The sequence below is a fragment of the Zea mays genome, chromosome 3 (genome assembly GCF_902167145.1).
Source record: "Zea mays cultivar B73 chromosome 3, Zm-B73-REFERENCE-NAM-5.0, whole genome shotgun sequence".
NCBI lineage: Eukaryota > Viridiplantae > Streptophyta > Magnoliopsida > Poales > Poaceae > Zea > Zea mays.
Window position 1 is genome coordinate 235,950,327 of NC_050098.1, and position 72,089 is coordinate 236,022,415.

Below are 72,089 nucleotides of genomic sequence, written 5' to 3' on the forward strand. Positions count from 1 at the left end.
TCATTAGACCCGCGAATATCCCAGCTACGCTGGCCCTCTGTCTTTGGCACGTACCGACCGACGATCTGCACCGCCCCATCCTCCGCCTCACGCAAAAAGGCGGCCGGATCGCGGTTATGCAGATCCAGCGCGAAGGCGGGACTTCGCACCAGCTTCCCACCATGGGAAGGCATATGGCGAGGGCATACTTCGCCCAACGCCCAGCCATGCGCCAAAGGCCATACCCCGTACGCCACAAACTCCTCAACCAAATCGCGCCCGCTGCTCAGGCCGGCGGCGCACCGAAGGGCCCCTTCGTCCGCATCCTCCTCCGCCACTTCAAACGGCGGGTATGCTGAGTAATAATGTGAGCACATCTCGGACACGGGGAGCCCCGTATGGTCTTCGACTGTGCCCTCCGCGACGTAGAACCAAAACTCGTGCCAGTTGCCCCACTTGTTGCGGGCGCAAGGAACCAATTCAACTACCTCCATCGAGGTCTTGCCGGTCTTCGGCGTAAATGTACAGGACCCAAACTGGGCAACTTCATTTCCGATCATCCTCTTCTGCCAGTGCAGGCAATAGTACTTCACGAAGACTTCGACTGATGGCTGTCCGCCGTACGAAGTCGTCGCCCAGACATACTTCGACAGAGCCACCACGACATTCGGAGTCAGCTGATGGATCTGAACGTTAAATCTGCGCAGGACTTCTCCCACAAATCGGTGCGCAGGCAGGCGAAGACCAGCGGCAAAAAACGCCTCAAACACAACCAACTCGCCTTCCGGCTCGGGGACCTCCTCCGTCCCCGGGACACGAGCGACTCCGCCGCCAAAGTAACCAAGCTGCTGCATATCTTGCACGCGGACCGAGGACATCCGCGACACACCGAAATCCACTGTATCGCCGGCGCGCAACTCCTCCGCCGCCACAGTGCTCAGCGTCTCCTCAGACGACGCGTCGGCCGGCGGCGTAGCGGCAGCAGAAGAAGAAGAGGTCGGCATCGCTACGTACCGTCGGCGGCGGCGGGCGGTCTGCTTCACTCGGGCCAGATCTCCGGCGAACAGGAGCAAGGAGGGCAGACGAGCAGCAAGAAGGTGGAAAAGGCGGCTAGGGTTTTCACGGAGCGCGGAAAGATAAAGTTCAAAACGCGCCGCCCCCGCCCCCTTTTATACACAGGGCGCGGCGCTTCGGGAAACCCGCAGTCCAACAGTACGGTGTCAATCAACGGTCATGTCAAAAACCCCCGCGGAATCACTTCGAGCGAGGGCAGCGTCCCCGCCATCTAGCGACGTCTTCGGCACCAGATGACTTAGTCGAACTGGTCCCTCGGAGGGCAAATGTTGGGTCGAAGGCGAAGACGCCACCCTTCGCTCGATGCCTTCGCCGCAATCGTTAGACCAACGGAGACAAGACAATGGACAAGCTCACCCTTCGTCACATACGTCATCGGACGATGACCTGTGACGAGGTCGTCCCATCTTGCGACCTCGTCCAGCACGGAGGCCCACGTGCGATCCGGCCCATTGTAACAGGCCCTGCGTGGCCGCAGCGCGTTACGAGCCTAATTTGTAAAGGCATCCCTGTAATTACGGTCTGTAACCCCGCTTTATGGGAATATTCCGGGGATAACCTAGGTGTCTGAGGGCACATGCGTCCTTAGCACGGGACGCTGGGCACTCAGATACCTATAAATACCCCCGCACAGTGCCCTTGAGAGGCTAGATTAACAGAGCTATTGCCATCTCGTGCGAGAACCCTGTTTACGTCACTACACACCCCCGTTGGATCCCCTTGCACCAGAGAGCAAGTTCCAACAAGCGGCCTCCCATTTTCCCGAAGGTAGCGAGTTCAACATCGAGTGCCCTGGTGCACCGGACACTGTCCGGTGCGCCAGACCAGGGTGCCTTTTGGGATGTCTTTTTCTCTCTTTGTTTGAACCCTTTCTTGGTCTTTTTATTGGCTTATTGTGAACCTTTGGTACCTGTAGAACTTATAGACTAGAGCAAACTAGTTAGTCCAATTATTTGTGTTGGGCAATTCAACCACCAAAATCAGTTAGGAAAAAGGTGTAAGCCTAATTCCCTTTCAAGCATACCGAAGGCAGGTGGTGAGGGAGCTCCATAGGTGGGAGTAGTGAGGAGAGCCAGCGCCTGCGGAGGAGCACGGAAAGCACTGGGAGCCTGACCTAGGCACATGGAGATGGTGCCGATCCAGGGGTTGTAGACTGACAGTTTGCCGTGGCCATGGCCGCCCCTCGACCGGTGGAACCTCCACACGTAGAGCTGCTACCCCCACGTTCGCCCTTGCGAGGGCGACAGTCATCGTCGTTGGCGGAGGCCAGATGAGGGGCAGGCAGGGTGGTGGCAAGAGGGCGGGTCAGGGCCCCGATCGACGAGGTGCGAGGGCCATGGCCCCTCAGAGGGCGCTGGACCACCAGGCGGGGCGTTGTAGAGTGTCGGGGCGGGAGCGGATGCCTCAAACTTCATGGTGAGTTCCTCGAGGAGAAGCTCGTTTCGCACGGCGTGGAAGGTGGGAAACGACACGATCCGCTTGATGGGGGCCTTCAGGTGGCCGTATCGGGGGCTAAGGCCACGGAGCAGGTTCAGCACCCGGGTGCGGTCGACGACAGGTTCGCCGAGATCACGGAGAGAGTCCGCCATGCCCTTGTTCTGGCGGCAGTAGTCATCCAACGAGAGTTCCCCCTGAGAGAACAGGTGAAACTGGGCGTCGAGGTGGAGCGCACGAGCCTCCCGATTCCCAAGTGTAAGGAAAATGCACCCGAGCCATTTAGCTCAATAGGTTTTGGTGTTTGATGATCAACATAACCTGTGGACTAATGTATTTCCCAAAGTGTTTGTGTGTTGTAGTTCACAGGATGCGAAGTGGATTGGACTGAGGCTCTGAGGATGCAACACCTCAAAGAAGACATTATAAGACCCATATAAGACATTACAAAGTCATATTGAAGACACTTTATACATGCTAAGAGTACAACACATCAAGAAGTAGAAGTGAGATACAAAGATGCAAAACAAAAGTGAAGTTGACAAAGTTGAGACGGAGGGCTGACTGAATTGGAAGTGTTTAACAAAATCAAATCTACTCAAACTGATATGGCTTCAAATCTGAGATGTAGATAATTTTATAAGCTTTCCAAAAAGTCCAAGATCATCAAAATCGGAATTCGGAGCTAAAAGTTATGTCCACAATACGAAGTCGGAATTACTGAAAAAACTGCAGCAGCATATGGGATGTCCGGTGCACACCGGACTGTCCGGTGTGACAAATTTGCTCAAACTGATATGGCTTCAACTATGGGATGTATATAATTTCATAAGCTTTCCAAAAAGTACAAGATCATCGAAATCGGAGTTCGGAGCTAAAAGTTATGGCCAAAATACGACAAGCGAGCATGGGTTGTCCGGTGCACACCGGACCGTCCGGTGCGCCAATGTCCGGTGCGCCATCTTCGGAAGCTCCAACGGCTATCTTCAACGGCTAGTACACATGGCATGTCCGGTGCACCTATCCGGTGCACCGTAGAAAGCTACAGAACTGCTTTCCAACGGCTATATTTGAGTTGGGGCCTATATATACTTCACCCAACCGGCCATTTGGAGGTGTGGGAGCCCAAGAGACATACCAAGGCACATAGTTCACATTTACAAGAGCTCATACACCCAAGTGCTTAATAGAATCACTCGATGATTAGCGTAGGTGCTTTGCGAAGTGCTTAGGTTAGTTAGACCGCTCTAGCGCTTGCTCTAGGTGAATCCTAGTTAGTTGAGTGAGTTTAGATAAACCACACAACCCCTCGGCTCTTGCGCGAGCCGTTGTAATTGTAACGAGTGGGGTGAGATTCTTGCGAGATCGTGACAACCGCATTTGTGTCACGGCCGCCACCGTGTACCAGAGGGAACGAGGCCCACGTCGTTTTTGGCCGGAAGCTCGATAGTGGAGATGGCGGGGAGCGTCCGAGAAGAGCCGGAAGTGGAGCACCACTTGCGCGTGTAGAAGGCCCGCGACTCTCTACAGAGTTACTCGACCGAGGTGCTTGGCCCTCGCGTGGGCTTCCCTTTGCGTAAGGGCACCAACGAGGATTAGTCGGGACCTTGCGTGGTTCTGGATACCTCGGTAAAAATACCGGCGTCATCCACGAGAGTTTGCATCTCTACCTTGCACTTTAAGCTTCCGCATTTATATTAAGCATTTAAGTTTCAATCTTGTCTTTATACTTATATAGTGTAGATTGAAACTTAGCCATTGCGGTAGAGATAGCAACACTTAGACAAAACCTAGTTTGCACATTCTAGTTTGATTATTTGCATATGTTTTGCTATAGGGATTTATTTGTGGCCTAGTTTAGTGAAAGTTTTAGAAGTCCTAATTCACCCCCTCTTAGGCGTCTCCCATTTTCTTCACCAAGGAACTAGTCCTCGAGAACGAGCCACACCTGACAGGCGGTGTCTGACTGATCACGGATGATGTCTTGCAGCTCGATGGTGATGGTCCCGTGGAGCCACGAGATGACCATGTTGTCCATCTGAACCCATGATGGAGACAACGGGACAACAGGTTCGGCGAGGACGTGGTCAGCGAGGGCGAAGCGCGGAAGGGTGATGATGACCTGAGCACGCCAGTGAGGGTAGTGGGAGGACGTCGGGTCCAACACTACGGACACGAGGGACCGTATGTTGTGAACCCCAGCGGCCTAGGCATGGAGGGCGACGATGGTCTCGGCGTCGAGTCCAGAGGCATGAGGGACCACGGGGACCTCCCCCCGGGGGGGGGGGGGGGTACAACGGGAGGGGCGGTGTGTCAGGTCCGTGGAGATGACGTTGGGCATTGGCCAGCTGAGTGGTCAAGGCCAACCCCATAGCACGTTCCTGCTCCCAGGCGAGGGACGCGGCGCGCTGACACTCTTCAGAAGCGGCCACAACGGCCTGGATGGTGACGACCAGTGTGTGGTCGACAGGGGGCGGCGTGGGAGCCCAAGTGGCGTTGAGGATGGGGTGACTAGTTGGGAATCCAGGGGGCGGCGACCGGGAGACTCGGTTCGACGATGGGGCTGCGGAGTCAATGGCGAGTGCGAGGGCACCCGCGTCCGTCGGGTAGCCCGGGAGACCGAGTCCGGCTGCTCGCACGGTGGCAGCCACGACAGCAGTTGCTGCAGCACCGGCGTTGCGCATGGGCGCAGTGGCCGCAGGGGCAGCGACGGTGAGGGAGCTGCCGGGGGCGGCCATGACGGCGTAGGAGAGGTGGCCGCCAAGGGGGGCATGTACGAGCTCGTCCGCGCCGAGGGCAGGTGGTGCGCCAGGAAGGTCCGTCGTGGGGCGGCGCGGCACGACGACTGGGCTGGGGTGGCACGACCGGGGAAGTCCGCCATGGTCGGGGGCGCGGCAGGGACGGCCGCCGGCGGCGCAGCCGTGCAGGGAGGAGGGCGCGCAGGGGCGTCGCGGGTGCAGGCCGGCAGCCGGGAGGGAGAGGGGCCACCGGGAGCGAGCGATACTGAGCTATGCTTAGTAAGCCATGTCGTTGCGCCCGAGCGAGCGGGTCGAGGTGCGGCGGAACCGCGACAAGGTGGCAGTTGACGAGGAGGAGGGGCGACGACGGCGGGAAGGACGCAAAACCCTAGTCGGGTGTTGTGGGAACTGAGGGCAGCGGGAGGAGGGGGAAAAGGAAGAAGGGCCAGCCGGGCAGGGAGGAGGGGGCGAGGAGTCCGAGGCGACCGTCCCTGGCGGCTGTAGACGTCGGCAGCGGCTGCTGGCAGGGAGAGGAGGATCACGGCAGGGAGAGGTGCCGGAGGGAGGAGCCCATGCGTGGGGGCGCAGGTGAGGGCGGCGGCGACCGACCGATGAGGGGAAGGGGCGACCGCCGACCGACGACTAGGAGGGCTGTCCCTGGCGGCTGTAGCTCTTGTACCAAGTTGAAGGGTTAAAACCCTAACCTTAAGATGGGTTGGGTGTTGTGTATTATATGAGCACAATACTAGGCCAGACACATTACATGGGATATTACAAGGGATAGGTAGTTAACAGTCAGTGATATGAAAGAGCGGTTGGTGAAACTACTGTACCCCAGATGGAGCTCCTGTAACTGTAAGTTTTCCCTTGTGCACAGTGGTGTATCTGTCCATCAACTCTGCTATATCTCTATTTAAGCCTCGACTGCATTATTGGCACTTGTCAGCTTTGACTCTCTCGATCGCGCATCTTCTTCCTCCTTCCTCCACTAGTCCAGGTTCACGCCGCCTATGCAGACCATGACTTTGTCAGCAGTGTGTGTGTCCATCTACACGTCATTCTTTCTTGGACGCTTCATGCTCCGTCATGGAGACGAGTTTCCTTAATTAGTCTCCGTTGGCTGGCCCGGTTTAACCCAATCCGTACGTCGACATGGTTTATCCATCGAGAGAGAAGATACTGACAAATACTAGAAAATACAAACAAGTACCAAAAATTAATTTCTCAAAAAGTACAAACAAGTAAAGAATAACTTGGCACTTGCATAGCCGTTGAAATATTCGTCTTATTATTAGTGTTTGTATAAGTCCTGAAAGGCTCTATAAACATTTTTGAAACAATTTAGAATGGTTGGTGACGGGTATCTGGGAACTAGGCACCCAAAGTAGGCCCATGATTCTTGACGGCCCGCCCAAGGAACATGCCCCTAGCCGAGCAACCCTGCAAGGCGGGTGTCGCCGACCAAGTCCCTACCGGGCAACCTTATGAGATAGGGCGGCTGACCAAGTCTTAGCCAAGCAACTATGTGAGGCAGCTTGGACGACCAAGTCCAAGTCGAGCAACTCTGCGAGGCCAGACAGCGGACCAAGTCCCTACCTAGCAACCCCGGCGAGGCGGAGCGACCAACCATGCCTTTGTCGAGCAACTCAGCGAGACGGAGGTCCCAACCAACCCGTAAATTGGTACACGTTTGACGGTTTGAGGGCCCCGCCTCTTAGGCCCACACGTCACTCATTGGATGAGCACCCACATATGCCTAGATTCACCCTGTACTAAAAAACGTACTGCTGACCCACGTCAGCCATAGAACGCACGACGCGTCACACCTAAGGCGTACCGGGAAGTCTCTATCGACATGACGGGTCATCATCGTGTACAGTCTTAGGCATTCCCTACCTCTGCCTTGTAGGACCATTCAACCCCGATCTTGGAGGACCTAAGCATCGAAGCCCCTACAGGATGGAGCTATACACCATACTGGGTGTACGTTTACAAGATGACACAAGATCTCTAGCGAAGAGGCAAAGCCATGCCGCACACGACTCCAAGACATACCCTGGCTCTACCATATGGGACAAACCAAGCATCGCTACAGGGACTCCAGCATCGGACTCGCTATAGGGACCCGTATACCGGGCGGATGAGACGGTACCCATGCCTAGCGTACAACTACGCACGACCTTGAAGACGACGTCAAGAAGACTACGTCAGTAGGACCACCGAAGACCATAGATCGTGCTCTTACCAATAGGGAACAAGTCCCCCGTAAGATCCTACCCTTGAACTATAAAAGGGCAGCCCCCTCTCTCATTTTAGACACACACGCACCTGCTATAACATAACTCAGAGCAATACTATGATCAGCACTACACCGGACTAGGGAAAATACATGAACCAATATAAACCCCCTGTCCGAATCACTCGTGATTCACCATTCAGAGTGAGTCTCCGCTAGCCTCCCTCGCCAAACATAAATTCTACTGTGTCCCGTGGTTTCCAAAACCACAATAGTTGGTAGTCCAGGTAGGGGACCCTTAGCGTGCCAAGCGAGACGACTGAAGACCAGGTAGGGGACCCTTGGCAGGCCAGGTAGACGACCCTTGGCAGGCCATGTAGGGGACTCTTCACCTCCGATCTCTACAAACCCTCCGTGAAGGTCAAGCAACCAGAACAAGATCCAAGTGAGACGACTGACGATCGAACCGACCCTGCAGCCTAGGCTCGAGGTCTGGTCGCAACGACCGACCAATAAGACTAGCGCCAGCCCTTCATCGATGGCTATCTGATGGGACCCTACCAGAGGACATGACGAAGGCAAGACATCTCTCTCACAAGGCAAAGTCCTTTGTGATAATCGATGGAACACTTCACAAAAAGAGCGCCTTAGGGATCAAGCAGAGATGCGTCCCAGTCGAGGAAGGACGATAGCTGCTCACTAACATACACGTCAGAACATGTGGGCAACACGTGGCCCCACGGTCCCTCGTCGGAAAGGCGTACATGCAAGGTTTCTACTAACCCATGGCTATGGCCAATGCCGAGCAAGTTGTCCAGACTTGTGAAGGCTGATAGTACTATGTATGGCAGACACACTTGCCAGCACAAGCCCTACAAACCATAGCCATCACCTGGCCCTTCGCGGTTTGGGGACTGGACTTGGCCAGGCCCCTCAGGAAGGTGCCCTAGGGCTTGGCAAATTCACCAAGTGAATCGAGACAAAACCCATCACGAAACTCGAAGTCATCGGAGGTCGCTACGTTCTTCCGTGACATCATCTATCGATTCAGGTACCCAACTCCACCATAACTGATAACGGGACACATTTTATAGCAGAAACCATCCTCCAATTCTGCGATGACTTCAACATCCGCATTGGCTGGGCCGCCACGGCACACCCATGAACCAACGACCAGGTCAAGCGTGCTAATAGCCTAATCCTCCAAGGCCTCAAGCAGTGGATATTATACAAGCTGAAGAAGTACACCAGACAGTGGGCGTCAGAGTCTCTAGTCATCCTCTGGAGCATATGCACTACAACCTCCAGGGCCACAGGGTGCACACCTTTCTTCTTGGCATTCGGTGCCCATGGAGTTGGAATATGGCTCCCGAGGATCCAGACATTCAGTGATGGTGTAACACCTCAAATTTCTATTCCGGGAAATCGTGAAAACTTCTCCAAAAAGATGTAATACTAAACGACCTTTAAATAAGGATTTTCTTCTTCTCAAAACTATTTTCCCTTAAAAATAAATAGAAATACTTTCAATATATCTACTAAAATGGAGTATTCACTGCATAAACCACATGATTATAAACAATCCAGAATAATTAATTAATAACCGATTTGGATTGATTTTTAACAAATCCAAAATAATAAGGTGTGTGATGCGTATTGGAAATGTTAGCCTAAATAGTTAAATAAAGTTATTCATATAAAGTTTTGTTGCATTTCATGCTGGTTCTTTGAATTTTGCATTTAAATTTAGGTTTTAAAACCAAAATATATTTGGATTTTATTTGAAAGAAGACAAAAGAAATAAGAAAAAACAAAAAAGAAAAAGGAAAAGCTCTACCTACGCGGGCCAAAACTCTTAGCTAGCCCATTACCTTCCTCACTCCGCCGGCCCACCCTTGCGCCATCTCACTGACCGGCCCACCCCAGTTCTCAGCTGAACTCACCGCGCGTGCATGTCCTTGGTCACTACTATGTGGGCTCACCGTGTCAGACTCATCTCCCACCCAAGCTCCACAACAGAACACAGTTGAATCCGTCGCTCGCGCGCGCTGATCTCGCAACAATCCATGTGTTGGCGTTCCTACGCGGGTCCCATGGTTCCGGGCATATATACCGGGGCCCTCAAGCACAGCAGACATCTACGAGTTGTCGAGAGGGGCAGTGCGTTGGAGGATCCTTGTGCGCCGTTACCGCGCATAGAGAAAAGACGATGTCGTCGTGAGCGATTATCAAGAGCACCCTCGTTTGGGGTCGTGCACACGACCAGGGAGGGTCGCCCATGCCCCTTGAACGCGTTGACAGCGGTGGCGTGTTGGGAGGATGACCTGAGCACCGGCAATTTCTCGACGGCGACTAGCTTTCGCCATGGATCTGCTCATCGGCACGAGCAAGAGCTTCTACGCATGATATCCCAGTGAGACCCCCATGTAGTTCTACGTATCCTTCTCTACATTTAGCGCACTTCGGATCGGAAATTTGGGCGTCGGGTCGTCTGATGGTTGTGCTCCGGCGGGAGCTCCACCGTGTGGCGGGGCGACGTCGTTACTGCCCGGGATCGAGTGGGGAGAAAGGCTCTGGATCATTGATCCTTTGATCAAGGGCTGGGAATAGATCACTGTTGTACCCCTTTTTGTAGATTAGATCCGATCCTTCAATTCGTAGATGCACGGTTACGACTTAATATTGGCATACCAGTTTGACCGTCTGTAGTGAGCCCTTGGATCCAGATCAAATGGCTATCACAACATACCAGTTCGTGTCTTATTCGTGGTCGTCAATCCGTGATCTGATGGCCTGGGGTGCACCCACGTTATGAGCTGAGAAAGTTTTACAAAAGAGACCATGAAAAATATTCATATAAACCCACCATCCATATGAGAAGTAGTAAGCTTACGCAGGGACCCCTAGAATTTGCAAAATGGCCCCTGAGGGCATTATTTTAATGCAAAGTGAACCCTAAAACTTGTTTATTCCCTAACTTTCTCGTTTTTACTCTGTTTTAGTCCGTTCAAATTGCAATAGCTTCGTAATTAAATTACCTATGCATTAACAACATTATTTTATCATATAACATGTTTTCAAAAAAATGACTAACTTATCTGACCTATGTTTATTAAAGTAACTTCCCTAATCTAAGATAAGGTAGCATTTTAATTTGGCCCATCTATAACTTGACTAAAATATGATCCCTACTCTAGTTATAACTTAGATTAAAATGGAATCAGTTATTTATTTATAATATTCTTCTCACATGATTTATATCAATCAATGTAGAATATAGATTTATTGTTTAATCACCCAGAACATTAGAAAATCATATCTCTTCAACCGTAACTCCACATTTAGTAATTCTTGAACCTGCGATCTCGTAGAAGCGCGTAGAATATTATTACAATGTTTGTTCTCATGTTTGGTGCACTGTTATTTTTATGTACTTCTTGTCTATTTGTATGTATTGCTACGAGTAGCAGCGAGGTTACGAGTCACCGAAATACTAAATTGGAGAAGTACCTAGGATCTCAAGTCTAGGCAAGTTGTGCCCTTGATCACTTTTCTATTTACCCAATAATGTTCTTGTTAATCACTGTGACATGCTCAGGTTAATTTGATGAGACCTAATAGGTTTCCCTAGATTTGTTTACCCCACCCCCTTGCAGACAAATGAATTATTGGATAGACTCGCTATTGCTCTACCTGGTTTTGGGACTAATGTTACATTTGAATTATGATCATTCCAGTTATGCTATTGTTTTTATTATTCTTCATGACAAGATCATTGTGTTAATTGGAACATGGAGCTTAACTTGAGATAACCGTGCTACCACAAGGGTGGAATGGGACACCCTTGACTGATTAATTAAGAAAGCTAGTGGAGGACTACCTTACCCGAAAGGGGCAAGAGCGGTAGAGGAGTTGCGTATAGGGAGGTTCTCGAGTCGATCATGCTGCGATAGCTTTTCGAACGAGGGATTCCTATATTGCCCTTCTCAGAAACCATAGCGGGTTTTCTGAAGCTAGTGGAACTTTGTAAAGGCCTCATAGTGTTACCCTGTCTCGCTTCCTCGGTAGAGGTGTATGGGGTCCGTACAACCCCGTGGCAAATGGGTAACGTGACTTGTGCATAAAGGGTGCAACCTCTGCAGAGTGTAAAACGGGTATATCAACCGTGCTCATGGTCAAGAGCGACTCAGGACTCTCGCAAGATTAACTTATGGAACTAAACTTAATTTGTCATATGCATTGCATTGTGGGTGTTATTATTTGGGTTGGTATCTACTTATACTTAGTAACTGCTAATAAAACTATGACCAACTTTAAAAGCAATGATCAGCTTTTAACCATCTACGTACTTTGGTAAGCCTTACACTTCATATGAGCCCCACTGTAAGTGAGCTCATGCACATTATTCCCCACAACTTATTGAGCGATGAACGTATGTGAGCTCACTCTTTTTGTACTCACATTCCCCTAGGTCAAGGACATGTACTACAAGATGAGGAGCATGAAGGATGTTCACAACTTATTGAACTAACTGGTTTGCTAAGTTGTTGGTTACAGGTTCATAATAATTAATATAGAAGATCAAATGCGAGAAACAACTTAAACTTAGAGAAAAGGGGCATAATTTGGAAGAGATGGACTTTGAGTGAATTCAGTGTTTGGATAAGTCCTAAAAGGCCTTAGAAACATTTTTCAACAAGTTAGAATGATTGGAATTATCAGATATCCAATATGGTGTTCTAGGGGCTAAGTTTGAGTGAAATTGAGCAAAAGAGTTGAGAATATCGTAATGATGAAGACCTATGACTTAGAGTGGTTGAATGGACAAAGGATATGTTTGTCTAAGTCATAGAAGTGCTCATGACCATAGCCAAATGAAGACAAGAGAAGAATGCCAAAAAAGGACAAGTTTTATGTGCACCGGACCTAGCATATAGAGAGCATGTTTTGAGGGGCATAGGCAAGCTGGCACGCCAGACTAGTCTAGTGTGCCATCGGACCTATCACCAGACTCGATATATAGAGAGGGTGTTTTTAGACATCGACAACAGTGGTGCACTGGACCAACACTGTTTTCAACGGTCAGATGGGTTTGGTCCAACAGTATATTGACGTGGCATGAATAGTGCAAGATCCAGTGTGCCACTAGACTAGTTCAGTAAGTACTGATAGGTTAATAACTTTACACAACTGCTACTGACAAGACAGGGATTCCAGAGGTCTGATGTGCACCGGTCCTGCTACTGTGAGAGGTCCAGTGAGCCACTTTTCAGGGCAGATTTGGGAGTGGATTTCCAACAGCCCTAAGGGCTTGGGGAGTCTATAAATACGACCCAACCAGTTGTTAGAGCATTTAAGAGCCGAGAAAAAGAGCATACACTAGAGCAACACCTCTAAGTGATTAAAGAGTCCCAAGCGCCACAAATTATGTAGTGAGCTAGACTTAGCCATTCTTTATGAGAAAAAGAGCTAGTGCATATGTGTCTCCTAAAGATTGTGAGTGTGATGTGATCTTAAGCTTAGGAGGTAATCTCCTATTGAGAAAGTGTAAAGTGGGCAAGAGCCTCCAAGTTGTGGAGCGCCTTGTAGAGACTCAATATCACTTGAGAAAAGGGAAAGGGGAATCAAGTTTGATATTGGCTATCACTTAAATGAGGGTAGGGTTGAGATATACTCGATCCTTAGTGGACTTCTCAACGGAGACATAAGTTTCATTTTGAAACCGAAATCTAGGAAACAAATTATCGTGTCTCTTGTGCTTTGACTTTGCTATTTGTTTTCCCTCTCCTTCTCAAGTTCATACTTGCCTTAATATCCATTCATGTTGCTAAGATCATATTCCGCACTTACTTTTACTAGCACCAATTTTCAATTGTTGAACTCAATCTCATCCCACACTAACTATCTTGTTCTAACACTTAAGATTATATATCTCGGACCAAGTTTTTGATTGTTTTGAGTTAAATTTCAGGTTTTATCTATTCACCCCCTCTAGGCGACTTTAAATTGATATCAGAGCCTGACACTTCATTTAGAGTCTAACAACTCGAAGTGATGTTGTGGGGACACATCCAAAACTGAGAAGAATAAGGACGTCCCACCAAAGAAGAACAAAGGGAATGAGAAAGAGAAGGAATTCATCGACTCTAGATCAAGAAAGGAGCGCAAGAACAAGGACTCCAAGAAGTCTAAGAAGAAGAAGAAGAAAATCGTGATCTCCGATGACAACTTTTCATCAAGCTCTAGTAGCAAGGAGGAGGTCATCCACACCAAGCGGTGGGAAAAGAAAAAGAATTGGTTAGATCTAATTATTCTTGCATGTCTTTTGATCAAGTACTTAATGCGATCATACATGCATATATCATTCTACATAACATGGTCATTAAGGATGAGTGTGGAGGATCATACGATCTGGACGATTATGAGATAGTCAAGTCATCTATTGAAGTATCAATCATCACTCCTGAAGCACATACAAGTTTTGCAATCAACCTTCGACGCGAAGCCTCAGCCACAATCTTAACTAGTGTGATCCATAGTTGGATCTAAAATGATTTAATAGAGTATATTTAAGATCTATACCATGACAATTAGATTTGATTTATAAACTATATAATTTTTATTTTTATATTTAAGGTATGTAATTTTTAATTAATTTTTTTGTAAAATATGTAAAATTATTTGCTTAATTATGTAATTGCAATGTACTTTTAATTTGGTAAAACAAAATGCTTTATGTCAAAAAAAGTCTATAAAAGAAAATTTGATGTAGCGTTGAGACGATTGTAGATTGATATTAAATATTATGCACTAAAGTGTTGCGTTAGATTATGAGTGACAAGAAGACAGCTGATAGGTCGTGGTAGCGACAGCATAAGCTCTCTTTTTTTGAAAGGAAGGGGCAAAAGGCTTGCCTCTCCGATCTATATTAGATGAGGAAGAAAAACAAAGGGGAACAACAGACACGAAGAACCGAGGTGAAGAAGAAAAAAGGAGCAAGGAAAAAATACAAAAACAAAAAAGCCACTAGGTAGACTCCTAACAAGACCTCAGCTACTAGCAATGCCCAAGATAGCCAAAGTAACTTGGTCAACACCCCTATGCTGTCCTTGAAAGATTCTGAAATTTCTTTCTAGCCATAGATTCCACCAGAATTGAATTAGCAGGCCGTCGAAGTCCCTCCTTCTCTGACTGCTGCAAAGACTACGCAGATCTGTCCACCAATCGTACAAGGAAGAGCCACTAGGGATCCCAGTCAGGAAATGAAGATTGCCCCGAGACAAAACTTTGCTCCATACCTCTCTACTAAAGGGGCAATCCTTGCATAAATGCAGAATTGTTTCCGGGGCTGAGTTGCAGAGACAGCAGATTGGGTTACAAGGCCAGCCTCTTTTTTGAAGGTTATCAGCAGTCAGTATTCTCTTATGCAGTAACGTCCAAGCAAAAAAACGGCACTTCGGTTCCACTTTAGCCTTCCAAATGGGGCAAAGATTCATTCTGCTGAAATTGGAAGCGAATTGTATTTTGTATGCACTGCTAGCACTGTACTGCCCATCTGCCGTCCATCTCCAAGAAATGTTGTCCTCTGACCCGTTGAGCTCTGGCATGCTACCAATGGCCTGCCAAAGGGAGAAGAACTCACTAAACTCCCCCTCACCCGAGAATGGGTAGCATAATCGAATCCAAGTGTTGTTAGTGAGCGCTTTGGCGACCGTGATGTTCTTCCTCTTTGCCTTCTTGAACAGTGAGGGCGCAATATTTCTAGGGGCTTGGCCTTGGATCCAACTAGAATTCCAGAATCCCGCTATCTTTCCATTGCCTACCGTAACAGTTGTGGATGCATTGAAGAGGTCTTCATCAATTTTGTCACACGGTAGTCTCATGGCGGTCCACGGCCTGTCTTTGCTCTTCCATCGTAGCCACAGCCATCTTAGTCTTAGCCCCCTCGCAAAACGATCAAGATCAAGAATTCCAAGACCCCCCTTGTTCTTTGGAAGGCATGTAATGGACCAATTGATGAGGCAGTGACCCCCGCTGCAAGCTAGTGGATTGCTACCTCTCCAAAGGAAGTTTCTTCGTATTGTGTCAATTGCTTGCAGCAGCCATTTTTTGGGACGAAATACCGTTAGATGGTAGATTGGCTGTGCGGACAGCACCGCTTTTACAAGTGTTTCTCTTCCAGCTTTGGACAGCAGCTTCCCTTTCCAGCCAGCTAACCTGTTATTAATTTTTTCAATAAGGGGTTGTAGGTCGATCCTCTTCACATTCTTGTAATGAAGGGGGAGCCCAAGGTACTTCCCGGGAAGGCTAGAGTATTTGCCCGGAAACACCTCCTTAAGAGCCGGCCATGATGATTCCGGGTACCGAATTGGGAAAATTTCTGTTTTGTCATAGTTGATCTTTAGTCCTGAACATCCCTCGAACGCATTGAGAATCTCTTTCAGCACCTCCAAGTCTGATTTGTCAGCTTTAATGAATACTCCCGCGTCATCCGCGTAGAGTGAGCAGCGAAGCTTAGCCCCTCTAGGCAGTACCTGTCCCAGCAGTCCCACATCAGCAGCTTTCTCAATCATCCGATGTAGCGGGTCCATTGCTAAGATGAAAAGAAAGGGGGATAGCGGGTCTCCTTGTCTCACCCCACGCCTGTGTATGATGGCGTTTGACCGCTCTCCGTTGATAATTATTCTTGAGGATGAAGATCTCAGAATATCTGCTACCCAATTGCGCCATTTCAGGGAGAACCCACAGGCTCTTAACACATCTAGGAGATATGCCCAATTTAGGGTGTCGAAGGCTTTAGAGATGTCTAGCTTGACGAAGAGAGCTGGATTACCTTTCTTATGCAAATTCATAATCACCCTTTGCACGTATAGAAAATTGTCGTGAATTGAACGGTTCTGGATGAAAGCGTTCTGAGCACTGGAGATAATTTCGTTCATTCTTGGAGCTAGCCTATTTGCCATGATTTTTGTTATAATTTTCATGAAGCTATTGATCAGGCTGATCGGCCTAAATCTATCAATTCTGTCCGCGTTTTCCCCCTTAGGTATGAGGATGATGTTTGCTTCATTGACCCGAAGCAGGCTTTTGGATCTGTGATGGAAAAAATCATTTATTGCCATGGAGAGGTCATTTTTGATCAACTCGAAACAACTTTTGTAGAACAGCCCAATGAACCCGTCCGGCCCGGGGGCCTTTTCAGATTGAAGCCCCATTACAACATTCTTGATTTCACTGTCATCAATCAAGTTGTCTAACTCAGATAGCTCGAAAGGGGTGTACCCCAGATGGTCCCAACGGACAGCCCTGCACCTCCTACCTGTCGTGCCTAGCACCTGGCTAAAGTGATGCTGGACCTCGTTCATTTTGTCTTCCTGACTCGTTAGCAGATTGCCATCACTCATTAATGATCTGATTAAATTTTTCCGTCTTCTATTATTGGCTGTCATGTGAAAGAACTTAGTGTTAGCATCGCCCAACCGCATCCAAGTGAGCCTGGAGTGTTGTCTTGCTCGTGCCCTCTGTGCGGAGGCCATATCAAGAATCTTGGTTTTAAGAGACCTCCTGAAATCAATTTCTTCAAAGGATAGCTGTCTAATCTCTTGCGCTTTCTCCAGGAGAGTGAGGATGATCTGAATGGTGGCCATCTGCACTTTGAAGTTGCCAACAGTGTTGCGCCTCCAGGCCAAAAGAGCCTTGGCTGTGCGAGACATCTTTACATGAAGTCGAAGGATGGCATCATCAGAGTTCACAGCAGAGTTCCATGCTTGATTGACAACCTCTTTGAACCCCTCAATCTGAGGCCAAAAAGATTCGAATCTGAACCCATGGAATGGGGCACCCAAAGAGTGGCTTTGCATTATAAGAGGGCAGTGGTCCGACGTCATGGTGCACATGGAGCGAAGGTCAGCCGAGGGGAATAGATCGTGCCACTCTGTTGTCGCTAAGAATCTGTCAATCTTAGTCATGGTTGGGTTAATTTGTTCATTTGACCAGGTGAATGCTCTATCGGTGAGCTCTAGCTCAAGGAGGTGTAGGTAATCAATCGTGTTATTAAATTGTCTCATGACTCTTCTGTTGATTGATCCTTTGTTTTTCTCCCTTGCTCTCCTGATCATGTTGAAGTCACCTAGTAATACCCATTCTGGTCTGACCATGGCTTGGATGTTACGGAGTTCAGAAAGGAAAATCATTTTTTCATTGTCCAGCTGAGGCCCGTAAACCCCCGTGAGGTCCCAAACCTCCTCATGTGATCTAGAGCTGATCCTGACTGATAGAGAATATGCTGCTGAACATGGCAAGAGAACCATGTCAAAGAAATCCGAATCCGCAGCAATAAGGATGCCGCCCGAGGTGCCCAGAGAAGGCAAGTGAAAAGCTTGATTAGCAAGCTTGGTGCCTACAGTTTCCTTTAATAAAACATTGGACCAATTCGAGATCTTTGTTTCTTGTAGGCAAACGATGGAAGCACCGGTGGACAGAATTGTTTGTCTAACACTTGCTCTCTTCGCATGGTCGTTTAGCCCCCGAACATTCCAAGAAAAAATAGCACATTTTTGATTCATAAGGAAAAGGCTGCCACTCCACTTAACACAGCATGCTGCCATACATGGATCAGCAGGAGAGCCTGCTGTAAAATCCTAACAGGAGGGGAAACCTCCAAACAAGGACCCGCCGAGCAAAGACACAGCTCGGCCACAACCGACAACCAGAAAGAACAACAGAGGTACACAGGCAAGCTGGGGGACCTTGACCAGCGCCCAGAAGTAAAACCGCCAGAGGAGATACAACCGCTCCAAAAGAGCCTGACCATCTGAGAACACATTGGTCACCAAAAGCTCCACCAACCGGCCCAGACAAAGCATCTCAGTTGACCCCCGCCTCGACATCTTCTATGGCCGGCATCACCTTTCTCCCCTTTTTTTATTCTTTGCTGTCTTCACCTTGTCTTGGTTTAAAAGCTCCATGATTGCATCCATTTGCTTCTTCGATAGAGGCTTTGTGAGAAGGCTTGTCATCTGCTCAAAAGACTCATCAAAGTTAGAACAATTTGAAGAACTAGAGCAGTCAACCTTTTTAACAGCCGAGTTGTTAAGTTTGGCAAGTATGATTTCCTGGGCCTTGGATATTGCATCCCGGTTACGCCCGGGCTTAATGCATTTCTTAGCAGCCAACCTAACACTTGATCTTCTAGTGGTGGGTTGCTTCTGAGATTTTAACAGGTGTGGTTGCGGCGGGGATGAGATCAAAGGTGGCTCTGGTGTCTTGGTTATTGTGGCTATGAAGTCTGTCAATTTGGTGTTGTCTGTCGGTAGGTTCTCTGATCCGAGGGGAGGTAGATTTCTCACGGCTTCCTGATTGTCAGTGACAACTGGATCATGGGCGACTGAGCCACCTGACAGCCCACCCAGATCAGGAGCAGGCATGATGAAGTCAATAGCTCGATTATCGTTCACAGGTTGTGACTCTGAAAGCAAAGTCTGTTGGCCAGATAAAAAATTGTCCGGCCAAGCAGAGACCGGAACAGCGCTAGGGCCACTCTCTAGGATACTGTCTAAGCAGTTGGTAAGTGGGCACTCAATCGGATGGGCAGCTGGGGCAGAGTTCAGTAAAGTGGTACTCATATTGATCATGCCAACGCCGAGGGAGCAAACAGGCACACTGTCTAAGCTTTTGTGGATTGTAGTGAAAACATTAGCAAGATCAACCGTATTGTTTACCTTGTGTGTGGAGGCAGCAGAGCCGTGCAGCGCAACCTGAACGTCAGTGGCCATCGGAGCCGGACTGCCTCCAACATCTTCAGGTGGCCCATGGCAGTTCTCCTGCGGCCAAACAGCGGAAACAACGGGGTCTGCAAAAGAGACTGAGCCGACCTTCCCCTTGGGCACCCAGCGCGCTGCCGGCATCAAACCAAGACCACGGCGGCGAAAGGGTGTTGAGTGCCTGTTCCTGTCGCTGGAGCTGTAGCAATCATCCAACCCCCCCCTGCATCGCGACGAACGCGCCCAACCAGAGAGGCTGCGATGGCGACGGTTGGCACTGCGTCTGTCGCGGTGGAAATCCCCATTATCATCATCATGACCCCAATCACGTCGCACCATCTCTCTTCCTCTGCAAGCTTCAGCACGTTCTCTTTTTTCGCCCTCTGTGTCCGGAGCGCCGTAACTCCACACAAACTCCCTACGCTGCTTACGGTTAGGCGGTCCCCCCCTGGCACCCCTCCCACGAAGGAATGAGAGGTCCTCCACCACCTCAATATGATTGCGAAGTGTGTAGACGTGACCAGCTTTCAGATCAGCAGGAGAGTCGTGTTGGGCACCAACTAGAGTTAAGGGCGCGGTGACCGGAGGAAGATCTCTGTCCGGTTCTAAAACCGTTAGCATGACCTCCTTAGGAATGTCACAAGGGTCAGAGCACCAGGCCCAGAGATCAAAAGACCTAGTACGCTCTCTACGCCTTGTGCGCTCTTGCACATAATGGATTGCGCAGCTCTTGCCCAAAGCCTTTGAAGCCACTTCTTCCCCCCAGCAGTGCACCGGAATCCCCTCAACACGAACCTTAACTCTAAATTCAAAGTTTGTCCTCCTAGCATAGCTGTCCTCCGACCAATCACCAAAGTGGAAAACCCGGCCACGAAACGAGACAGATCTCCTATCTAATGCCCACTGTTTCGACCTTGGATCCGAGAATACAATAAAGAATTGCTCCGGAAAGTGCTTGATTAGTTGGTACTGACCATGATGTAGGTTGAATTTTTCCCTCAGCATATCTCCTGCAGATAGAGCATCAACTTCATGGCTGTTGCCATCAAAGGAGCAAACGACGGCCTTGTCGATCAGCTCATCCCTCCGGCGACGAAAGGAGCCAGTCGCTGAGACAGCACAGAAGGCACGAGCCGGCCTTCCCCGGGGATCTCCCGGGTATCGTGCCTCCATATCGTGGCCTCCCCGAACCGCCTGAAGGTATGACTTCTTGTGGAGCAGGGGTGGCTGACCAAGTGAACAATCCTGTTGCTGGTCCTGGTACTTATGGAGGCAAAAGGGCGATGGCGCCAATTTCTGGTAGGTGGAGCTCCTTGAAGACAGTTCGGCTGGTTGAGGAGCGCAGCGAGCAGCATTGAATGTTTCCTGATAACCTTTTTTGCTGCAAGTCCACGCCCGGTGCCCGAAATGCAAGCACCTCCAACAGCGAGTAGGGGCCGAGCATTGGAAGGCATGGTGCTCTGGTGAGAGGCAGTTGTAGCATTTACCCTTGAGCTTCAATTTGAAAAGACTAGTGCCCTTCGCGTCCAATTGATGGTTTTGTGGAGCTCTCTCAGGATGCTTCAAGATCTTGCGCCACCAGAAACGTGGCCGAACAACTGACCAGCCATCATCATTGACATTGGAGGTGACAGGGGGAGGTTGTCCGCTCAACCGCGGCGCAGCAGAGGACCCTCCAGCATGCCGAGGGGGAGGAGGACTGCCCGGCTTCAAAGCCCCATCCGCCTTGAGAGAGTAATGGTAGCCCGGCGAGTAGACAGTATCCCCATCGAGCCTGTCAGACGCCAGGATACGCGGCAATGAAGTCGGACAGAGAGGATCTTCGAGTGACGTTTGCGCCGAACACTTTTCTGTACCGAAACTTGACAATGGGACCGTCCTGGCTGTTGAAGCGGGGGCGCCGCCTCCCGCGGCCGACCATAGCAGGTCCGGATGAGGAGATGGATCAGCAGGGGCGCAGAGGGGGAGATCTTGGGCGTGCTTGCAAAGATCCTCGCTGCCAAGAGGTGGGGGGGCCTGGAGGTTGGACCGCGAACATACCGGATCTAGAGGAGCACGGAAGGGCTGGTGGTCGAACGCCGAAACCGCCGCGCTGGGTGCCGACCGGAGGCCGCCGCGAGAGGGAGCGCGATCCCGTCGCGAGGAGCGAGAGAGAGCCCCCCTCCCCGGGACCGGGGGGACGGAGGAACGGAGAGCGGCGGCGCCGTTCGCCCCCATCGCCCAAGGCCCGACCTGACCTGACCTCATCGTTTATTAGCACTTCGCAAAAGAGGTTAAAGATCCGACAGCATAAGCTCTCACTTTGTCTATATATATAGTTACAATGTGCCCGCAAAGTATGTTGAGTTCATACAGTGCGCATGACCAATCCTCTGATCATGCTCCTCCTTACCATCATCTGCGCCACTTTGGGGCTAACCGCTGGTGCGCCGCAACCCCTAGGCGGCATCGTCTGCATCCCATCTGAGAGGGCTGCTTTGCTGTCCTTCAAGAAGGGTATCACAAGGGACAAGACCAATCGCCTCGGCTCATGGCACGGCCAAGATTGCTGCCGGTGGAGAGGTGTCACCTGCAGCAACCGAACCGGCAACGTCCTCATGCTCAATCTTGCCTACCCGAGCTATCCATATGATGACTCGTACGACAGAGATGTATGCGGCGATTCCAGAACTTTGTTTGGCGAGATAAGTCCCTCTCTACTCTTGCTGAGACAACTAGAGCACATAGACCTAAGCTGGAACTGCTTGTTAGGCCCAAATGGGCGTATGCCTTCATTCCTGGGCTCCATGAAGAACTTGAGATACCTCAATCTCTCTGGAGTACCATTCAAAGGTAGCGTGCCTCCTCAGTTAGGCAACCTATCTAGGTTGCAGTACCTTGATCTTGGCAATTCATATTTAGCATATGGCATATACTCAAAGGACATTACTTGGTTAACAAACCTACCTCTGCTGCAGTACCTTGGCATGCGTTATGTAAATCTCTCAGGGATAGCTGGTGATTGGCCTCATATACTGAATATGATACCATCTTTAAGGGTCATTAGTCTCTCTGACTGTTTGCTTGGTAGTGCAAACCAATCGCTCGCATTTTTTAATCTCACAAACTTGAGAAGCTTGATCTCTCGTTCAACGACTTCCATCACACATATATATCGAGTTGGTTCTGGAGAGCGACAAGTCTCAAGCACCTAGTTCTGGAGGAGACCGGATTGTTTGGTGAATTGCCTGATGCACTAGGAAACCTGACATCTCTTGTTGTCCTTGATTTATCAGGTAATGTGAACATGACGATAACACAAGGCTTGAAGAACCTTTGTGGTTTGGAAATCCTTGACCTTATCGACAGTTCGATAAATATAGACATAGCAGAGTTGATGGACAGATTACCACTGTGCACAAGGGAAAACAAAAACTTACAGTTACAGGAGCTCCATCTGGGCCAAGTTCGATAGGGTACTTCAGGAGCTTACGCATCCTTGATCTCAGCTATAACAATCTCAGAGGAAGTGTACCTACTGAAATTGGTACCCTTACAAATTTGACCTATTTGGATCTAAGCAATAACAACCTCGGTGGAGTAATCACGGAGGAGCACTTTGTAGGTCTGATGAACCTAAAGGAAATTGACCTGTCTTTCAATAATTTGAGTGTTGTAGTGGATGCAGATTGGATCCAACCATTCAGGCTGGAGTCTGCAGGGTTTGCATCTTGCCATTTGGGTCCCCTGTTTCCAGTTTGGCTTCGCCAGCAGCTCCTTCATATCACTAAGCTAGACATTTCAAGCACAGGGTTGGTGGGAAACATTCCTGATTGGTTTTGGTCATTTTCAAAGGCTGCTTCTCTTGACATGTCTTACAATCAATTAAATGGTAACTTGCCGACAGATATGAGTGGCATGGCCTTTCTAGAGCTAAACCTCGGTTCAAACAACCTCACAGGACAAATGCCACCATTTCCAAGAAACATCAGGAAGTTAGACATCTCTAACAATTCATTTTCAGGCATCATGCCACACAAGATTGAAGCCCCACTGCTCCAAACACTAGTCGTGTCCTCAAATCAAATTGGTGGCACCATTCCGGAGTCGATTTGCGAATTGAAGAACCTGTTATTTCTAGATTTGTCGAACAATCTTTTGGAAGGTGAAATTCCTCAGTGTTCTGACATTGAACGCCTAGAATTTTGTCTCCTAGGCAACAACAATTTATCAGGAACGTTCCCAGCATTTCTGCGCAACTGTACGAGTATGGTGGTCTTGGACCTTGCATGGAATAATTTATCTGGAAGGTTACCTTCTTGGATACGGGAGCTGTATAGTTTACAGTTTCTACGTCTAAGCCACAATTCATTTTCTGGGAATATTCCGTCTGGAATAACCAGCCTTTCTTGTCTTCAATACTTGGATCTATCAGGAAACTACTTTTCTGGTGTTATACCTCCTCATCTTTCAAATCTAACAGGTATGACCATGAAGGGATACTGCCCATTTGAAATTTTCGGCGAGATGGGATTTAAATTCGATGATATATGGTTAGTAATGACAAAAGGGCAACAACTTAAATATAGTCTGGGACTTGTATATTTTGTAAGCATTGATTTATCAGGCAACGGCTTAACTGGTGAAATTCCTTTGGGTATCACATCCTTTGATGCCTTAATGAATTTGAATTTGTCATCAAACCAACTGGGTGGAAAAATTCCCAACAAGATTGGTGCCATGATGTCGTTGGAATCCCTAGACCTCTCCATCAACAAGCTTTCTGGTGAAATCCCATGGAGCTTATCAAACCTGACATCTTTAAGCTACATGAACTTGTCCTACAACAATCTCTCAGGAAGGATACCCTCAGGCCGCCAGCTAGACACCTTAAACGCGGACAACCCGTCACTTATGTACATAGGCAACAGTGGGCTTTGTGGACCTCCTCTTCAAAATAATTGTTCAGGAAATGGTAGTTTCACACCTGGTTATTATCACAGAAGCAATAGGCAAAAAATCGAGTTTGCATCATTTTATTTCAGTCTTGTATTGGGGTTCGTGGTGGGGCTGTGGATGGTGTTTTGTGCTCTGTTGTTCATGAACACATGGAGGGTTGCTTATTTTGGGCTCCTCGACGAGCTGTATAACAAGATCTACGTGTTTGTAGCTGTAAAATGGGCAAGTATGACAATGAGTGCAGCTGCAGAATGAGAGCAGAACATCTTGAAGGAAATATTGTCCAGGACACAACCAATACAATGGAAACTGTTAATGGACCAGTCAGGAAGATATATAAAAGTGCTATAGGCCGTGTGGTTTCGTCCAAATAAAGACCATGTTCTGATTTATCCTTCTGTTACCTGTAAACCATAATACTTCTTTAGATTCAAGCACTACATGTGTAACTATATTGTTTCGACAGATTTATCTGTTTATCAATACATTGTTTTTTCATCATTGATAGACTGAACTTCAGGTTCAGAATGGCCATTGTATCACATAGTAGCAAAAAGGACGCAATTTTTCAGGTTATAATTTTGTAGTTTGGATAGCATTCTGAAACTGATAAGTGGACCAAGGAGAGTAGGAAGCCCAAAAATGTTACAGCAAGAAGCCAAGAACTCGATCTCGCTGGGAACGAAGATGAACAGAGGAAAAACACATACACAGCACACGCGAATGGCTGGAACACAGAGAGACACATTCGTTTGGTGTGGCAACAACCGCTTTTCCGAGACTCTTCCTATTAAAAACTGAAGCCACTAAACACATACAGACTCTGAAGCCACTAAATGCCTTCCACAGCTCGTGCGAACTGAGCGCGCGTAGAACTCAACTACAACCTCCTAACGCGCTAAAAAAATCTGTACTTATTTAGTTTCCATACCGTGAAGCGCTAAAAAAATCTGTACTTATTTAGTTTCCATACCGTGAAACGCGACAACACTGACTGAAAATCTGCAACTCTCAATAAAACACTTGAAGTACCTGACAATCTCCCCCTAATTCATGTGCTGTTCAAATGTTCAAATGAGCATGACGACACCAATCAGTCGTCCCCACGACATAGCGAAGCATACGCTTCGCTGCAGGCTGCAGCCATGTGCTCCTGCCTGGGTTCCTCCATGAACCTGCTGAGACGATACCCAACACTGATTGCAATATCAGGTCGGCTGTGGAGCAGGTACTGCAGACTTCCAATGTTCCTGGTGCTGAATCACTTGTCTTGGACAGCTCCAGTCTTGCCTTCATTGATGTCGCACTGGAATTGCAGTTATCCATCCCTGCCTTTCCAAGCAGTTTGAGTGCGTAAGCGCTCTGGCACAGCTCAATTCCACCACCAACATATGCAGTATAGTGTAGAAGTGACTTCTATATGCAGTGGTTTAGTTCAGTCCCTCCTAAAGATTTATCCCTGATCATCAACATAGACTCGCACCACCAGTCTTCATCTCCCAATGCCACGCATGTAGAGTCCGTTCTCACACTTTGCTCCCAATGTGACGGTTCAGTATGTACAAGCGATTCGCTGCACGTGGTACCTTTGCTAGCAAGCGTCGCCCCAAGTCCCAGATCTCCAGGAAACCATTCTCTAGGAGAATCTTGAGGTTGTAATCTTCAAGTTGTCCGAGGCTGATCAGCCTATTCACTTCGTATTAATACCAACAATTTGGACTGCTGCAGCTGCAATCTATAGAGACAAAACATTATAAAGATAGTAAAAATTGGTACGAATTAAAGCCAAACAAACAGGCTGGATAATATTGGTGGTGAGACGCTAGATGTAGGGTCTGTTTGGTTCAGTTGAGGAGTTTTTCTGAGAATCTGACTCTTGAGAGAATTTGACTGTAGAAAGAATCTGAATATCATAAAGATTACGTGCGGAGTAAGTACTGTCACACATTAAAAATTGAACCTCACTCTGAGCTGTCACAATAACATCTGGCTCGACGGCTCCATCCTGCTGCTGCTCTGAATTTGCTTCAGCATTGACCTCTTGGATCTCTTCCTCCTCTTCACTCCAGCTGCTGCTTGCCATGTCTTGAAGCAAATGACCAATGGCCAATCTGGTTCCTTAAAACTTGAACGCATTTGGGCTCACGCCCGCATTTCACGCGGCCTTACATGCCTCCGCCATGACGCGTGGAGCAGCCGGTCCTACCATCAAGGTCATTCACCGTGATCCTACCAAACAGCGGCACTAGCAGGCAGCGCGGTGGCACGCAGACGGAGACCGCTCTTTGTGCCGACTATGCGCGCATGACACCTGTCCATGAGAGAGAGGACGTCTGTCTTGCACAGTTGCACCGGAAGCATAGTGCTGGTCATTGCTCCACATGTTGTAGCGTACCGTCAGTGTTGTGGTCACAATCATCCTCCGCCTCCTCCGTCCCCCACCGTGCCTCCTCTCCCAGGTCCCCAATCACGACATTTTGACGTGTGGCACTTGCTGAGAGCTCGGCATGCCGTACCAGTTTGGCCACTGCTCACCTATCGCAGCAACATATGAAGGTGGAACAGACACATGGGCAACCACAGGCAAGCGGGGAAGTCCATGGCTGGCTACTGTTGCCATACGCCATGGCAGACCCTATCGTGTGCAGTTTCTCTCTCTACGTACCATCAACGACACCCTAAAACCACGACGTCCAGCAGGTACAAGCGGACTGAAAATGACATGCTCTATTGCTCTCCTTTCTTCTAACATTTAGGACTTAGGACCATCCCCTTCTTGGCTGTTGATAGTTTCACGGGCTGGTTGTCCTTTTGTTTATAATGGACAGTAACTTACATTACCTTCTTTCTGAGCTAGACCTGTTAATCATCATCCATTACTGATACACCTGCCGTTTGTGTCTGTAATTGTATGAGGTCCTTCCAGAACTTGAACAGGGAGCATGGAGTCCTCAGACAGAAGATGGAAACATCCTTCCAGGTAATCACGCACACACGCCCAGCTTCATCCCTATCGTTCGTCACCTTGCTAATCTCGCCTGTGTGCAGTTGCTGTGACAGGTCGGTCCTGCTGTAAGTGCAACCAGGCCTAAAGGCATGTAAGGAACGACTGATGGCGTAACGATGGGCCACGAATAAGGAGTTTCCCATTTTTCTATGGCCTATGGTAGAGTTATCTGTAGGTTTTAAGTGTAACACACTTCAGAATCTAGGCATTAAGCTGGTGCTGTCGAGTGCCGACTAGCTAGGGACACTAGCTAGGCCGACATGCAAAATGGAATGAAATGTGTCGTTCTAATTTTATTTGCTAGGAAAATGGTGATTTCTTTGTACTGAAAATAACTTGGTATTTTTCTCTATTTTTACTGTCTACCATGACTTTGATTATAGTATACTCTGCAATAATAAAATAAGTTTCTCGTAGCTTCTGCTTTGGCCATGTGCTGAAGCAGAACCAAGTTGCAGATAAGCACTATAGGATACAGAACAATAATAAAAAGGGTGTTTCTTTTACCTGCTTTACTGAATTACTACAGCACAGAGAGGATGCGGCCCGCTCCGTCGTCCCCAAAAATCTGCGGTGGATCGTTCTTGCGTCTCGGATCTCTCCCTCTCATAGCGTCTATGCGGGTCACCATGACGCCGGGCGTCCCATCGATTGAAGCTTGCGGTGGACGCCCCTCACCATCCCTCTGCAGCTCCGTCGGGGGACGCACGGGAGCAGCACTGCCTTCACCCGATGTGCAGATTATACTACCGTTGTTGTGGTGGGCAACGGCTCCGCGTGGGTCCACGCGCAGCTACAGCGAGCAGAGGATGCAGCCTGCTGCGTGGACATCGTCGCCTCACGGCTGCGCACGTCGTCCACAGTTCAACAGAGCCGCGACATGGGCGACGACCCTGTTCTCGGTCAGTACCTTCTCCCATTTTTTTTCTCGAACACGCAGGAGATCTGTGTATCATTCCATTAATAGGTAGAAGAAGGTACAACACAAAACAACACAACACACACGACACACACATGACACGACACACACATGACACAACACGATACAAGACGCAACACAGCAACCGCACACAACCACTCAGAACAAGACACTAGACTATCCCCCTGGGTCAAGCATAAACATAAGAGTTGAAAGCAGGTTCAACCCTCTCGCCCCGGCACTACACCACATCATGAGCTCATCGCCAGCGAGGGTGAGAGCACTCGCCAGGCACGGCGACCTCCCATTGAACACACAGATGTTGCGATGACGCCAAAGGCTCCAAGCGCCAAGAATAACTAGAGAATTGAAGCCCGATTGAAGATCACGGGGAATCTTCTCCACAACCCTGCTCCACCAGTCATCAAGGCTGCAAACAACATTATCTGGTGAAAGATTAGGCAACCTAGACCTGCTCAACAAGGAATACCAGAACTGTCATGCAAAGACACAAGAGATGAGAAGATGATGTATTGTTTCCTCTTCTTGGTCGCAAAGGGGGCCCACACTAGGGTGGGGTAGCCCTCTTCTAGCAAGACGGTCTACGGTCCAGCATCTGTTGTGCATGACAAGCCAAAGGAAGAAACTGCACTTTGAAGGTGCCCAAGATTCCCAAACGCGCTCATATGCACCAAAAGAAGTGGAACCTAGAAATAACATATCATAAGCCGACTTTGAAGAGTATTGGCCTGTCGGGGAGAATTTCCAGATATGCTTGTCTGGCACTCCAACACTAATGAAGTAATCTGCAATGACTTCACTAAGAGTTAAACAATCAGAAAGGACATCCCAAGTGATGGTGCCTCTCAGGTCCCGAATCCAAGCCATCTCCACGATACCTTCTGCCACCGTTCTCCGATTGGTAATCCTGGTCGGGACGAGAGCGAAAATATGAGGAGTTAGATCCTCAATCCTCAACCCCATCAACCATATGTCCCTCCAAAATAAGGTGTTACAACCATCGCAGATTTCTGTAATCAAAGTTGTAGAGAGGATAGATTTCAGAATGCTGGAACTCTAGAGAGGTAAATCAGCCAAAGACTTTGAGGGATTTGTTCTTTCCAACCACAACCATCTAACCCGAAGGGCCCAATTCAGCTTTTGTAAATCTGAGATGCCAAGCCCACCAAACTCCTTTGGGCGTGTCACTTTGCCCCAAGCAACTAAGCAGTGGCCACCGAGCACATCCTTTCGACCTTTCCAAAGAAAGCCACGTCTAATCTTGTCAATGGCTTTGATAGCCCACTTAGGTAAATCCAATGCCATGGCGTGATATATAATTGTTGCCGTGAGCACATGCTGCACCTAGATAACTCTGCCAGCTCGAGTCATCGGGTCGACCTTCCAATTAGGTAAGAGGTCCGCAAGCCTATCAATTAGAGGCTGCAGCTGCTCCTTGCTTAGCTTCTTGAGGGAGAGAGGCATCCCGAGATATTTAAGAGGAAGTGTTTCAACTTTGCAAGGAAAAATCTGGGTTACCATTTCCATGTCAACCGGAGAGAAGTGAATGGGAGCCACACTGCTTTTCTGAACATTGGTTTGAAGCCCCGAGGCGTCCCCAAACAACTCTAAAATCCTGGTTACCAAGTGCAGATCACTAGCAGCCGGTCTCAAGAAAATTACCACATCATCAGCATAGAGCGATATTCAGTGCTGGATGGAGCGAGTTGAGAGGGGTTGAAGCAAACCCTCATCAACAACTTTAACAATTAGGCCATTGAGAACATCCATAACGATGATGAAGAGAAGAGGGGATAACGAGTCTCCCTGCCGCAGGCCCCTCATGTGTTGAATGTATTCCCCAGGAACTCCATTAAGTAAAATTTGGGTAGAGGAGGTTTTACTTCTCTTGCACGCCCCGTACTCCCTTCACTTTTTAGAGACCAGATCTACAGTCGTCCTGAGTCCCACTCTCTTTTTTTTGAGGTTCTCGCCAAACACCGTCCTTAGGGCTCCCTCGCTTTGCCGGTGATGGCGTTCCGCAAGGTCTTCTGACATCCCTCCGTACGTCCAGGTTTGCTCGCCTTTCGACCTCTGGTCTTAATCTTCTTCTTAGATTTATAGCTGTGTCATCTCCAGCTTGCTGTGAATGACTAGCTTCTCCAGCTTGCTGTGAATGACTAGCTTCAGAGTACTTGATTTCAATAAGAGCATTCATCAGGCTGAACGGAGTTCCCACCTCAGTTTCGCCGACACCTTTTTCATTCGTATGCGACGAGCATGCAACTCGTGATGCATGTGTATCCTTAACAGAATCATCAGGTGTCCTGCTGTTGTCATTGTCTAATATAGCACACGGCGATTTATCACCTTCCTCTGAACCAGTAGCTCCGTCGTTGCTGTGCCAAGACTCTGTGTTAGCATCAGATGCTAAATGAGGCCAAGTATTTTCAGTCTTTCCTTTCACTATGCGCTCAGTTTGATCATGCCTATCCGCAACCATAGGAGATGAAGCTCTACCCCCAGTTACAGATGGGTCATCAAACGATCCATCACTTGCACTTCTAACAGGACTACGACCAGGATTTGGAAAGCGAACAATCAATCTATGATTATTTCCATGATCAAGTGGCATATCATGTCCTTTTTCAGAAGTTGTTCCAGTTTGAGATGACTTATCCTGCAGCAATGATCGATCAAGGGAGACAGATCTTCCTACAGAAGCTTCCTTCAGGTTCCCTGAAACAAGACCATTGTTCCCTGTTCACTTCTATCTCTCTTCTTTCCTTTAGTTAAACCATCATTCTGCGTACCAACTAAAGCAGTCTTCAGTTGCTAGAAACCTGATGGACCATTTAAATGGTATGCTGCAGCATGTGTGGTTTATTCTCTACCTTGATGCAGGAAACCGTTGACGCTGGAGACGCTGAGCGTGTGACTACTCAGTCCTCGACAACTAGAAAGAGGCGAGTCTCAATAGCAAAAGTTGTGCTTCCTTCTTGCGCATATTGTGTGTTACTACAACTTTTATTGAATCCACTAAAACTTGTAGATCATGCTCTTCGCCCGGCAAATCAATAGCGAAAAAATTGTTCGTTGCTGACGATGAGGAATGAAGCATCAGTCAATCCAGTGGAGGTGGTGTTGGTGGATCCAGGTCAGATTGTTTGAGCTCTGATTATTGCAACTCATGTGTTTCCGTTAGATGGTATGCTTCGTTACATTTTGTTTTAAATTCATGAGCTTTCAGCTAGGCTAAAATAACCTCTAAAATATAGTGCTGATAGCTACTGCAGACAGTTGTAGTTCTTTCTCAGGATCGTACATACCTACGGTAGCAAATGACTATTCTGACTCATATCATCGTAGTACACTAAGTTTTGGACTGTGCATACACTATTTCTAGCCGTAGCTAATGGCACTGAATTTGTCTTGTCTATACTTTACATGTATTGTAAGCTCTCAAGTTGGGGGTCGAGGTTTTCCATTTTTTATAATTTGATATATCAAACATATATGCATGCTGCTGTTTGACTACAATTGTGTCTGCTCCCTTTTCAGTGATGACAAAGATAATTAGGTGCTGGTGTAGGAACGTGGAACTTTTGCCTTCACAGTTGCAGCCATGTGTAATTCAGGGTTATCATCTATTTCTACTTTTCTCAAGTTGTTGTATATGTTAGTTGGATGGGGGAGATGTGGTACATACTTTTGTCCGCAACATCGCTAACGATTTGCCTACACAAACCTGCCAAGGTACATGTCTTTTATCTTATATCAAAACAGTTATGGACTGTGACCTATGATGCCCACTACTATTTTGTTCTCTTTTTTACAAAAAATGTTGTTTCAAAATAGCCCTTCACAAATGTATATGTTCAATGAGGTATTAATTTTTTGGTTCAATGTTGGCTTCTTCCTAATCACAGTAATAAAGATCAATTCCATATTTCAGAGGGGATTGTATATTGTTAGTTGCCTACTTACAAGGATACGTCTATTGGCTAATAGAGTTTTATCAGTATTTTGTATAGTTTTTTACTCTGTGTATTCTTTTGGTAATATTGTCCAACTATATTTCAGGTTAACTTTGATCAGGATGCTACGCTTATCACGCTTTTGATATGCTGGCGGCCAACGTGAATGCATCTCACTTAAAATCGTGCATGTTACCTTTCCTCCCCTGATGTTCATCCTGAGCAACTTGTACTGTGTAGTGGCAGAAGAAAAACCTACTCTTTTGTATATATCAACTACCCGTTGTTAAACCTTTTGCTACATCGCACGGCTGCAAACTGTGCTCTACTTATTTATGTGGCTAAAGTCTTTTGGCAACCCAGAAATGCATTTTATTCCATGACTCACTTATATGCTACCAATTGTCATATTTATTGGTTGTTGCTACATGGGGATAACTAACGGCTGGCCATATAACCCTCCAACGCCCGATAGGGTGCTCTTTATTCTAGTCTAATAATAAATAGGCAAAAACGTATAAGTGAGCAGTCTGTCAATTCCAAATAAGTGAGCAATCTGTCAAAATTCCATGCATCTCTATTATCACCTTGCATTTATCCAAAGGTTTTAATAAACGAATAAGTCTACATAACTCTCTAACCTTTAAGAGAGTGATCTACTTCATTCCCTCACCTTTAAAACAAGTTATTTAACCCCTCAACTTTACAAAACCAAACAAATAACCCTCTAAATAGTTTTAGTTCGTGGTTTTGATGATATAACACTGACTTAAGTGGCACCAGTTTTGTCTTTTTTTAATTTTGTTTTGTACTGGTTTCCAAATTTTATATAATTTTATATAAAATCGTTAATTAGATATTATATTTGTATTAATTTTTCTAAAATTTTATTAGTAACAAATTAATTACTAAAACTAAAAAATATAGAAAAAGAGTTTATTTTTTTGTGTTTGATTAAATTCTTATCTTCTAAGGCTAAAAGTTTTATTAGAGCTAAATAATAATATTACTAAACTACTAAATTTTTTGTTGATTTTATTAATCAAGTTAAGTCGTCTTTCTTCTAATTACTAAACTACATCCTTGAGTCAGGTTCTAGCTCGATGAGGACATCAGGTCGGTGGAGTTGGTTCCACCATGCACCTGCCCTCTTGGAGTTAATTAGACTCACCAAGAGGGCAAGTGCACATGACACAAGATTTTGAGCATGGTGGAACAAACTCCACCGACCCGACGACTTGGACATTCTTGGGCCTATCGGCCAGGTTTGCCACAGTTATGGCATTCGTCACCGCTTCGGCCGGATGATCCGCCTAATGTCTCATAAGTCTCTCGGTTGCCTCCGTTGTAACCACTGCCTTTACCACCGCGGTGTCTACCGCGACCTCGATGACTACCCCTTATACGACCACCATCTCCCTCTAGCTTGTAACGTTGCAGCCATAGCTCTTCACTGAGATACAACTTATCGTCAGACATGGCTAGAGTTGGGTCAGACGGATCCTCAAAAGCCAGCAATCTTCATATAACTTCTTCAACCTAGAGGGTGGGGATGTCCAACAACGTTTCCATGGAGACAACTAGGGCTAGGCATTTTAAAACTGAAAACTAAACCCGAACCTGAATAGACCGAAATGTCGGTCTATTCGGGTTTTCATGTTTGGGTTCGATTCTTATACGTGCTATATTTTAGGTTTGGAATCGGTTTCTACATGTGCTATATTTTAGGTTACATGTTAGGGTTTAGTTTGTAGCCCTTAAAGCCCTAAAAGACCAAATAACCCAAATTATAGAAAAGCTATTGGTATGTGATGACATTTTTATATGATTTATGAATTTATTATCTAAAAATTTGATGTCATAGTAATTGAAAGGGAAATAGGCTTACATCTTTTCCTAATTTATTTTGGTGGTTGAATTGCCCAACACAAATTATTGGACTAACTAGTTTGCTCTAGATTATAAGTTTTTACGGGTGCCAAAGGTTCACAATAAACCAATAAAAAGACCAAGAAAGGGTTCAAACAAAGAGAGCAAAAGACAACCCAAAGGCAGCCATGGTCTGGCGCACCGGACTGTCCGGTGTGCCATCGGACAGTGTCCGGTGCACCAAGGGACCCAACTCCAAACTTGCCATCTTCGGGAATTCTGGGAGCCACTCCGCTATAATTCACCGGACTGTCCGGTGTAGCACCGGACTGTCCGGTGTGCCAGCGGAGTAACGGCTACACAGCGCCAACGGTCGTCTGCAACAGAACAGTAAAAGTGTACAGCGCGCGCCTGCGCGCGCAGAAGTCAGAGCAGCACCAGAAGGCGCACCAGACAGTGAATAGTGACTGTCCGGTGCACCACCGGACTGTCCGGTGGCCCAAAAGTCAGAAGCTCCAACGGTCGAACCCTAACGGTCGGGTGACGTGGCTGGCGCACCGGACAGTGTCCGGTGGTGCACCGGACTGTCCGGTGCGCCATACGACAGCAGCCTTCACCAACGGCTATTTTGGTGGTTGGGGTTATAAATACCCCAACCACCCACCATTCATTGCATCCAAGTTTTCAGCCTTCAAACCTCATACAAGAGCTATAGCATTCAATACAAGACACAAACGAAGAGATCAAATCCTCTCCCAAGTCCGGAATCACTCCAACCAAATTAGTGACTAGAGAGAGAGACATTTGTGTTCATTTGAGCTCTTGCGCTTGGATTGCTTTTCTTCTTCCTTCTTTCTTGTGTTCAACTCACTTGTAATCAAAACAAGGGACACCAAGTTGTGGTGGTCCTTGTAGTGGACTTAGTGTCCCATTTGATTGAAGAGAAAGGCTCACTCGGTCTAAGTGACCATTTGAGAGAGGGAAAGGGTTGAAAGAGACCCGGTCTTTGTGACCACCTCAACGGGGAGTAGGTTTGCAAGAACCGAACCTCGGTAAAACAAATCACCGTGTCATCCGCTCTTATTCGCTTGTGATTTGTTTTCGCCCTCTCTTTCGGACTCGTTTATATTTCTAATGCTAACCCCGGCTTGTAGTTGTGCTTTAACTTTATAAATTTCAGATTTGCCTATTCACCCCCCTCTAGGCGACTTTCAATTGGTATCAGAGCCCGGTACTTCATTAGAGCCTAACCGCTCGAAGTGATGTCGGGAGATCATGCCAAGAAGGAGATGGTGATCGGCGAGAAGCTCGCCACAAGCCATGGGAAGGCTCCATCCGGGGAGTCCGGCAATAAGGTGAAGGGATCCCCTTCACACGACAAGTCGCGTCGGAGCGGCGAAAAGAAAAAGAAGATGAAGAAAGTAGTCTACTACGAGATCGACTCTTCATTGCCATCCACCTCTAGCTCCGACACGTCGTCCGTCACTTCTAAGCGCCATGAGCGCAAGAAGTTTAGTAAGATCCCCTTACGCTATCCTCGCATTTCCAAACGCACCCCTTTACTTTCCGTCCCATTAGGCAAACCACCGGTTTTTGACGGTGAAGATTATTGTATGTGGAGTTATAAAATGAGGCACCATCTAACCTCACTCCACGCTAGCATTTGGGGCATTGTTGAGTTTGGTGCACAGGAACCATCCGTGGGGGATGAAGGCTATGACTCGAACGAGGTAGCCCAAATCCGGCACTTCAACTCCCAAGCCACCACTATACTCCTCGCCTCTCTAAGTCGAGAGGAGTATAACAAGGTGCAAGGGTTGAAGAGCGCCAAAGAGATTTGGGATGTACTCAAGACCGCGCACGAAGGAGACGAGGTGACCAAGATCACCAAGAGGGAAACGATTGAGGGGGAGCTCGGTCGCTTCATGCTTCACCAAGGGGAGGAGCCACAAGCGATGTACAACCGGCTCAAGACCTTGGTGAACCAAGTGCGCAACCTCGGAAGCACCAAATGGGATGACCATGAGATGGTCAAGGTTATTCTAAGATCACTTGTATTTCTTAATCCCACTCAAGTTCAATTAATTCGTGGTGATCCTAGATACAAGCTAATGTCTCCCGAGGAAGTGATAGGAAAATTTGTGAGCTTTGAATTGATGATCAAAGGCTCCAAGAAAATCATCGAGCAAGGCGCCACCTCTACATCCGAGGTGCAACCCGTCGCCTTCAAAGCGACGGAGGAGAAGAAAGAAGACTCTACACCAAGTAGGGTCCCCATCGACGCCTCCAAGCTCGACAATGAGGAGATGGCGCTCATCATCAAGAGCTTCCGCCAAATCCTCAAGCAAAGGAGGGGGAAGGACTACATGCCCCGCTCCAAGAAAGTTTGCTACAAGTGTGGTAAGCCCGGTCATTTCATTGCTAAATGTCCATTATCTAGTGATAGTGACAGGGGCAACGACAAAAGGGGAAAGAAGAAGGAAAAGAAGAGGTATTACAAGAAGAAGGGCGGCAATGCCCATGTTTGCCGGGAGTGGGACTTCGACGAGAGCTCCACCGACTCCTCCTCCGACGAGGACGCCGCCAACATCACCGTCAACAAAGGTCTTCTCTTCCCCAACGTCGGCCACAAGTGCCTCATGGCAAAGGACGACAAGAAGAAGAAGGTAAAATCAAGATCCTCCACTAAGTATGCAACCTCTAGTGATGAGGATAATTCTAGTGATGATGAGGATAACTTGCTCACTCATTTTGCCAACTTAAACATGCAACAAAAGGAAAAATTAAATGAATTAATTAGTGTCATTCATGAGAAGGATGAACTCTTGGATAGCAAGAGGACTTCCTTATTAAAGAAAATAAGAAGCATGTTAAAGTTAAAAATGCTTATGCTCAGGAGATAGAAAAATGTGAAAAATTAACTAGTGAACTAAGCACTTGCCGTGACACTATTTCTAGCCTTAGAAATGAAAATGCCAAATTAATTGCTAAGGTTGAGAAATCAAATGTTTGTGATGATTCAATTGTTAATCTTAGAAATGATAATGTTAATTTGATTGCTAAGATTGACAATTTGAAAGCAGCTCTCTCTAGCCTTAAAATTGACAATGAAAAATTAATTGCTAAGGCTAAAGATTTAAATGTTTGCAATACTTCTATTTCCAATCTTAGAGATGAGAATGCTATTTTACATGCTAAGATTGTTGAATTAAATGCTTGCAAATCATCTACATCTAACGTTGAGCATGTTACTATTTGTACTAGATGTAGAGACATTAATGTTGATGTTATTCATTATCACCTAGCTTTAATTAAACAACAAAATGATCACATAGCTCAACTTAGTGCCAAAATTAATGAGCATGACTTAGAAAATGAAAATTTTAAATTTGCTAGAAGCATGATCTATAGTGGGAGACGCCCTGACATTAAGGATGGCATTGGCTTCCAACAGGGAGACAATGTCAAGCTTAATGCCCCTCCTAAAAGATTGTCTAACTTTGTTAAGGGCAAGGCTCCCATGGTTCAGGATAACAAGGGTTACATTTTATACCCTGCCGGTTATCCCGAACACAAAATTAGGAGAATTCATTCTAGGAAGTCTCACTCTTGCTCTCATCATGCTTTTATGTATAAGAGTGAGACATCTAATTCTAGGCAATCAACACATGCTAAATTGCCTAAGAAGAAAACTCCTACTGCATCAAATGAACCTAATGTTTCATTTAAAACTTTTGATGCTTCATATGTGTTAACTAACAAATTAGGCAAAGTAGTTGCCAAATATGTTGGGGGCAAACACAAGGGGTCAAAGACTTGTGTTTGGGTATCCAAGGTGCTTGTTTCTAATGTGAAAGGACCCAAGACCATTTGGGTACCTAAGAACAAGGCCTAAAATTGTTTTGTAGGTTTATGCATCTGGGGGCTCAAGCTGGATAATTGATAGCGGGTGCACAAACCACATGACTCGGGAGAAAAGGATGTTCTCCTCCTACGAGAAAAACCATGATCCCCAAAAAGCTATCACATTCGGGGATGGAATCAAGGTTTGGTCAAAGGACTTGGTAAAATTGCTATATCACCTGACCATTCTATTTCCAATGTTTTTCTTGTAGATTCTTTAGATTACAACTTGCTTTCTGTTTCTCAATTATGCAAAATGGGTTACAACTGTCTTTTTACGGATATAGGTGTTACTGTCTTTAGAAGAAGTGATGATTCAGTAGCATTTAAGGGAGTGTTAGAGGGTCAGCTATACTTAGTTGATTTCAATAGAGCTGAACTCGACACTTGCTTAATTGCTAAGACTAACATGGGATGGCTCTGGCATCGCCAACTAGCCCACGTTGGGATGAAGAATATTCATAAGCTTCTAAAGGGAGAGCACATTTTGGGACTAACAAATGTTCATTTTGAGAAAGACAGGGTTTGTAGCGCATGTCAAGCAGGGAAGCAAGTTGATGTTCATCATCCACACAAGAACATCATGACGACTGACAAGCCACTTGAGCTACTCCACATGGACCTATTCGATCCGATAGCTTACATAAGCATCAACGGGAGTAAGTACTGTCTAGTTATTGTGGATGATTATTCTCGCTTCACTTGGGTGTTCTTTTTGCAGGAAAAATCTCAAACCCAAGAAACTCTAAAGGGATTCTTGAGACGGGCTCAAAATGAGTTCGGCTTAAGGATTAGAAAGATTAGAAGCGGCAACGGGACGGAGTTCAAGAATTCTCAAATAGAAGGCTTCCTTGAGGATGAGGGCATCAAGCATGAGTTCTCTTCTCCCTACACGCCACAACAAAATGGTGTAGTGGAGAGGAAGAATAGAACTCTACTAGACATGGCGAGGACCATGCTTGATGAGTACAAGACTTCGGACCGGTTTTGGGCCGAGGCGGTCAACACCGCTTGCTACGCCATCAACCGGTTATATCTTCACCGAATCCTCAAGAAAACATCATATGAACTCCTAACCGGTAAAAAGCCCAATGTTTCATATTTTAGAGTCTTTGGTAGCAAATGCTTTATTCTCGTTAAAAGAGGTAGAAAATCTAAATTTGCTCCTAAGGCTGTAGAAGGTTTTTTACTTGGCTATGATTCAAACACAAGAGCATATAGAGTCTTTAACAAGTCCACTGGACTTGTTGAAGTTTCTTGTGACATTGTGTTTGATGAGAATAACGGCTCTCAAGTAGAGCAAGTTGATCTTGATGAGCTAGATGATGAAGAGGCTCCATGCGTCGCACTAAGGAACATGTCCATTGGGGATGTGTGTCCTAAGGAATCCGAAGAGCCTCCACACACACAAGATCAACCATCTTCCTCCATGCAAGCATCTCCACCAACTCAAGATGAGGATCAAGCTCAAGAGGATGAAAATGAAGATCAAGAAGATGAGCCACCTCAAGAAGGGGACAATGATCAAGGGGGAGATGCTAATGATCAAGACAAGGAAGATGATGAGGATCCAAGGCCGCCACACCCAAGAGTCCACCAAGCAATCCAACGAGATCACCCCGTGAACACCATCCTCGGCGACATTCATAAGGGGGTAACCACTCGATCTCGTGTTGCTCATTTTTGTGAACATTACTCTTTTGTTTCCTCTATTGAGCCACACAGGGTAGAGGAAGCACTTCAAGATTCGGATTGGGTGCTGGCGATGCAAGAGGAACTCAACAACTTCACGATGAATAAGGTATGGCATCTTGTTCCACGTCCTAACCAAAATGTTGTAGGAACCAAATGGGTCTTCCGCAACAAGCTAGATGAGCATGGTGTGGTGACAAGGAACAAAGCCCGACTTGTGGCCAAAGGGTATTCATAAGTCGAAGGTTTGGATTTCGGTGAAACCTATGCACCCGTAGCTAGGCTTGAGTCAATTCGTATATTACTTGCCTATGCTACTTACCATGGCTTTAAGCTTTATCAAATAGACGTGAAAAGTTCCTTCCTCAATGGACCAATCAAGGAGGAGGTCTATATTGAGCAACCTCCCAGCTTTGAAGATAGTGAGTACCCTAACCATGTCTATAAACTCTCTAAGGCGCTTTATGGGCTCAAGCAATCCCCAAGAGCATGGTATGAATGCCTAAGAGATTTTCTTATCGCTAATGGCTTCAAAGTCGGCAAAGCCGATCCTACTCTCTTTACTAAAACAATTGTAAATGATTTGTTTGTATGCCAAATTTACGTTGATGATATCATATTTGGGTCTACTAACAAATCTACTTGTGAAGAGTTTAGTAGGATCATGATTCAAAAATTCGAGATGTCTATGATGGGGGAGTTGAACTATTTTCTAGGATTTCAAGTCAAACAACTCCAAGAGGGCATCTTCATTAGCCAAACGAAGTACATTCAAGACATACTCACCAAGTTTGGAATGAAGGATGTCAAGCCCATTAAGACACCCATGGGAACTAATGGGCATCTCGACCTCGACACGGGAGGTAAATTCGTAGATCAAAAGGTATACCGGTCGATGATAGGATCCTTACTCTATTTATGTGCATCTCGACTGGATATTATGCTTTCCGTATGCATGTGTGCAAGATTCCAAGCCGATCCTAAGGAAGTTCACCTTAGGGCCATAAAACGAATCTTGAGATATTTAGTTTATACTCCTAAGTTTGGCCTTTGGTACCCTAGGGGATCCACTTTTGATTTAATTGGTTATTCCGATGCTGATTGGGCAGGTTGTAAGATTGATAGAAAGAGCACATCAGGGACTTGCCAATTCTTGGGAAGATCTCTGGTGTCTTGGGCTTCAAAGAAACAAAATTCTGTAGCTCTTTCTACCGCTGAAGCCGAGTATATTGCCGCAGGCCATTGTTGCGCGCAATTGCTTTGGATGAGGCAAACCCTTAGGGACTATGGTTACAAATTAACCAAAGTTCCTCTCCTATGTGATAATGAGAGTGCAATCCGCATGGCGGATAATCCCCGTTGAGCATAGCCGCACTAAGCACATAGCCATTCGGTATCACTTTTTGAGGGATCACCAACAAAAGGGGGATATCGAGATCGCTTATATTAACACTAAAGAACAATTAGCCGATATCTTTACCAAACCATTAGATGAGAAAACTTTTACCAAACTTAGGCATGAGCTAAATATTCTTGATTCTAGGAATTTTGATTGATGTTTTGCACACATAGCTCATTTCTATACCTTTGATCATCTCTTTCATATGCTATGACTAATGTGTTCTTCAAGTGCATTTCATGCTAAGTCATAGATTGAAAAGGGAAATGGAGTCTTCGGCGAAGACAAGGCTTCCACTCCACTCCATCGAATTATTCATCCTTCGCTGTCACTCCACACCGCTCTCCAATTTGGTATAATCTTCACTCATATATTATATGTCAAAGGGGGAGAGAAAGTAAAAGGGCTTATATTTCACTCACAAGTATCCGTTTTTGGCGATTCATGCCAAAGGGGGAGAAAGTATTAGCCCAAAGCAAAAGGACCGCACCACCACCAATTTTCAATATTTAGTCTTTCAATTTGTATTTAAAGTAGTGTTTTCCAATTGGTATCTTATTGTTGATAGATTTTTCAAATTGGTATACCCTCTTCAAAATTAATATCTAAAACCCTCTTGAATACTAAGAGGAGGATTTCTTTAAGGGGGAGTTTTGTTTAGTCAAAGGAAAAGCATTTGAAACAGGGGGAGAAAATTTCAAATCTTAAAAATGCTTCTCAAAATCTTATTCATATACCTTTGACTATTTGCAAAAGACCTTTGAAAAGAATTTCCAAAACATTTGCAAAACAAAACAAGTGGTGCAAGCGTGGTCCAAAATTTTAAATAAGAAGAAAGCCATCCATGCATATCTAGTAGAAATAGTTATTGGTTTCATTCCAAGCAACCTTTGCACTTACATTATGCAAACTAGTTCAATTCTGCACTTATATATTTGCTTTGGTTTGTGTTGGCATCAATCACCGAAAAGGGGGAGATTGAAAGGGAAATAGGCTTACACCTTTTCCTAATTGATTTTGGTGGTTGAATTGCCCAACACAAATAATTGGACTAATTAGTTTGCTCTAGATTATAAGTTTTTACAGGTGCCAAAGGTTCACAACAAACCAATAAAAAGACCAAGAAAGGGTTCAAACAAAGAGAGCAAAAGACAACCCAAAGGCAGCCCTGGTCTGGCGCATCGGACAGTGTCCGGTGCACCAGGGGACCCAACTCCAAACTTGCCACCTTCGGGAATTCTGGGAGCCACTCCGCTATAATTCACCGGACTGTCCGGTGTAGCACCGGACTGTCCGGTGTGCCAGCGGAGTAACGACTAAACAACGCCAACGGTCATCTGCAACGGAACAATAAAAGTGTACAGTGCGCAGAAGTCAAAGCAGCGCCAAAAGGCGCACCGGACTGTCTGGTGGCCCAGAAGTCAGAAGCTCCAACGGTCGAACCCTAACGGTCGGGTGACGTGGCTGGCGCACCGGACAGTGTCCAGTGGTGTACCGGATTGTCCGGTGCGCCATACGACAACAGCCTTCACCAACGGCTATTTTGGTGGTTGGGGTTATAAATACCCCCAACCACCCACCATTCATTGCATCCAAGTTTTCAGCCTTCAAACCTCATACAAGAGCTATAGCGTTCAATACAAGACACAAACGAAGAGATCAAATCCTCTACCAAGTCCGGAATCACTCCAACCAAATTAGTGACTAGAGAGAGAGACATTTGTGTTCATTTGAGCTCTTGCGCTTGGATTTCTTTTCTTCTTCCTTCTTTCTTGTGTTCAACTCACTTGTAATCAAAACAAGAGACACAAAGTTGTGGTGGTCCTTGTAGTGGACTTAGTGTCCCATTTGATTGAAGAGAAAGGCTCACTCGGTCTAAGTGACCGTTTGAGAGAGGGAAAGGGTTGAAAGAGACCCGGTCTTTGTGACCACCTCAACGGGGAGTAGGTTTGCAAGAACCGAACCTCGGTAAAACAAATCACCGTGTCATCCGCTCTTATTCGCTTGTGATTTGTTTTCGCCCTCTCTTTCGGACTCGTTTATATTTCTAACGCTAACCCCGACTTGTAGTTGTGTTTTAACTTTATAAATTTCAGATTTGCCTATTCACCCCCCCCTCTAGGCGACTTTCAGTAATGATAGTTTATATATATAGGATAAGGCTATTGGGAGCTCTAGACTTCCAAATGCAAGCTCCAGTAGCCCCCTGCATCACCTGACCAGACCAGCCCTAGCCGTCCCATGCACCACCCGACCAGACCAGTCTGGCCGCCTCCACCCCCACGCCCATATCCCAGCATGCACGTGTTTTGTTTCCATTTGCATGCGCAACAAAATTAAAAAGCATGGCACAAATTTAGGAGATGGATTGACATGCATAGAAACATAAAATCTGATTTGAATGTTTTATTCTGTCCATAAATATATGATCTATATAACAGCCATGCAACTAATCTCGTTAGAAACATTTTATGATATATACTGATACAAATTATGATACACGGTGTAGGTACTTATGCAATAAGGTATGCCACATAAAAAAATAGTTTCCTGCTGCATGTGCACAAATTTAGGATGACAAGAATGTGTGTTGAGAGAAAATGAATTGACATGCATGGAAACAAAAAATTTGGTTTAAATGCTTTATTTCTCCCATAAATATAGGATTTATACAAATAACCATACATCTAGACTCGTTAGAACCAGTTTATGATATATACTGATGTTAATTATGCTATACGGTATAGATATTTATGTAATGTGGTACACCGCGTAAAAATCAGTTTTATGCTGCATGCACACAAATTTAGGATGTCAAAGAATGTGCGTTGAAAGGAAATAAATTGGCATGCATGAAAACCAAAAAATCTATTTTAAATTGTTAATTTCGTCCATAAAAATAAAATCTTTCCAACAACCATGCAACTAAGCTCGTTGGAACCAGATTATGACATATATTGACCCTAATTATGCTACACGGCGTAGATATTTATGTAGTGTGGTACACCGCGTAATAAAAATTGTTTCCTGCTGCATGCACACAGATTTAGGATGATCAGAATGTGCATCGAAAGGAAATATATTTGCATGCATGGAAACAAAAAATCTAATTTAAATGATTTATTTCGTCCATAAAAATAGGGTCTCTATAATAGTCATACATCTAGGCTCATTACAAACAATTTATGATATATAGTATATACTGATACTAATTATGTTACACGGTGAAGATATTTATGCATTACAATACACTACTTAAAAATTGGCATGCGGGTCACTGTTTGGACGCATATATATGTTCGAACGTAAAAACCTTTAATTTGAGTGTAAAACCTCAGTTTTGATCGTAAATACCGAGCTAACGTCAATGTTAGAAATCTCATATACACACTAGGTTAGGTAACGAGATAATGCATACAAATCTATAAACGTTTGTGTAAAATATGAATAGAAATATCATAAACAGACAATAGATGGAAGGGTAGCCATTGACCAAAACATATGTCGTAAACACCTATTGACGTTGGCATAAATATGTATACAGAAAAGCATAAAAACACGTCGTCGCAAACGCCCTAAGTGAGTCGTCGACCGCCGCACGCGCCTCTGGAATCCGACGCTGCTCGTGTCTAGGGGAGGACGCCGTCGCAACTCGCCTCTAGAGAAGTCCGCCGCCGCCGATCCCATCTCAGATGTGTTGCCTGTGACGGCGCCACGTCCGTCCACCAACCGCGAACTTGTCGTCTGCCCGCCGCAGACCCCTTATGTCCACGCCGGAACCGCTCGGCCGCGTGTCTGCCAGAGCCGTGCCCCGTCCACACCGGATCCCGCCAGACCCACGCGCTCGCATGTCGACATCGCCGTCGTGGTCCGACTGTGTCGGATCAGCCCACCCACGTGCGTTGGTTCTGTCGTCGCACAACCGCTGCAACCCCATGGTGCCCCCGGGAGATCGGGCGCGTGCGGACGGGACCAGCAGCGGCAGCATGTTCCTGCATGGCCAGCCCGCAAGGCCCGCGCTGGATCCTAAAATTATCGATCTATTTGGATTGGGTTCCTAAAATTATTTTGAAAATTTCGGTTCCCAAAATCTGAATAGATCGAACTAAATTAGCCTAATAGACAGAATGCCCACCCTACGGATAACAAGCTGTTTGTACATACTACGTGCGATGTTTAGTTACTTCTCAACGACCTTCGCACGGTCCTCCGGGTCACCGAGGATGGCGTTCCAGAGGCACGCGACATGAAGCTCAACATCACCGGGATTAATGGCGTTCCAGAGGTACCTGGTCTCGAGATTAATCTTCATCAGCAGAAGCGACCAGTCGTTGCAGTTGGACTTCATCAGCATTGGGTAGTTCGTCGATCCAGCCGCTGCGACGACGCGCTCAATGACGACGTCCCGATTGCGTTGTCGTCGAGTTGGAGATCGTCCATGACGCTGGGGTGTCCGAGAGCGCTCCGATGAGAGAGACATCACGCTCGAGGTCCATAGTCAGCTCCGATGCCAAATGTCTCTATCCGATTGAAGCTCAGTTCCAGAGGTCCATAGTCAGTTCCCCACGCCGCACGTTGTGCGCGTCCTCAGTTCGTGGACACAACTAAGTGGACCTATTCTTCAGGACATCGACCTCCAAATATCGGGGCTCCACCTTCGAATGACACAAACGAACAGACTAGCTAACTGAATACAGAAACGATCGCTAATTGAAAATGCAGTATGCACTATGCAGTGACTGAGCTAACTGGAGCTAGGCTTAAGTGTTCGATAGCTTGTAGCAGTATTAGGCAGTGGCATGGCAGGTTGACTGTATCTGTATGTAGTAGAAGGAAAGAGAGTATTTGTCTGCATGCTTCTGTAAAGTTCCGATTCAATTCGATTAGATTCAGTTTGTTTGCTCTGTTGTAGAGAGAGAGAGGGATGAATTCATTTTCCAATCTTAATGTTGACTCGTAAAGCAGACGCAATTCAGGTGGGTTACCCAAGCTGAACTCACGACACACAAGTGCAGAGTGGCGATTCATCATCATTGTGTCTAGCTCCATGCATGCGTGCGCAAATCAATGCTGTATTTATACAATTACATGACAGGAAAACTAGACACACAGGAAAACTAGTTACACAGGAAAACTAGTTTATTGCTGAAAGTTATAATTTGGATGACAGGAAAACTAGTTTATTTACACGATACACAATTACACAAATCAATGCTGTATTTATACAAGCATTGCTTCCTGCTCTCCTTGGTTCACTTATCAATTTCAGAATGCTATTCAAACTACAAAATTACAACCTGGACTTCAGTCATTCAATGATGAAAAAGCAATATATTGATAAACAGATAAATCTGCTAAAACAGTATAGTTACACATGTAGTGTTCGAGTCCAAAAAAGTATTATGGTTTACAGCTAACAGAAGGATTAATTAGAACATGGTCTTTATTTGGACGAACTCACACGCAGTACTTACATTGTATTGGTTGTGTGCTCTCGTTCTGCAGCTGCTGCACTCATAGTCATACTTGCCCATTTTACAGCTACAAACACATAGATCTTGTCATACACCTTGTCGAGGAGCCCAAGATAAGCAACTCTCCATGTGTTTATGAACAATAGAGCACAAAACACCGTCCACAGCCCTACCACAAGCCCCAATACAAGACTGAAATAAAATGATGCAGGCTCGAACTTTTGCCTATTGCCTCTGTGATAACCAGGCGTGAAGCTACCATTTCCTGAACAATTATTTTGAAGAGGTCCACAAAGTCCACTGTTGCCTATGTACATAAGTGACGGGTTGTCCACGTTTAAGGTATCCAGTTGGCGGCCTGAGGGTATCCTTCCTGACAGATTGTTGTAGGACAAGTTCATGTAGCTTAAAGATGTCAGGTTTGATAAGCTCCATGGGATTTCACCAGAAAGCTTGTTGATGGAGAGGTCCAGGGATGCCAGCAACCTCATGGCACCAATATTGTTGGGAATTTTTCCACCCAGTTGGTTTGATGACAAATTCAAATTCATTAAGGCATCAAGGGATGTGATACCCAATGGAATTTCACCTGTTAAGTAGTTGCCTGATAAATCAATGCTTACAAAATATGCAATTTCCCGACTATATTTGAGTTGTTGCCCTTTTGTCATTACTAACCATATATCATCGAATTTAGATACCGTCTTGTCGAAAATATCAAATGGGTAGTATCCCTTCATGGTCATACCTGTTAGATTTGAAAGATGACGAGGTATAACACCAAAAAAGTAGTTTCCTGATAGATCCAAGTATTGAAGAAAAGAAAGGTTGGTTATTCCAGACGGAATATTCCCAGAAAATGAATTGTGGCTTAGACGTAGAAACTGCAAATCCTTCAGCTCCCATATCCAAGAAGGTAACCTTCCAGATAAATTATTCCATGCAAGGTCCAAGACCACCATACTCGTACAGTTGCGCAGAAATGCTGGAAACGTTCCTGATAAACTGTTGTTGCCTAGGAGACAATATTCTAAGCGTTCAATGTCAGAACACTGAGGAATTTCACCTTCCAAAAGATTGTTCGACAAATCTAGAAATGACAGGTTCTTCAATTTGCAAATCGACTTCGGAATGGTGCCACCAATTTGATTTGAGGACATGACTAGTGTTTGGAGCAGTGGGGCTTCAATCTTGTGTGGCATGATGCCTGAAAATGAATTGTTAGAGATGTCTAACAATACGATGTTTCTTGGAAATGGTGGCATTTGTCCTGTGAGGTTGTTTGAACCGAGGTTTAGCTCTAGAAAGGCCATGCCACTCATATCTGTCGGCAAGTTACCATTTAATTGATTGTAAGACATGTCAAGAGAACCAGCCCTTGAAAATGACCAAAACCAATCAGGAATGTTTCCCACCAACCCTGTGCTTGAAATGTCTAGCGTAGTGATATAAACGAGCTGCTGGCGAAGCCAAACTGGAAACATGGGGCCCAAATGGCAAGATGCAAACCCTGCAGACTCCAGCCTGAATGGTTGGATCCAATCTGCATCCAGTACAACACTCAAATTATTGAAAGACAGGTGAATTTTCTTTAGGTTCATCAGACCTACAAAGTGCTCCTCCGTGATTACTCCACCGAAGTTGTTATTGCTTAGATCCAAAGAGGTCAAATTTGTAAGGGTACCAATTTCAGTAGGAACACTTCCTCTGAGATTGTTATTGTTGAGCTCAAGGATGCTTAAGCTCCTGAAGTGACCTATCGAACTTGTCAGGGTCCCTGTGAAACTATTGTACTCCAGATGGAGCTCCTGTAACTGTAAGTTTTCCCTTGTGCACAATGGTAATCTGTCCATCAATTCTGCTATATCTCTATTTATCCTATTGGCGCTAAGGTCAAGGATTTCCAAACCACAAAGGTTCTTCAAGCCTTGTGTTATCGTGATGTTCGCATTACCTGATAAATCAAGGACAACAAGGGATGTCAGGTTTCCTAGTGCATCAGGCAATTCACCAAACAGTCCGGTGTCCTTCAGAACAAGGTGCTTGAGACTTGTCGCTCTCCAGAACCAACTCGATATATATGTGTGATGGAAGTTGTTGAACGAGAGATCAAGCTTCTCAAGTTTTGTGAGATTAAAAAATGCGAGTGATTGGTTTGCACTGCCAAGCCAACAGAAAGAGAGACTAATGACCCTTAAAGATGGTAGCATATTCAGTATATGAGGCCAATGACCAGCTATCCCTGAGAGATTGACAGAACCCATGCCAAGGTACTGCAGCAGAGGTAGGTTTGTTAACCAAGTAATGTCCTTTGAGTATATGCCATATCCTAAATATGAACTGCCAAGATCAAGGTACTGCAACCTAGATAGGTTGCCTAACTGAGGAGGCACGCTACCTTTGAATGGTACTCCAGAGAGATTGAGGTATCTCAAGTTCTTCATGGAGCCCAGGAATGAAGGCATACGCCCCTTTGGGCCTATCAAGCAGTTCCAGCTTAGGTCCATGTGCTCTAGATGTCTCAGAAAGAGTAGAGAGCGACTTATCTCACCAAACAAAGTTGTGTAATCGTCGCATACATCTGTGTAGTACAAGTCATCATCTGGATTCATCGGGTAGGCAAGATGGAGCATGAGGACGTTGCCGGTGAGGTTGCTGCAGGTGACACCTCTCCACCGGCAGCAATCTTGGCCGTGCCATGAGCCCAGGCGACTGGTGTTGTCGCTCGTGATGCCCTTCTTGAAGGACAGCAAAGCAGCCCTCTCAGATGGGATGCAGCCGCCGCCGCTGCTGTTGTCGCCGCCGGTGTCGGTGCCAGTGCCACCAGCACCACTAGTTAGCCACAAAGTGGCGCATATGATGGTAAGGGTGAGCATGGGAAGAGGATTGGACATGGGCACCACGTAGAACTCAACATACTGGCACACTGTAATTATATAGAGAGAGAGAGCGACGACAGCCTAGGCTCGTTCCAATCTACCATCACGTCGCGATATATACCAGCGTCCCAAAATTTTAGGAGGGCATGTGCGAAATATAGTAAAAAAATAAGTAATATCTCTTATCTCTATTATATTAAATCATCAGTCATTTTTTACAAAAAAAATTCCTTACATCTTTTAAAATAAACTCATCGTTTTGTCGTCCACATATCTACACCATCCGTTCTATCGCTCCATGCCATCCAACCACGCATGCCCCTATCCCCCGATATCGCGCCCACCGTACCCCTACCCACGCGCGGCGTTACCGCCCTAGCTAGCCGCTCGTTCTGCGACTGCCGCTCCTTTAACCGAAAATATTTATCTTTGCTATTACATAATACAGGAGTTTTGTTGGTTTCTTCGTGCGTCATGCGCTCCCGCGCGAGCATAAACCAACGCCCTCTATCACAGCAACACATGTATAATTGCATTAAAATTAAGAGAGATCGATACCATTAATATATGAACTGAAAATTTAAAATATAATCACACATGATATATAGGAACCACCGTAGCCATGTACCGGCAATATGGATAAATTCTCGAACTCATCTACAATTTTTCATACGGATGTGAGGTTTAAATGGTAAAAATAAGAAACACTATGCACAATTGTTGGCTCTAAACCCACATTCACATCTGCATAGCCACTAGAATACATGTTTTTATGTTTTATACTCTATATTCAAATATACTATAGAGATTTTATAGAAAAACAAAGAAATAATAAAATAGTGCCAAGTCATGTCGTGCTCGAGTTGACCAAAACCTTGCCGGGCTACAAGCCACTCATCAGGCCTGGTTTATTTGGATGCAAGGAGGGAACACGAGAATGAACAGTTGATACAGGGTGGAAGCGAGCACGCCACGTTTAGCGAACGAAGAACCTCCTCTATATTATAGCGGATGCTTTAGCGTCTCCTGCTAGAGGCATAAAGAAGGAATGGCTCCGCTAAATATACCAGACAGAACGGTTTACAGACTGTTGCTGGAGACGGTCTTACAAGCCACATAAAAATGCCTGCTACATATTGCAACCTCTGCAACAATGTTTGCAGATGTAGCAACGAGTAAACTCTACGTGGAGTAAAACACAGTTAGCACTCAACCAAGCCGAGCACTGACAGAAGCAACACAATTAGCACTGGTCTGGGAAAGCGATGCTCAGTCAGGCAACACAATTAGCGTGCGTCTAGGCCCTCCGCGTTTCGTTGACCATATTTAACTGGTGATTGGTGGGCTGTATATATGGAGACGAGCTTGCACGTGCCGATGCAACTCAGAGGCCTTTTGATGTGTCAGTTTATATGCGTGGAGATACGGGGAGGGAGGATCCCTGCGCACCCAGGCCGCCCTTGAAACTTGAAGGAGATTGCAGTTGCAGCAAAACATGTCTGGTCGACTATGGCAAGCAATCAGCTGAACCTGCAAGGACTCGAAACAGAGGTCGTCGGAAGTTGTACTGTGGAGGTTGGTCATCGTCGTCCTACGACGCCGCGCTTGCAATTGCAATTGCAATTGCAATGCAAACCCACTCTGCACTGCAGCTACGGCTCGGTGCTTCAGTTGGGGTAGGCTAGGCTGCTTACTTTAAGCCTACCGCACTAACTACCAATCACTGGAAGCACACTTTCCTTTTAAATAAATACATACATGATGAATTCACATTATTATTGATCTTAAAAGAGCATATTAAATGTGATGTACATTTATTGCTCCACTCATAAAAATATTAGTAGTATATTCCTACTTACAGTTACAGGTCATAAAAATATTAGTGTCCATTCTTCATATAAGTGACACTTTCCCGTCAGTCAGACACGGCAAACGCTTTCTGCCAGCACTCGTCAACTAGTCGAGCCATCAAGTAATACAGCAAAATTTCTACACATCTAATCATACTGCAAAAGCTCAGGATCACAAGTTGAGAACTGCAACAGCAACACACCCATGGATCCATCTCCCCGCCAATGTCATGCACACACACTCCTCCTCCTCCTGTGCACCAGCGTCCTCGTTTTCCTCTCAAACAACTCAGCGTTCTCGTCGGCACAGCCCGGCAACAGGTCAGAGGCTGACCGCCAAGCCCTGCTCTGCTTCAAATCCGGCATCTCCGACGACCCTCGCCGCGTCCTCACGTCATGGAGCGCCGACTCGCTCAGCTTCTGCGGCTGGCGAGGGGTCAGCTGCAGCTCCAGCCTCCCACTCCGAGTGCTGTCCCTAGAACTAAGGTCTGTGCGGCTCCACGGAACACTGCTACACAATTGCATGGCGAACCTCACTTCGCTGGTGAGGTTGGATCTTTCAGGCAACCATATTTCCGGAACCATACCTGAGGAGGTGGCCACGCTTCCAGGCCTCCAGACTCTGATGCTTGCCGGCAACATCCTTTCAGGTAGCATCCCTCCGTCACTGGGTGTAGCATCACCTTCTCTTAGGTATGTTAATCTTGCAGGAAATAATCTTAGCGGAGTTATTCCTGATTCCTTACCCAAAGCTCCATCGCTTCGTGTGCTGAACCTGTCCATGAATATCCTAGCGGGAATGATCCCAGTTACCATATTCAACAGTAATTCATCCAAACTTGTCACAGTGGACCTCCAGCTGAATCATCTTACTGGACCCATTCCTTCCCTCCAAAACCCCACGTCTCTGCAATTTCTTGGCCTTACTGGAAACGTTCTTTCTGGAAGGGTTCCACCATCCTTAGGAAATGTTTCATCCTTAAACACCATCCTGCTGGCAGAGAACAACTTGTCAGGACCGATTCCAGAAGCCTTAGGCCATATCCTGAACTTGAACATTCTAGATCTAAGTGAAAACATGTTATCAGGGAATGTCCCTCGTTTCCAGAAAGCCACCTCTCTGCAACTTCTTGGCCTTAATGGAAATATTCTTTCTGGAAGGATTCCAGCATCCTTAGGAAATGTTTCATCCTTAAACACCATCCGGCTGGCATACAACACCTTGTCAGGACCGATTCCAGAAGCCTTAGGTCATATCCTGAACTTGAACATTCTAGATCTAAGTGAAAACATGTTATCAGGGAATGTCCCAGCGGCGATATACAATGTCTCATCATTCAGATATCTTCACTTGGGCAACAATTTGCTTGATGGGCAGATACTTCCTAACACTGGCCACTCACTCCCAAACCTCATGTCACTGATCATGAGAGGCAACAGATTCACTGGAGTGGTCCCGTCTTCACTGGCCAACATGTCAAAGCTCCAAGAAATAGATCTCTCAAGAAATTTACTAAACGGCTCGGTTCCATCTCTAGGATCCCTGAGCAACTTGAGTCGACTGATTCTTGGAAGCAACATGCTGCAGGCCGAAGACTGGGTGTTTCTGACCTCTCTGACAAATTGCAGCCAACTATCAATGTTATCCATAGACGGGAATTCTCTGGAAGGAAGCCTTCCAGAATCAGTCGGCAATCTTTCGAGAAACCTGGAACGGCTTAACTTTAGAGGTAACTGGATTTCAGGAACGATACCAGCTGCGATAGGCAACCTTGTGAATCTCACTCTGCTTGCCATGGACCACAACATGCTTTCAGGAAGCATTCCCTCAACTATTGGTAATCTAAAAAACTTGGTTGTCCTAGCACTGTCCACGAATAGATTGTCAGGTGAAATGCCATCGACAATTGGCGATCTCCCTCAGCTGAACCAGCTTTACATGGACGATAACTTGTTGTCCGGAAACATACCGGCAAGTCTAGGACAGTGCAAAAGGTTGAATATGTTAAACTTATCAGTCAATAACCTTGATGGATCCATACCAAGTGAAATCCTGAACATTTCTTCGCTTTCTTTAGGGTTGGACTTGTCAAACAACAACCTTAATGGAACAATACCGCCACAGATCGGAAACCTGATCAATCTCGGCCTGCTGAATGTTTCCAGCAACAGATTATCTGGTGAGATACCAACTGAACTTGGACAGTGTGTTTTATTGTCATACCTTCAGATGGAAAGCAACATGTTTAGTGGGATTATTCCTCAGTCTCTCAGTGAACTAAAGGGCATAGAGCAGATGGATCTCTCTGAAAACAACTTGTCAGGTCAAATTCCAGAATTCTTCGAGAGCTTCAGGACCTTATATCACCTTGATCTGTCACACAACAAACTGGTAGGACCAATTCCAACCAGTGGTATCTTCACAAATCCAAATGCTGTCATGTTGGACGATAACTTAGGATTATGTCAACAAAGTACCATATTTGCATTGCCGATCTGCCCCACCACATCATCAGTAACAAAAAGGAAAAACGATGCACGCCTGCTGCTCATAGTAGCCCCACCGGCTACTATCGCTTTGTTGTCATTTTTATGTGTTCTTGCCACTGTTACGAAAGGAATAGCAACCCAACCACCTGAAAGCTTCAGAGAGACAATGAAGAAGGTGTCATATGGGGACATTCTTAAAGCCACAAATTGGTTCTCTCCAGTCAACAAGATTAGCTCAAGTCATACGGCATCAGTATACGTTGGCCGCTTTGAGTTTGATACAGACCTTGTTGCCATCAAGGTATTTCATCTCGACGAGCAAGGTTCCCTTAATGGCTTTTTCAATGAGTGTGAAGTCTTAAAGCAGACCCGCCATCGCAATCTAATTCAAGCAATCACCTTGTGCTCGACAGTAGATTTTGAGAACAACGAATTCAAAGCTCTAGTATATGAGTTCATGGCAAATGGTAGCCTAGACATGTGGATACACCCAAGTCTGCACCAAGGTAGACGAAGGAGGGTGCTAAGTTTAGGTCAACGAATTAGTATCGCCGCAGATGTGGCTTCTGCTCTTGACTATCTGCACAACCAGTTGATACCTCCATTGATCCACTGTGATTTAAAGCCTAGCAATGTTCTTTTGGATTATGACATGACCTCACGCCTTGGTGACTTTGGGTCAGCAAAGTTTCTCTCTTCAAGTCTTACTAGCAGCAGTCCAGAAGGCTTTGTTGGCGCCTCAGGAACAATTGGGTATATTGCACCTGGTAAGTTGTACTATGTTTTATGGCTCCAACCTTGGGAGGACTATAAGCTTACTATTTTTTTTGGCTAGCTTCGCAATTTTTCTATGTGCGTTATTGTGTGTGTGTCTATTTCACAGAGTATGGAATGGGATGCAAAATCTCAACCGATGCTGATGTTTATGGTTTTGGAGTGCTCCTGCTAGAATTGCTCACAGCAAAGCGACCAACTGACGAAATATTTGGCAACGACCTCAGCCTTCACAAGTATGTGGATATAGCATTCCCTGATAAAATCGATGAGATTTTAGACCCGCAGATGCAAAATGAGGGCGAAGTTGTTTGTAATCTACGCATGCAAAACTATCTCATACCACTGGTTGAAATTGGCCTGATGTGCTCCATGGAATCACCAAAAGATAGACCAGGAATGCAAGCTGTTTGTGCCAAAATTATTGCCATCCAGGAAGCGTTTATTCAAACCTTTTGATAAAAGGCAAGGTGACAATAAAGATGCATGGAATTTTGGGAAGGCATAATGTAAGAAGGCCAGAGGCGAGCATTATTCAAACCATCTGGAGAAAAGTACCATGCAGTTTAACAAGAATGGAGCTCAACCTGCTAAACAGAACTGGGATAAAGTACGGCGAAAGATTTAAGGTGGGCAGCTAAATTTCTTATTCTCCAGCAAAAAGTTGAAAGACTGAGGCTAGGCGATGGTCAGTTAACTTGCCAAACACTGTTGAGATTGCGATATGTAGAATCATTTTTATAGTTACTTGTTTTTCTCATCCAGTTGTGGCTTCCAAGGAATGAAGAACTGTCTAACGAATCTATATTTTTTCTGCAAATTGCATTGTATGATGTTCCTCTAATGGATTTTTTTTTCTTTTTGAAAGATCTCCTAGAGTGGATTGCAAGCTAGGCAAGTTAGGACCTGTTTGGGAGAGTTTCAACTCCAAAAAGATGAAACTAGAGCACCTTAAAAACCAGTTTGGCTTGCTACGTAGCTTCAAATCCAGCAAATGCAGGTTTTGGTTGGAATGCGCAATATGCCCTTGGGAGATCAACATAGAAGAACAAATTCCTCTAACGCAAGGGCTGTGATGACAATGAAATATTGGGCGTGATTTTATTAGGAAACAGGATATACCACCTCTATTCTATTCTACCTGTTCTTTCACTATTGACGAACAGTCTTCAAAAAACTTCTGTTTATCAATAACAAAAAAATGGTAGATATATGACAAATATACTAATACCATATGTTTACACACTTAGGGGCCGTTCGTTTTTTTTTTCCGGAACGGAGGCTAAAACAAATTTTAGCCGGTTTGCTTTTCTAATTTATATAAGTTTTCATTAGCTGGAACGATTCATGTTCCATTCCTAGACAAACGAATAAGGCCTTATATTTATATTCATGGCCCAAGGTCTAAAAGATATTTTTACGGGCAAAAATTTGGCAAAATGTCAATTTGAAAAGGTAATTCGAAAGACCAATCCAAGCCCAACAAAACAGTAAAGCTCCACAGAGAGTAGAAAGTATTATTATGCAGTACCCTCATACCTTAGTCATCCATAAATGAACCATAGGTGAACAGTTTATCTATTTATTAGCCCAAACACCAATAAACCGCTGGATATTTTCAATGCAACGAAAAGAAATTAAGAAGCATTCTAAGTTTGAATGAAACGCAAACCATGTCAACAAAAATGCATCAAGAAGTGCAGAGCAGCCACACGGGATTGCGAAAGAGCAGCACGGCTCGGCCGTTTGGCGGCGGCATCCGGCGGAGCTCGGCGCGAAGGCGCTCGCAGTCTGGGTTGTTCCCGCACTGGCCTCCCTTCCACGGCAGCAGCACTGCAGCAGGATGAGGAGATCAAGCATGGCCAACAATGGAGTGTGCCTCGTTGTTCAGGTCGGCAGCGAGACGGAGATGTTGTGGTCGAGAAGCGGGAGGAGGAGGATGCGGGTAGCATCGCCGCGGCTGCTGCGGTGGAGGCGGCAGAATGGTGAGGGGGCAGGAATGGCCGGAGCGTGACGCGGCAGGTGTCGGCGCGCGTCGGCCTCGAACGCGCTGAAGGGGCCGGGTGCGCCGGCAGGGTGGCGGCGCACGGCAGTGGGGCTGCGACGGGCCGGAGACAAAACAGTGCTCTTCCTAATAATACCATCCAAAACATTTAATTCGCAAAAATAGGATTACAAACATCTTGTAATTGATTAAGCTGCTATTTAACATATTCTCTTCCTTTTCTAACGTAATGTCATGTATTTTATGCCTTGTGAGACATTTTTGCCCCTTACCTAGGTCGTCCTACCTGTTTCTAATTCATTTCATCTCTCGTTTACGTGAACGTGTTTCATCTCCTATGCTCGTACGCTTCATCTCTCGTTCGTGACGACGCCCGTCTAGTTCTAGGACATCTGCAAGCACTAGGGGATCACATCTATCTGCAAATCGATCAAGTTCGCTGTTGGCCGGGGCAACGAGCACCCAGCGCAGGCGCCGAATTTTTTCTTTTTCAGCCCTATTTTTGAAGAATATTTACGTTTAGACTCTCAAAAATTTTATATGCAATTTTGAACTCAAAGCTCGGCGCCATAGGATGTGGCGCCGATGTAACACATCTCGACGCCACAGCCTATAGCGCCAACCTGTGACGTGGCAGTAACGGCTCCCTGCGCCTAGGGCCGACCTGGCATCGACGTGGCGGCGACGCGGCCTCGTAGCTCGGCGTCACAAATCTTGGCGTCGAGCTTCGGAGGCCTATAAAACCGGTCACGTTGCTTGCCGAGAGCAGCACATTTCCTCTCATTTCAAAACTTCGTCAAAAGTTGCTGGATTCAAAGATTCGAGTTGGTACACTTCGTAGACCAAGGTATGGTGTCCAACTGATTCGTTTTATATATTGGGTAGTACTTTTTCGATTATTAGTTTCCAATGTTGCTTATAATATATATAGTATCGTTAATATGATGAGTATATTTTATTTCATAGTTTGTGTAAACCTATTATAAAGCCTATTAGGTACAAGTGATAATTATAATCGTTTATTAGATGAAAGACATGTACCGGGAGGCGTTGTGGCGGAAGAGAGGTAGTCCTTGGGAGTTATATCCGGACGTATCTAGTAAGGATGCTCCTGTTCCTCCTGAACTCCCTGTGTCTAACTGTGATTGTGGCAGACTGGATTGGGTATGTCAATCCAAACATCCAGACACGGCTGCTCGCTACTTCTACCTTTGTGGCGGTTTTGACCTACGTAGCTTATGACTTGTGACTTAATTTTGTTCGCATTTATTATTTACTAGATGTGTAATAGTGCTCTGTTCCATTGTTTTAGGGGCATCTGAGGTGTTTCTTTTTCCAGTGGATCGACCATCCTGATAAATTTGACCCTCGATATCTTCTTTTCGCTAATTGCTTGTGTGGAAGGACTAGTCATGCGCGTTTTAAGCGTTGGGTACCTCCTCCCCTGAATCCTCCACTAATGATGGATGCGGAGAAGGAAGTAGCAACAAAAAGACGAATGGACTCACCGCCTCGATGTGATTGTGGAGACCGTGTTGTCATCGACGAAGACACTGAGAAGCAGTTCGTGTGTCCGAACATTGATTATGTGAGCCCATCGATGCGCTAAATGTATAAACTAGTTATTTTTTACAATAAATTACTAATTTATTCTCCTGCAACCATACGGGTGGCGTAAGTGTCGTTTTAGAGAGTGGTTGTATGGTCCTTTGTCCCATTGGCCACAGCCAGAGGTAAAGGAAAAGAAAAAATCAGTGGGCGGAAGAGTTGAAGTTTGATCCAGTACTCTGCAAATGTGGTATTGAAGCTAAGTATGGATTAGTTCCTTCCGAGCTTGGTGTTGGATATTTTTGTGGACATATGGTCGATTACGATGAGGTTGGTATTTATTTATTTATTTGTACCAGCTGTAATATTATATCGGTACTTACTATTTTTTGTAGGAGACGAGGAAATGCAGTTGGGAGAGTTATGACGATAAAGGAGAGGTGATGCGCACAAGAGAGTCCAAGAGACTAATTAGACAGAAGATGTGTTGTGGATCTGAGCTCGTCGATTCGTACATTAACGATCGCATACGCGACATGCGTAGGTACGAGAAATCTGCCTTTTATGACAGCCCGAAGCGTGCAGAGTATAGGAGGTTGAAGGCGGCAGATGAGAAGAGAGCACAGGATGCAAGGGAATGGGAAGCGGCTCGAGCCGAGAAATAGATGTTGGATAATCTTGCTGATCGTCTAAGGGAAGTGAGTGAGAAAAATGATACTATAATTTTGTTAGTACAATTTATTTATCCTGACTTTGATAACTTATTTTTCTCATTATATTGTAGAGATTGGATGTGGCGTAAACTATTTGGCCGATGAGGCGCATGCAAAATATGTTCAGAAAAAATGGTGACGGTTGAGCTGATGGAGGAGGAGGAGGACGACACATCTAGATTGAGTGAGCTTATCGCTCTCGCAGAGGCAGGATTACATGGAGAAGAGGAGTGTTGGGGGTCTTCGGCTTCCGAAGGTCCTCAAAAACATGATTTAACTATGTCTCTGGAGTATAATGTGTAAACATGTACCTTCGGACACAAATCAAAACCACAGCGTGAAGATGCACAAAGAGTATAAAGGATGGCGCAGAGCCGAAGCTATGCGCAGGGGAGCTTCGGCGTGATAGCAGAAAAAGAAACCGACTTAAAAGGGTGAAAGGGAATTAGGCTTACACCTAGTTCCTAAATAATTTTGGTGGTTGAATTGCCCAACACAAATATTGGGCTAACTAGTTTGCTCTAGTGTATAAGTTATACAGGTACAAAAGGTTCACACTTAGCCAATAAAAAGACCAAGTGTTGGGTTCAACAAAAGAGCAAAGGAGCAACCGAAGGCTCCTCTGGTCTGGCGCACCGGACTGTCTGGTGTGCCACCGGACAGTGTCCGGTGCACCAGAGGACTTCAACTCAAACTCGTCGCCCTCGGGAAAATCCAGAGCCAGCGCGCTAAAATTCACCGGACTATCCGGTGTACACCGGACAGTGTCCGGTGCTCCATTGAGACGCAGCTCCGGAACTCGCCAGTCTCGGGAATTCGTGAAGGCTGCTCCGCTATAATTCACCGGACATGTCCGGTGTGCACCGGACTGTCCGGTGTAACAGCGGGGCAACGGCTATTTCGGCGCCAACGGCTACCTGCGATGCATTTAATGTGCACCAGAAGCGCGCAGTCGTCAGGCACGCGGGAGCAGGCGCACCGGACACTCTACAGTACATGTCCGGTGCGCCACCGGACATCAAGGCGGGCCCAGAAGTCAGAACTCCAACGGTCGACCCAACGGCTATTTGGTGACGTGGCTGTCGCACCGGACATGTCCGGTGTGCACCGGACTGTCCGGTGCACCATACGACAGACAGCTCCACCAACGGTCAAGTTTGGTGGTTGGGGCTATAAATACCCCAACCACCCCACCATTCATTGCATCCAAGTTTTCCAGCTTCCAACCACTATACAAGAGCTAGCATTCATTGCAAAGCACACCAAAAGAGATCAAATCCTCTCCCAACTCCATACAAAGCCTTAGTGACTAGAGAGAGTGATTTGTAGTGTTCATTTGAGCTCTTGCGCTTGGATCGCCTCTTTTTCTTTGGCATTCTTTCTTGTGATCAAACACTCACTTGTAATTGAGGCAAGAGACACCAATCGTGTGGTGGTCCTTGCGGGAAGTTTGATTCCCAAGTGATTTGAGAAAGAGAAGCTCACTCGGTCTGAGGGACCGTTTGAGAGAGGGAAGGGTTGAAAGAGACCCGGCCTTTGTGGCATCCTCAACGGGGAGTAGGTTTGAGAGAACCGAACCTCGGTAAAACAAATCCGCGTGTCTCACTTCATTATTCGCTTGCGATTTGTTTTGCGCCCTCTCTCGCGGACTCGATTATATTTCTAACGCTAACCCGGCTTGTAGTTGTGATTATTTTTGAGAATTTCAGTTTCGCCCTATTCACCCCCCCTCTAGGCGACTTTCAATTGGTATCAGAGCCAGGTGCTTCATTAGAGCCTAACCGCTCGAAGTGATGACGGGAGATCACACCAAGAGGGAGATGGAGACCGGCGACAAGCCCACTACAAGCCAAGGGAGCACTTCATCGGAAGAGTCCCGCACCAAGAGGAAGGAGAAGAAGAAAGTCTCCTCCAAAGGGAAGGAGAAAAGATCTTCTTCTCACCACGAAGAGAAGAAGAAGGACTCCTCCAAAGGGAAGGAGAAAATGTCTTCTTCACATCACAAAGAGAAGAAGGAAAAATCCTCTTCCCACAAGCCGCATCGGAGTGGGGACAAGAAGAAGAGGATGAGGAAGGTGGTCTACTACGAGACCGATTCTTCATCGACATCCACCTCCGGCTCCGACGCGGCGTCCGTAACTTCTAAGCGCCAAGAGCGCAAGAAGTTCAGTAAGATCCCCTTACACTATCCCCGTACATCTAGACATACTCCATTACTTTCCGTTCCATTAGGCAAACCGCCAACTTTTGATGGCGAAGATTATGCTAGGTGGAGTGATTTAATGAAATTTCATCTAACCTCACTCCACAAAAGTATATGGAATGTTGTTGAGTTTGGAGCACAGGTACCATCCGTAGGGGATGAAGATTATGATACGGACGAAGTGGCCCAAATCGAGCACTTCAACTCCCAAGCCACAACCATTCTCCTCGCCTCTCTAAGCAAGGAGGAATACAACAAAGTGCAAGGGTTGAAGAATGCAAAGTAAATTTGGGACCTACTCAAGACCGCGCACGAGGGTGATGAACTCACCAAGATCACCAAGCGGGAAACGATCGAGGGGGAGCTCGGTCGCTTCCGTCTTCGCCAAGGGGAGGAGCCACAAGATATGTACAACCGGCTCAAGACCTTGGTGAACCAAGTGCGCAACCTTGGGAGCAAAAAGTGGGACGACCACGAGGTGGTTAAGGTTATTCTAAGAGCTCTCATTTTCCTTAACCCCACTCAAGTTCAATTAATTCGTGGTAATCCTAGATACCCACTAATGACACCCGAGGAAGTTATCGGGAATTTTGTGAGCTTTGAATGTATGATTAAAGGATCAAAGAAGATCAACGAGCTTGATGAACCCTCCACGTCCGAGGCGCAACCGGTGGCCTTCAAGGCAACGGAGGAGAAGAAAGAGGAGTCTACACCGAGTAGACAACCAATTGACGCCTCCAAGCTCGACAATGAGGAGATGGCTTTAATCATCAAAAGCTTTCGCCAAATCCTCAAGCAACGGAGGGGGAAGGACTACAAACCCCGCTCCAAGAAAGTGTGCTACAAGTGTGGTAAGCCCGGTCACTTTATCGCTAAATGCCCATTATCAAGTGACAGTGACAGGGACAACGACAAGAAGGGCAAGAGAAGAGAAAAGAAGAGGTACCACAAGAAGAGGGGCGGCGATGCCCACGTGTGCCGCGAGTGGGACTCCGACGAGAGCTCCACCGAGTCCTCCTCCGACGAGGACGCCGCCAACATCGCCGTCACCAAGGGGCTTCTCTTCCCCAACGTCGGCCACAAGTGCCTCATGGCAAAGGACGGCAAAAGGAAGAAGGTTAAATCTAACTCCTCCACTAAATATGAATCTTCTAGTGATGATAATGCTAGTGGTGAGGAAGATAATTTGCGTATCCTTTTTGCCAACCTTAACATGGAACAAAAGGAAAAATTAAATGAGCTAATTAGTGCCATCCATGAAAAGGATGATCTCTTGGACTCCCAAGAGGACTTCCTAATCAAGGAAAATAAGAAACATGTTAAGGTTAAAAATGCTTATGCTCTAGAGGTAGAAAAATGTAACAAATTATCTAGTGAGCTAAGCACATGCCATGACACTATTAACAACCTTAGAAATGAAAATGCTAGATTAATTGCTAAGGTTGATTCTCATGTTTGTGATACTTCAATTCCCAATCTTAGAAATGATAATGATGATTTGCTTGCTAAGATTAAGGAATTGAATGATTCTCTTGCTAGCCTTAAGATTGAGAATGAAAAATTGCTTGCTAAGGCTAAGGATTTTGATGTTTGCAAAGCTACTATTTCCGACCTTAGAACTAAAAATGATTTGTTACATGCTAAGGTTGTTGAATTAAAATCTTGCAAACCCTCTACATCTAATGTTGAGCATGTTTCTATTTGCACTAGATGTAGAGATATTGATGTTAATGCTATTCATGATCACATGTCTTTAATTAAACAACAAAATGATCATATAGCAAAACTAGATGCTAAAATTGCCGAGCATAACTTGGAAAATGAAAAGTTTAAATTTGCTAGAAGTATGCTCTATAATGGGAGACGCCCGGGCATCAAGGATGGCATTGGCTTCCAAAGGGGAGACAATGTCAAACTTAATGCCCCTCCAAAGAATTTATCTAACTTTGTTAAGGGCAAGGCTCCCATGCCTCAGGATAACGAGGGTTACATTTTGTACCCTGCCGGCTATCCTGAGAGCAAAATTAGGAGAACTCATTCTAGGAAGTCTCACTCTGGCCCTAACCATGCTTTTATGTATAAGGGTGAGACATCTAGCTCTAGGCAACCAACCCATGCCAAGTTGCCTAAAAAGAAAACTCCTAATGCATCAAATGATCATGCTATTTCATTCAAAACTTTTGATGCATCATATGTGCTTACTAACAAATCCGGCAAGGTAGTTGCCAAGTTTGTTGGGGGCAAACACAAGGGCTCTAAGACTTGTGTTTGGGTACCCAAAGTTCTTGTGTCTAATGCCAAAGGACCCAAAACCGTTTGGGTACCTAAAGTCAAGAACTAAAATTGTTTTGTAGGTTTATGCATCCGGGGGCTCAAGTTGGATACTCGACAGCGGGTGCACAAACCACATGACAGGGGAGAAGAAGATGTTCTCCTCATATGAGAAAAACCAAGATCCCCAACGAGCAATCACATTCGGGGATGGAAATCAAGGTTTGGTCAAAGGATTGGGTAAAATTGCTATATCACCTGACCATACTATTTCCAATGTTTTTCTTGTAGATTCTTTAGATTACAATTTGCTTTCCGTATCCCAATTATGTCAAATGGGCTACAACTGTCTATTTACTGATGTAGGTGTTACTGTCTTTAGAAGAAGTGATGATTCAATAGCATTTAAGGGAGTGTTAGAGGGTCAGCTATACTTGGTAGATTTTGATAGAGCTAAACTCGACACTTGCTTGGTTGCTAAGACTAACTTGGGTTGGCTCTGGCACCGTCGACTAGCCCATGTTGGAATGAAGAATCTTCATAAGCTTCTAAAGGGGGAACACATTTTAGGACTAACCAATGTTCATTTTGAGAAAGACAGGATTTGTAGCGCATGCCAAGCCGGGAAGCAAGTTGGCACTCATCATCCACACAAGAACATTATGACAAGTGACAGGCCACTGGAGCTCCTTCACATGGATCTATTCGGCCCGATCGCTTACATAAGCATCGGCGGGAGTAAGTACTGTCTAGTTATTGTGGATGATTATTCTCGCTTCACTTGGGTGTTCTTTTTGCAGGACAAATCTCATACCCAAGAGACCTTAAAGGGATTCTTGAGACGGGCTCAAAATGAGTTCGGCTTAAGGATCAAGAAAATTAGAAGCGACAATGGGACGGAGTTCAAGAACTCTCAAATTGAAGGCTTCCTTGAGGAGGAGGGCATCAAGCATGAGTTCTCTTCTCCCTACACTCCACAACAAAATGGTGTAGTGGAGAGGAAGAATCGAACTCTATTAGACATGGCAAGAACCATGCTTGATGAGTACAAGACACCGGATCGGTTTTGGGCCGAAGCGGTCAACACCGCTTGCTACGCCATCAACCGGTTATACCTTCACCGAATCCTCAAGAAGACATCCTATGAACTCCTAACCGGTAAAAAGCCAAATATTTCATATTTTAGAGTTTTTGGTAGCAAATGTTTTATACTTGTTAAAAGAGGTAGAAAATCAAAATTTGCTCCTAAAACTGTAGAAGGCTTTTTACTAGGATATGACTCAAACACAAGGGCATATAGAGTCTTTAACAAGTCCTCAGGACTTGTTGAAGTTTCTTGTGACGTTGTGTTTGATGAGACTAACGGCTCTCAAGTGGAGCAAGTTGATCTTGATGAGATAGGTGAAGAACAGGCTCCATGCATAGCGCTAAGGAACATGTCCATTGGGGATGTGTGTCCTAAGGAATCCGAAGAGCCTCCACATGCACAAGATCAACCATCCTCCTCCATGCAAGCATCTCCACCAACTCAAATTGAGGATGAGGCTCAAGATGTTGAACAAGAAGATCAAGAAGATGAGCCACCTCAAGATGACGGCAACAATCAAGGGGGAGATGCAAATGATCAAGAAAAGGAGGATGAGCAAGAACCAAGGCCGCCACACCCAAGAGTCCACCAAGCAATACAACGAGATCACCCCGTCGACACCATCCTTGGTGACATTCATAAGGGGGTAACCACTCGATCTCGTATTGCGCATTTTTGTGAGCATTACTCTTTTGTTTCCTCTATTGAGCCACACAGGGTAGAGGAAGCACTCCAAGATGCGGATTGGGTGATGGCGATGCAAGAGGAGCTCAACAATTTCACAAGGAACGAGGTATGGCACTTAGTTCCACGTCCTAAACAAAATGTTGTAGGAACCAAGTGGGTCTTCCGCAACAAACAAGACGAGCATGGTGTGGTGACAAGGAACAAAGCTCGACTCGTGGCCAAGGGGTATTCACAAGTCGAAGGTTTGGATTTTGGTGAAACCTATGCACCCGTAGCTAGGCTTGAATCAATTCGCATATTATTAGCCTATGCTACTTACCATGGCTTCAAGCTTTATCAAATGGACGTGAAGAGTGCCTTCCTCAATGGACCAATCAAGGAGGAGGTCTATGTTGAGCAACCTCCCGGCTTTGAAGATAGTGAGTACCCTAACCATGTCTATAGGCTCTCTAAGGCGCTTTATGGGCTCAAGCAAGCCCCAAGAGCATGGTATGAATGCCTTAGAGATTTCCTTATTGCAAATGGCTTCAAAGTCGGCAAAGCCGATCCTACTTTATTCACCAAAACACTTGATAATGATTTGTTTGTATGCCAAATTTATGTTGATGATATTATATTTGGGTCTACTAACAAATCTACATGTGAAGAATTTAGTAGGATCATGACACAGAAATTCGAGATGTCTATGATGGGGGAGTTGAAGTATTTTCTGGGATTTCAAGTCAAGCAACTCCAAGAGGGCACTTTCATTTGCCAAACGAAGTATACTCAAGACATTCTAAGCAAGTTTGGAATGAAGGATGCCAAGCCCATCAAGACACCCATGGGAACCAATGGGCATCTCGACCTTGACACAGGAAGTAAATCCGTGGATCAAAAGGTATACCGGTCGATGATTGGTTCATTGCTTTATTTATGTGCATCTCGACCGGACATTATGCTTTCCGTATGCATGTGTGCAAGATTCCAAGCCGACCCTAAGGAATCACACCTTACGGCCGTAAAACGAATCTTGAGATATTTAGCTTATACTCCTAAGTTTGGGCTTTGGTACCCTCGGGGATCCACTTTTGATTTGATTGGTTATTCGGATGCCGATTGGGCGGGGTGTAAGATTAATAGGAAGAGCACATCGGGGACTTGCCAGTTCTTGGGAAGATCCTTGGTGTCATGGGCTTCAAAGAAGCAAAATTCGGTCGCTCTTTCTACCGCCGAAGCCGAGTATATTGCCGCAGGCCATTGTTGCGCGCAATTGCTTTGGATGAGGCAAACCCTGCGGGACTACGGTTACAAATTAACCAAAGTCCCTTTGCTATGTGACAATGAGAGTGCAATCAAAATGGCCGACAATCCTGTCGAGCATAGCCGCACTAAACACATAGCCATTCGGTATCATTTTCTTAGGGATCACCAACAAAAGGGGGATATCGAGATTTCATACATTAACACTAAAGATCAATTAGCCGATATCTTTACCAAGCCACTTGATGAACAATCTTTTACCAGACTTAGGCATGAGCTTAATATTCTTGATTCTAGGAATTTCTTTTGCTAAACTTGCACACATAGCTCATAAGTATACCTTTGATCATGTCTCTTTTATATGCTATGACTAATGTGTTTTCAAGTGTATTTCAAACCAAGTCATAGGTATATTGAAAGGGAATTGGAGTCTTCGGCGAAGACAAAGGCTTCCACTCCACTCTACTACTCATCCTTCGCCGTCGCTCCGCATCACTCTCCAACGTTGGTATAATCTTCACTCATCTATTTTATGACCAAAGGAGGAGAAAGTACTTCATAGGGCTCTAATGATTCCGTTTTTGGCGATTCATGCCAAAGGGGGAGAAAATATGAGCCCAAAGCAAAAGGACCGCACCACCACCCTAATTTTAAAATTAATGATTGTCAATCGGATGGAAAATTTCAAAATTGATATCTCTTTGTGTTCTAAAGGGGGAGCAAGTAGTATTTTCAAAATTGATGTCTTAAAACCCTCTTGAACACTAAGAGGAGAATTTATTTGAGGGGGAGTTTTGTTTAGTCAAAGGAAAAGCATTTGAAAACAGGGGAGAAAATTTCAAGCTTGAAAATGCTTTGCAAAAATCTTACTCATTTACCTTTGACTATCTTGCAAAAAGTTCTTGAAAAGAATTTACAAAAGATTTTGCAAAACACAACTTGTGGTGCAAATGTGGTCCAATATGTCAAAAACAAAGAAACAATCCATGCACATTATGTAAGTATTTATATTGGCTCAATTCCAAGCAACCTTTGCACTTACATTATGCAAACTAGTTCAATTATGCACTTTTATATTTGCTTTGGTTTGTGTTGGCATCAATCACCAAAAAGGGGGAGATTGAAAGGGAATTAGGCTTACACCTAGTTCCTAAATAATTTTGGTGGTTGAATTGCCCAACACAAATATTGGGCTAACTAGTTTGCTCTAGTGTATAAGTTATACAGGTGCAAAAGGTTCACACTTAGCCAATAAAAAGACCAAGTGTTGGGTTCAACAAAAGAGCAAAGGAGCAACCGAAGGCTCCTCTGGTCTGGCGCACCGGACTGTCCGGTGTGCCACCGGACAGTGTCCGGTGCACCAGAGGACTTCAACTCAAACTCGTCGCCCTCGGGAAAATCCAGAGCCAGCGCGCTAAAATTCACCGGACTGTCCGGTGCTCCATTGAGACGCAGCTCCGGAACTCGCCAGTCTCGGGAATTCGCGAAGGCTGCTCCGCTATAATTCACCGGACATGTCCGGTGTGCACCGGACTGTCCGGTGTAACAGCGGGGCAACGGCTATTTCGGCGCCAACGGCTACCTGCGACGCATTTAATGCGCGCCAGAAGCGCGCAGTCGTCAGGCACGCAAGAGCAGGCGCACCGGACACTCTACAGTACATGTCCGGTGCGCCACCGGACATCAAGGCGGGCCCAGAAGTCAGAACTCCAACGGTCGACCCAACGGCTATTTGGTGACGTGGCTGTCGCACCGGACATGTCCGGTGTGCACCGGACTGTCCGGTGCACCATACGACAGACAGCTCCACCAACGGTCAAGTTTGGTGGTTGGGGCTATAAATACCCCAACCACCCCACCATTCATTGCATCCAAGTTTTCCAGCTTCCAACCACTATACAAGAGCTAGCATTCATTGCAAAGCACACCAAAAGAGATCAAATCCTCTCCCAACTCCATACAAAGCCTTAGTGACTAGAGAGAGTGATTTGTAGTGTTCATTTGAGCTCTTGCGCTTGGATCGCCTCTTTTTCTTTGGCATTCTTTCTTGTGATCAAACACTCACTTGTAATTGAGGCAAGAGACACCAATCGTGTGGTGGTCCTTGCGGGAAGTTTGATTCCCAAGTGATTTGAGAAAGAGAAGCTCACTCGGTCCGAGGGACCGTTTGAGAGAGGGAAGAGTTGAAAGAGACCCGGCCTTTGTGGCCTCCTCAACGGGGAGTAGGTTTGAGAGAACCGAACCTCGGTAAAACAAATCCGCGTGTCTCACTTCATTATTCGCTTGCGATTTGTTTTGCGCCCTCTCTCGCGGACTCGATTATGTTTCTAACGCTAACCCGGCTTGTAGTTGTGATTATTTTTGAGAATTTCAGTTTCGCCCTATTCACCCCCCCTCTAGGCGACTTTCAAAGGGAAAAGGCTATTTAGACCCCGATGGATTGCTATAGAGTTATTAGCAAATGTAAAGGGCATGGGTGTAATTTTACATGGGCTGCGTCCCGTACCTATAAATAGATGAACAGTGCTCCCGTACTGTTCACGCTGACTTGGCATTTACTTTCGCGTCACGCTTGTACCCCTACTTTCCTTCGAGCCGAAGGTACATTTATAATCTGTTATTGTTAATACAGTAAGGCAAATAAAAATAAGTTGATAATAACATTTAAAGTGTTTATATTATTTTTCATATCTTGTGTATGAATCCTTCTCCATCATTTATTGTGCTTATAAAGGTTTGTCCTTCATAACCTTCGTCCGGAATTCATTATATTCGAAGGGAGATAATGCTTCGAAGGACGAAGGACTTTAACATTTAACACTTTTTATGTTGTCTTGTTCTTAACTCTTAGCATTCGAGAACAAGTCCCCAACAAGGAGGACGACACATCAAGATTGAGTGAGCTCATCGCACTAGCTGAGGCAGGATTACGTGCTCAAGAGGAAGAGGACGAGTTTTTGTCTCAGGTCGCCGAAGAGGTAGAGGCGGCTTATTACAAGCAGAAGTCTGATGAAGCTGAGGCTGAGGATGAGCTATTCTCCCAAGCTGCAGATGAAGCAGAATCCAATTATTACAAGAGAACTGTTGATAAGTGTGATGCAGTGCAGGACAATGCAGCAAGTGGAATGAGGTTGTCGTTGAGGATTACGCGATGGATGACTCCGAAGATGAGTTACTTATAGATTGTGATTCTGATCGAAGAAACTTGTAGCCTGTTATGTAGTACTTTCATATCCAAAATATTTTAGAACTCTACTTGCATATCCAAAATAGTTTAGAACTCCGAAGATGAGTTACTTATTGCTTGTCATGTTTTTTACAATTCACAAAAAAAGATTCGCAAGAGTTCCCCTTGTTTTATTAACAACCACAGTTCAAACAATCACATATTATAAGACATCACCACATTTCAACATACAATACATCACAAAATAATAGAGAATATAAAAACATCCACATGACATGGTGCTTCATACAATATCCACAAAACATAGTCCAAAATACATTGTTCACATTACAACATTTCCAGCATGAGTCCAAATCACAAAGTTTTCAGCATAAGACCAACATCACATAGTATTCATTTCCTCCTAGTCTTACCCTTGCCCTTGGCCCCAAGAGCGTCGGTGCCTGGAGTGTAAGGGTCACATGGACGCCTTCTACATGGTGTCAGCTGTGATGTCTGAGTTGTAGGAGCATCCTGCAACTGTGATGGTCCAATCTCCTCCTGATCTATGGCGCCAGCGTCGTCGTGTTCGTCGTCGTCGTTCGTCGTTGTGGGCCACGTCTTCAAACGTATCCCGCGTCGATCGCGAGGAGCTCAGTCCAGCTGTAGATGGTCCAACTGCACAAATGGGACGCTGAACGTCCGGCTGCATAGGAGGCACAGGCAGCTGCACGTCAACGCTCGCTAGAGACCGACATCCACAACGAGCCGCTGCATGACGAAGACGACGTGATACCCTCTGTAATTGAAAGATGAGTTACAGGCATATGTTAGAACATACAAATAAACAAGTTTTCTTTTAAACATTCATACTCACTGATAGTAACGAAAGCGTAGTATTGTCTGAAGTTCTCTGTGAGATACGCTCAAGTTTAACAACAGATACGAGCATAGAGTTTCCCTATTCACAAGTTAGAATATTAGGATGCACAAAACTAGACATAAATCATTGAATTGAAATCTCTAATTTTAGTAAAGAAATAGGTATCACTCTGTCAAGGATTGGAGCAGCCTCAATTTGGGACCCGTGCCGAGCAGCTATGTCGAACGCAGTGTCTTCGTCGTCTGACGATTCTTGCTCCGCATAGTCTGCAGCTGTCCATTGTCCCTTAAGCTTGTACCTAGTCACACCAGCATACCAAATCAAATACCTGCGGAAGTGGTAGTTTGTGTGCGGCTGGTCGTTGACATAGTTTAGATCCCCCTGCTGTTCCCATTCATTAATATAATCACGGTGGTGGGTCTCGAAGTCCGTGACCTTCTTCTGCCTCTGTCTGTCGAACCTGCAAAAGTTAGACACATATATTAGTAACTCGTTGCATATTTGAAATAATAGTTAGAATAACAAGTGGATATAGTCACTTGAAAGTCGCCTAGAGGGGGGTGAATAGGCAAATATGAAATTTATAAACTTTAAGCACAACTACAAGTCGGGGTTAGCGTTAGAAATATAATCGAGTCCGAAAGAGAGGGCGAAAACAAATCAACCAAAGAAATAGAGCGGATGACACGATGATTTGTTTTACCAAGGTTTGGTTCTTGCAAACCTACTCCCCATTGAGGTGGTCACAAAGACCAGGTCTATTTCAACTCTTTCCCTCTCTCAAACGGTCACTTAGATCGAGTGAGCTTTCCCTTCAATCAAATGGGTCACTAAGACCACTACAAGCACCACCACAACTTGGTGTCTCTTGTTTTGATTACAAGTTGCTTGAGAACAAGAATGGAGGAAGAAGAAAAGCGATCCAAGCGCAAGAGCTCAAAGAACACGGCAAAACAATCTCTACTAGTCACTAATTGCTTTAAGTGAAATTGGGACTTGGAGAGGCTTTGATTCAATCTAATTGTGTCTTGAATTGAATGCACTAGCTCTTGTATTGAATGTGTTGGCTGAAAACTTGGATGCCTTGAAGTGTGGTGGTTGGGGGTATTTATATCCCCAACCACCAAAGTGGTCGTTGGGGAAGGCTGTCTGCGATGGGCGCACCGGACAGTCCGGTGCGCCACCGGACACTATCCGGTGTGCCAGCCACGTCACCCAATCGTTAGGGTTTGACCATTGGAGCTCTGACATGTGGGGCCACCGGACAGTCCGGTGGTGCACCGGACAGTCCGGTGGTGCATCGGACAGGTCCTGTTCACTGTCCGGTGCGCCTTCTGGCGCCTGTTCTGACTTCTACATGCGCAGTCGCACTGTTCACTGTTCATATTTGCAGACGACCGTTGGCGCTGTAGTTGTTGCTCCCGCTGGCACACCGGACAGTCTGGTGAATTATAGCGGGGAGCAATTTCCAGAAACCCGAAGGTGGCAAGTTCAGAGTTTATCTCCCTGGTGCACCGGACACTGTCCGGTGGCACACCGGACAGTCCGGTGCGCCAGACCAGGGCAGACTTTGGTTTCTTTGCTCCTTTCTTTTTGAACCCTTTCTTTTAACTTTGTATTGGTTTGTTGTGAACCTTTGGCACCTGTGGAACATATATTCTAGAGCAAACTAGTTAGTCCAATTATTTGTGTTGGGCAATTCAACCACCAAAATTATATAGAAAAAGGTTTGACCCTATTTCCCTTTCATCACTCACTTATGAAGTTCTCTTGAAGTCGAGAAGGGCTCCACCGGAAACTCCTGTCGCAATCTGAACTGTCGAGCAACTCTGTGCGGCAAGTGGTACTCAATAGCATAAAAACAAATGAGGGGACACCTCATTAGGTAGA

General features: G+C 45.8%; 4 protein-coding genes and 1 long non-coding RNA gene across 6 annotated transcripts; 3 read left to right on the forward strand and 2 right to left on the reverse strand.

Moving 5' to 3' along the window:
- The first annotated feature begins 21,340 nt into the window (after positions 1-21,340).
- Positions 21,341-24,662, forward strand: LOC103651668 (receptor-like protein EIX2). The gene is given in 3 exon segments (XM_035966547.1): positions 21,341-22,322; positions 22,325-22,660; positions 22,663-24,662. Coding segments are annotated over 3 exon segments (2,829 nt in total). The 5' UTR covers positions 21,341-21,583; the 3' UTR covers positions 24,417-24,662.
- A 6,521-nt stretch (positions 24,663-31,183) lies between these two features.
- LOC103651669 (uncharacterized) lies at positions 31,184-32,440 on the forward strand. Its single transcript, XR_564880.3, has 3 exons — positions 31,184-31,244; positions 31,649-31,843; positions 32,171-32,440. It is a non-coding gene; the product is annotated as an uncharacterized lncRNA (long non-coding RNA).
- Positions 32,441-46,085: 13,645 nt separating this feature from the next.
- LOC103652647 (receptor-like protein EIX2) lies at positions 46,086-49,293 on the reverse strand. The gene has a single exon (XM_020550637.2). It carries the CDS (start codon positions 49,275-49,277, stop codon positions 46,398-46,400), a length of 2,880 nt encoding a protein of 959 aa, XP_020406226.1. The 5' UTR covers positions 49,278-49,293; the 3' UTR covers positions 46,086-46,397.
- Positions 49,294-51,100: 1,807 nt separating this feature from the next.
- LOC103651670 (receptor kinase-like protein Xa21) lies at positions 51,101-55,643 on the forward strand. Of its 2 annotated transcripts, XR_564881.3 has the most exons (3): positions 51,101-54,387; positions 54,504-55,023; positions 55,263-55,643. XR_564881.3 is itself a non-coding variant. In XM_008677379.3 (2 exons), exons 1-2 carry the CDS (start codon positions 51,336-51,338, stop codon positions 54,851-54,853), a joined length of 3,402 nt encoding a protein of 1,133 aa, XP_008675601.1. In that variant the 5' UTR covers positions 51,101-51,335; the 3' UTR covers positions 54,854-55,622. The 2 variants fall into 2 exon arrangements, 1 of the variants encoding a protein (XP_008675601.1); XM_008677379.3 differs by having other exon boundaries at positions 54,504-55,622.
- A 316-nt stretch (positions 55,644-55,959) lies between these two features.
- On the reverse strand, positions 55,960-56,533 carry LOC100277711 (uncharacterized). The gene has a single exon (NM_001364094.1). The coding sequence runs from the start codon at positions 56,252-56,254 to the stop codon at positions 55,973-55,975; it is 282 nt and encodes a 93-aa protein (NP_001351023.1). The 5' UTR covers positions 56,255-56,533; the 3' UTR covers positions 55,960-55,972.
- Positions 56,534-72,089: the final 15,556 nt, after the last annotated feature.

What these genes read in the sequence shown, in the direction of transcription:
- LOC103651670 (XM_008677379.3), top strand. Translation starts at nt 51,336, where the DNA reads ATGGATCCATCTCCCCGCCAATGTCATGCACACACACTCCTCCTCCTC. An exon ending in AATTGGGTATATTGCACCTG is followed by an intron (nt 54,388 to 54,503) that starts GTAAGTTGTACT and finishes TCTATTTCACAG; the next exon opens with AGTATGGAATGGGATGCAAA.
- LOC100277711 (NM_001364094.1), bottom strand. Translation starts at nt 56,254, where the DNA reads ATGCTTGATCTCCTCATCCTGCTGCAGTGCTGCTGCCGTGGAAGGGAG.
- LOC103652647 (XM_020550637.2), bottom strand. Translation starts at nt 49,277, where the DNA reads ATGCTCACCCTTACCATCATATGCGCCACTTTGTGGCTAACTAGTGGT.